The 72,089-nt window shown below is 38.1% G+C and overlaps 1 protein-coding gene across 3 annotated transcripts; it reads right to left on the reverse strand.

Annotated features, from left to right (window-relative positions):
• Window positions 1-2,902: 2,902 nt before the first annotated feature.
• Window positions 2,903-41,617, reverse strand: THUMPD2 (THUMP domain containing 2). Of its 3 annotated transcripts, XM_032410361.1 has the most exons (10): window positions 41,473-41,617; window positions 32,608-32,743; window positions 30,597-31,006; window positions 29,623-29,700; window positions 26,495-26,547; window positions 24,670-24,757; window positions 17,041-17,112; window positions 16,442-16,556; window positions 6,671-6,779; window positions 2,903-3,790 (listed from the first exon to the last, which is right to left on the reverse strand). In XM_032410361.1, exons 1-10 carry the CDS (start codon window positions 41,596-41,598, stop codon window positions 3,466-3,468), a joined length of 1,512 nt encoding a protein of 503 aa, XP_032266252.1. In that variant the 5' UTR covers window positions 41,599-41,617; the 3' UTR covers window positions 2,903-3,465. The 3 variants fall into 3 exon arrangements, with proteins under 3 accessions (XP_032266252.1, XP_032266253.1, XP_032266254.1); XM_032410362.1 differs by lacking the exon at window positions 32,608-32,743 and having other exon boundaries at window positions 41,473-41,551; XM_032410363.1 differs by lacking the exon at window positions 16,442-16,556 and having other exon boundaries at window positions 3,703-3,790.
• Between the last annotated feature and the right edge of the window lie 30,472 nt (window positions 41,618-72,089).

Here is a 72,089-nt window from a genome sequence, read left to right on the forward strand (position 1 = left end):
CAAACCCAAAGGTGACATAGATTGCCTTCTGATGCCAAGGAATTCCATCAAGCATCTGTGCCTTTTTCTTAATAGCACTAGTAGTTGCAGTTCCTACAAAGGAATTATTCCTCTTGTTTGGCCATTTTGGTAGGATGGGTGTGGGGGGAGCCTGGGGAAGATGGGATCTTGGTCCTCCAATAACAGACACCCTTACTCCGTGGTTTGGTAGCCATTGTGGGGATTCTGCATTTGCTGAGGGCACCGTTCCAGGCATAGAGTCAGGATCTGGGGAAATTACCACATAATTTGTCACTGAGAAAACTGAAGCAGTCAGAAGAGAACTTGCACAGTCTACCACCACCACATCCGCCCACCCTCTAGCATCTGTTCCCACTTACAGTCTGTTCTACAATGCGTGTTTCTGTAATAGGCATTCACTCAAATATTATTGCTAGGTTGGGGATGATGTCACTCTAATGTGGAAATTGGGTCGGTTCATAAGTAACTTTTCCCCCCAGCACGTTAATATTTTGTGCCACCAGATAAGAGCAGCTGAATGTGAAGACACTAATGGAATGAGCTCAAGGAGTAAGCTGCAGAAAGAATAAGGTAGTTTGCATGAGGCCTTCTTCACTGCATCTTCTTATTGATTCCTTTGGGCCACAGGTTCTGTCTTGGAAGTCCTGATTGTGTACATTAGCAGCCAAATTCTCTCAAGCTGCCTTTGCCCTTTTCTTGGAAAGGTGAAATCCTTTATTTACTGATACATAGTTGACCCTTGAATAACCTGGGTTTGAACTGTGGGGGTCCACTTTCACTTTTTTTTTTAAAAGATTTTTTATTTCTTTATTTGACAGAGAGACACAGCGAGAGAGGGAACACAAGCGGGGGGAGTGGGAGAGGGAGAAGCAGGCTTTTTGCGGAGCAGGGAGCCCGATGCGGGGCTTGATCCCAGGACTCTAGGATCATGACCTGAGCTGAAGGCAGATGCTTAATGACTGAGCCACCCAGGCGCCCGTTTTTTTTTTTTTTTTTAAGATTTATTTATGTACCGTGCACAGATGGGGTGGGGAGGGCAGGGGCAGAGGGAGAGGGAGAGAATCTCAAGCCGACTCTGCATTCAGAATGGAGCTCGAATCCGGGCTCCATCCCACGGCCCTGAGATCATGACCTGAGCCAAAACCAAGGAGACTGTCAGCCTGTCAGGAGTTAAGTTGTTGGGGACTCTGAAGTTATACGTGGGTTTTCGACTGTGTGGGGGTCAGGGCCCCTTCACCCCTGCGTTGTTCAAAGGTTCGACTGTATTTATTGATTAGGAATGTTAGCCTGTTCTCTCCAGACTATGTAAATTGGTGTTTTGTTAGTAGGCAATTTCCAAAGTTGGATAGGTTTGGGATGGTCTGGTCGGTATTTCTTCCGTAAATTCTGTTATTTTTAGTGCATGAATTTGAGAATGAAACATTTTCAGGAGCACATTTATCATGTTACTGCAGAAATGCCTGTATGCCGCCTTCCCACTCGTAACCATGGAGAAATTATTCATGCTCTGATCGAACGCTAATTCCCCCACGTGTGGAATGTATTCCAGCCCCCTTTTCAAGGACACTGCTCCAGCAATTATCCTTTTCCTACCTCATGAGTTTTTTGCCTTTCCCGGAACATTCTCTTCAATATGAAAAACATGCGACTTCTCCCACCTTAAAAAAATATATCATTCTCTTGATTCCACATCCCTCACCAACCTAACTCCATTCTTCGTTCTCTTTTCATCAGGAGTCGTTTGTATTCATTACCTCCAGCTTTTCCCGTATTTTCTCTTAATTCCAATCCAGTGTGGCTTTGTTCCTTCTCCACGCCACCAAAACTCCCATGGTCAAGGTCACTAATGGCCTCATTGCTAAATCCAAGGGTCAATGTCTAGTCCAGAGCCTCTGCTCATTTGCCTTCCAGGCAACCACTTGCTTTTCTCCTGCTCCCTTGCAGATTCCTTCCCTTCTCCTGACTTCTTAGTGTGGAGGAACCTGGGCCTCAGCCCTGTTCCTCTTCCTTCTTCTCCTCCATTTAGTCCTTTGGTGATCCCATCCAGTTTCATGGCACCAGTATGCTGAAAATCCCCAAATTTATATCTCCAGGGCAGAACTTTGTCTTAAACTTCAGACTCATGTATTCAATTGCCTACTCAACACCCCCACTGGGATGTATAATGCACATCTCAAAGTCAGCAAGTCTAAAAATGAGCTTCTGCCATCTCACACCCAACCCACCCCCTCCACAGTTTTTCCCCTATCAATTGATGGAAGCACCCTACTCAGGGGAATTGGCCAAGTATCCTAGGGTCTCTCCTGCCTACTCTCCACCTATCACACCACACATCAAACACATCTGCAGATCCTCCTGGTTTAAGAAATGAAATATATTTCAGAATCCAGCTGCCTCTTACCACCTCTGCTGCTACCGCCCTGGGGCAGGCTACCATTTTCTCTTGCCTGGATTATTGCAAAAAGCTTCCAACTGGTCTACTTCCACCTTTGCCTCCCCACACTACAGTCATCACAGTGGTTCTGTAAAATGTATGTCAGATTTCTACTTGTTCAAACCTGTCTGGTAGTTTTAAGTCAAAGCCAGTCTCCTAGCGATCTTTAAGGCCCTGTTTGGTCTAACCTGCCACTGCCACCTGCCAATGACTTGCTCTTCAAGCTCTCCTCCCCGTCACTCACTCTGCTCCAGCCCGATGTCCTCTCTGCTGATCCTCAGATACATCAGGCATGCTCTTGCCTTACGGCCTTTGCAACTGGCTATTCCATGTGCCTGGAACACTGTTCCATGTCCTTTAAATATTTGCTCCAATCTCCCATTCTTAATGAGGCTTGACCTATTAATGCTTTTATAAAAAAGAGCAAACTTTATTTTCCATCATGTTGGGGGATACTGGCTGGATTCACATTGTTATTATTCCCATTAATGTTTTATATAACTTGGGACATATAAAAGGTATTGCAAATAAAAATTATTTTTATTCCAATGGAGAAGAAAATTACACGTTTAAAAAATCAAGTTTAATATTAAAAGAAGTAACACATAAAAGTTTCTACAGTTAGAAAAATCTGACCGTGAAAACATCACTAACCTTGTGATGACTGCCATATACTTTATGTGAACCCCTGAAAACCTCTGTTCCAAGTTGCAGCTTCTGCTCAGAAATAGTGCAGGCAGGGCAGAACTTTTCACCTTCCGACAGAATACGAAGTTTAAGGGTCCTTTGGTATAAATGTTCATTCACTGGTCTTGGTCAGCAACTTTTAGCTCTTTAGGGTATAAAGCTGAACTCTACTCAGAACCTGCGTCCAGCCGCCACGCCTCCTGTCCTCAGGGGAGTCTGTTTCCTTGGGACTCTGGGGCCCTATCAGGGTCCCAAGACAACCGCCTTCCCTGCTGTGCAGCTGCCCTGGGACGACTTGACCCTGGCTTACACCCGCAAGCCTGCTAGAGTCCCAAAGAGTGCGACTTCCTGTATTTGTATATGAATGCACCTGTCCTTCCAAGGCTAACTTGGTAGCATTCCATCGGCACTAAAGAGCCAAACGGTGGCATTTTGTCTAAGCCCCCCTGGCTAATGGCTTCGGATGAAGATGACACTGTGTCTGATAGGTCAGTCTTCTCTCCAGGATTCAAGCACTTCTCGATTCCAGGTTCATCTGTGTGGCTGCCCTTGGAATTCAAAGGGATACCGCTCTGTTCACAATCTTGGAGGCGCTTGTGGTGATCTTCGCTGAGCAACAACACAATGGTTCCACCAACATGGAGCACTCTTGACAAAAAATGGTAATTGGAATGAGTATTTCTTTCTTTTTAGACAACAAACAATCCCACTTTATTTTAAATATTTGGTGTTTTTAATTTGAAATTTAATTTTATCTATTTAAACACAAGGATTTTGATAATTAGGTAGTATCTTCCATAATGCATATTCATTATAGTAATTACAGAATCACTAGCACAAATCTGCTTTAATTATCTATTTTTACTCTACTTAAAAGGCAAGCCTCAAAGTAATTCATAGTCACATTCTAATAAGTACAAAGGAAAAGGCAAATGAAAGAATCCTAAAGAATCAGCATATATTAGAGGTAGTAGGCTGTTGGCAGAAGAAAATCACCAGAAAGAGTGAGGACATGCACAAGGGAAGGACAACAGGGAAGACCCTGAGATGCAATCACTTGAGCAAATTCTGCAGAGCACGTCTATGTGGAGAAAGTGACCAACACCACAGTCCGGGGAGTTGCTAAAGAGATTACTGACAGTGGGAGAGAGGCCAGTAGAGAGTTAAGGAGGGTGGCAAATGCTCCAGGCAAGTCCGAGGTGCCCCAGGAGCGCATTAGGTGGGTCCCAAACCTGCGCTGTGCGTTAAGGACAAGCAGGAGCGAGGCAGGCCAAGTGACAGAGAGGGACTGGAGCAAGGCAGGCAGCTGGAGGCAGAAAAGCAGCAGACAGGAAGACTCCAGGAGGGGGAGGCACTGAAAGAAATTCAGCAGGAGGGTGAATGAGAGGGGGTGGGAGGAGGAGGGAGGGAAAGAGCCTGTTGGAATGTGCGGAGGGACCGAAGGAACAGGGTGGGGTGAATTCCAGTTCACAGTTGGATATAAAGCCTGGAGGCAAGGAGAAGACCAGGGCTCGAGGTAGAGATCTTCAATAGTACACAGTAGATAAAGCCATGATGATGGAGGACATCATGATGGAGGCAGTACCAAGTGAGAAGAGAAAAAGGGCCAAGGAACAGAGACTTCACGTTTAAGGGAGGAGAGAGGAGGAAGGGTCCATAATCCTACGAGAAAGTCTGGACAACAGTGATGGCATGGAAGCCAAAGGTGCACACTTTCCAGAAGGGAATGGTCTCAACAGTGTCTAATGTGGCAGGACTAACAAGTGACTAGGATTACGAGAAGTCATTAGTGAACCTGGGCACAGCAATCTTGGTTGAGGGCAGGAGCAAATGCTGGTCTGCCAGAACTGAAGGGGGACTGGAAGGTGAGGAAGCAGAGATGTCAAGTGTAGACTATTCTTTCAATAAGTTTGGCTGTCTAGGTAGGGAAACGGGTGACAGCTTGAAGGCCAGGAGTTACTGGGAATTTCCCCCACACCCGACAAAGATGTCAGGAGCTCAAGTAGCTTTCCCTCATCTAAACAATCAGTGAATCAAGACAAGTTTGTCTCCAAACTACACTGTATTATGCTACACTGCCTATATAAAACCTCAAACTATGTAAAAAGTAAAAAATCAAACTACAAAGGCTATGAGCAGGTGTCAGGGAGGCATGGTCATAGAAGTTCCTTCTGTCCAAATACATACACGGATCCTACTGAGGCCTTCAGATTAGGGGGGAAATCCTGAATACTTTCTGGAAAGTTCCAGGCTAAATGTAAGTCATTGCTCACACATATTAGTATTTCACCATGAGCTGGCTTCATAGTATGGCTGGTGCATTACCTAGTTAGGCACAAAGGCTGTGGTTATTAACTCCGGCTGCACAACAGACTCAGCGCGGGAGTGGTTAAGAAATACACTCACATTCTACTCCAGACCAGTTAAACTGGAGCCTCAGTGGGGAGGGGTGGAGAATGAGTGTCAGAGTTTTTCAAAAGCTCGTGAAATGGTTTTAATATGAAGTCAGGGTTGCAAAATCTGCTTGAGGGGAACATGGACAGGAGCTGAGGAAATGTCTGAATTATAGGTGTTGCCCAGAAAGAGAGACCTCACATAATACGTCAAGGGTTAGGTAACTGTGCAGCGGAGGAGGTTGCTTAGAAATAAGATAATCCAAACAGAAGTGTGGAGCACCCAATTCACACAATGGAGCTGAGATGGCTCTTAGTTGGACTTAGACTTCATGTCAAGCTTTAATTTTTCTTACGGAATGTCAGCCTTGACACTGAATTTTCTCCACCCAAAACCCATGGCTCATTTTTTCTATTGGTGACATTATTTATATACAGTCTCTCGAACATCTATGTTGTCTTGCTCTATCAAATGTCCAACTGAGACAATTTCATGAACTGACCTCTCAGTCATATCTTTTTATTCCTCCATGTGTTCTAGGTTCTCTCCTTTCTCAACTTCAATGATCAGAAAACAGGCCTCACTGTGTGAACTCCTCAAAGAAATACTTTCACTGAATTAGATTCCCTGAGGCCGACCTTAGAAACCACGACGTGAATAAACACTTCTGCATCTTCATTCTACAATCAGCAGTGTTGTAACCTCTCTCTGTTACTGAATGTTCCTTATGTGAACTGTTGTATGGTTTAGTACCTGGGATCTTGAGAAAGTTCATCTTTCTGGGTCCCAGTTTCTCATCTGTGAAGTGTGGGGGATTAACACACAGGAGGCAGGGTTTTTGTGAGGCTTAGAAGTAAATACGTAAATTACTTACCTCAATGAGTAAAATACACGTCACTGTTTCAGATGCTCAAATTTCAGGCAATAATGACAAATTAGTATTTTTTTCAGAATAAAACTTGTTAATAATGTAAGATGATATTAAGCTTCTGATTTGAAACCTTAGAAAATTAAACTACAAAAGCTTTGGGGGGAATTACTAAGATGCAATCAAATCTTAACTGAAGAACTAGGATATATTTTGGTTAAATGCCCCCTAACTCAAAAATTATAAAAATAAACTCAACAACTTACCTCTCCATTTCCTGTAGAATGTTTTTGATGTCCTTCCCTAACTTAAACTTTTTCCCAAATGGAATGTCAGAAATAATAATATCGACACTCTCTGAGGGCAGTGGCAATTCTGAAATACAGAAACCAGAGAATCTGGTTACATTAAGTTCAAATATTTGAAGTACGTAGAATTATTTTTGCATATTAAATAAAATTTAGGGTTGCTAACATTGTTTCCAAGAAATTATAAGTTTCCAAAAGGCTTTTCACTAAAAAGTAAATGGTAAAGTTATTATATTCTGTTCTTTGAAAATTGGTTTTTCTGTTATGATAAAATGACATAAATTAAGCAGAATCTTAAATTAACCAGAAAATTGAATTCTCTAAACATATTACATGACTAGAAAGTTGCCAGATCCAAGAAGAAATACATTAAATTGTCTACAAGAACCTTCTACAAATGATATTCTATAACTTTCATTTCTCTCCTCATAGTTACATATACAATTTTGCATGTGTAGATCTATTTGCTTTTAAGGGAGATGATCTTAGCTTTCACTGAAATTTTAAAGGAGACCCAAAAGGTTAAGAACATCTAGTTCTAAGATCAGAGAAAAGGCTAAACAAATCAACAAAATGAATATTATCCTAACAAAATTAAATATAGTGTTTGATTACTAAATCTAAATCTTTTTCTCATGTTTACATTCCTCAGAAATTAGATTATCAGAAGGTAGTACACATAATCTTAACTTCCACATTTTCTGAATATACTTTTCATTTTTTACTTATTTTACTTGCCACCCATCATGTAAATTAGATATTAATAAGGTAGATGTCCCAATTTTCTTTTTTTTTTTTTTAAGATTTTATTTATTTGTCAGAGAGAGAGTGAGCGAGCAAGAGAGCACAAGCAGGGGGAGGAGGAGAGGCAGAGGTAGAAGCAGATTCCCCGCTGAGCTGGGAGCCAGATGTGGGACTCGATCCCAGGACCCTGAGATCATGACCTGAGCCAAAGGCAGACGCTTAACCGCCTGAGCCACCCAGGCATCCCCATTATTAATAGGTAGATGTCCCAATTTACATTTTGAATAGCATCTAATTCTGTAAAAATATAATAAAATTTAAATAATCTTTACTATTTTGAATAACATATAAATTTTTGTTGGCTGGAAATTTAAGAACAAAACAAAAAGTCCCATTACCTGGGAAAGTCTAATGAACACTTGATAATCTCACCTAGTTCTAACCCTTGCTTGAGATTAGTAGAAGAAAGAATAGGTTGTTAGAAAAAGTTTCAGGATAATATTCTTTCAAAGCCAGGCAGGAGTTCTTTTTTTTTTTTCCAAGTCATATATTTTTAAAAAGATTTATCTATTTATTTTAGAGAGCAGGGTTGTGGCGGGGGGGGGGGGGGGGGGGGGGGAGAGCACAGCAGGAGAGGGAGAGAGAATCTCAAGCGGACTCTGTGCTGAGCACGGAGCCCGATGCAGTACTTGATCTCATGACCCTGAGATCATGACCTGAGCCGAAACCAAGAGTTGGTTGCTCAACTGACTGCACCATCCAGGTGCCCCCAAGTCATACTTAAACTTCATGCATTTAGTTTTAGGATGTTGATATAGCACATGTACATTTAAATACTGTTTCTATACCTTTTGCAGAACTACTCAAGGCAATGTACAGTGAAGGCCATCAGGGTTATCGGATGTTTTATACATGAGAAACCACAACAGTTTACTCCTGAGTTTGAGCCCATGTCTTTCTTTTGCATTCACACACACACACACACACACACACACACACAATTAGCTGCCCAATTTGTTCAGGTTTGGTTAACATTTTTTTTCTTGTCAGTCTCTATTTTTATTTGCAACTTTCCTACTCTGTATTATATAATTTGCTAAACTGCTTTAAATAATTTTAGAAGGTGAAGGAACTTAACAGAATAGTTCTTTCTAAAAGTTCTAGAACTAAGCACTGCTATCGTCCAGTAGAACATAAAATAAGCTTTTGTGGATGTGTGTGAGAGTGCAGGCAGGCCCTGGTATCAGACAGCTTGCATTTGGCTCTGCCACTAACTAGGGGACTTTGGGAAATTACTGTGTTAGTTTCCTCGTCTGTAAAGTGATAAGAGTACCTATCTCCGAAGTTTACAAGTGAGGTCATTTATGGAAAGCATTTAGAACGGTGCCTGGCACAGAGTGAGCACTCGATAACGGTTAGGTCTTGTGTGGTTAGTATGTACAATGTCCTCTCTGGGTGTACAGGCAGGTGACAGCGGGGAGACCAGGGCGCCGGAATCCTTCAAAGCAGCTCTGAGGGACACAGCACGTCCTTCCCCCCACTCCTCAAAGGCCATGCGGGGCAAGGGCTTCCAGACGGGCCTCCTTCCTACTCCTTTCCTCCCGCAGTGGTTCTCAGGGCCTCAGTCTCTCCCGCGCAGCGTCATCGGGGGCTACCAGCAGCAGCAGCGTCTCCGAGGAAGTACAAATGCAAATCCTCTCCCACTTCTACTCCCCAAACCTACTACCTAGTGTGTTCCAGAATCAAAGGAAGGGCTGGTGACACACAGGCTGTTGGCCCCACCTCCAGGGTTTCTGGTGAGGAAACTCCTGAAATCATGAGCACCCGACCCATGACTTTCAACACAGTAAAATCTTTTAAATTATTAAATGCTTTTGAACTGCCTGCGAACAAAGAGTTTGCCTGTAACTAAGGAGATAAAATTCTGAAATAGAAACATAGCTCAAAACAAATATGTAAAAATCATCTCTTTTTTACAACTCAGCAGGATGATTCAAGATGAAAAAAATTGAACATACTGGTGTGTCTTGAACAAAAGAGCTGCTCTATTCCTCCTTCCTTCCAGGAGAAAAATGGGTAAGAACTGCTTAAAACTCAGGATTATGGCCCTAATATATTTTCTTCCAATACGTTTTAAAAGCCTTCAAGATACCCTTTTGTGCATATATTTAGACAAATGACTAAATAAATTGAGGTCTTCTACAAAATTGGGCACACCCTTCTATTTTCTTTCCTCATACTTCTTACTGTTTGAACATTCTTTCCACTGTCCGGATTTATCACATTCGTGTTCTGTCCTGTATCTGTAATTCTCATACTTGTTTAAAATCAGTTGTATATTCAAGTTGATTCAGTCCTCATGATCAATCACTTTGTCTTGCTTTCTCTATTCTTCAGTTGATTTATCTCTTAGATGTTTGCATTTTATTAAAATTTTCCCCTAAAGGATTTATTAGTGAAATGATGCCTGAACTTTTTGTTTTTAAAGATTTTATTTATTTTATTTTTAATTTTTTTTTTTTTTTTAAGATTTTATTTATTTGCGAGAGAGAGAATGAGAGACAGAGAGCATGAGAGGAAGGAGGGTCAGAGGGAGAAGCAGACTCCCCGCCGAGCAGGGAGCCCAATGCGGGACTCGATCCCGGGACTCCAGGATCATGACCTGAGCCGAAGGCAGTCGCTTAACCAACTGAGCCACCCAGGCGCCCCTATTTTATTTTTAGAGAGAGAGTCAGAGAGCACGTTTGTGAGCCGGAGGGGGGGGGTACGGTGGGCGGGGGTTGGGGGGAGAGAGAGAATCTTAAGTAGACTCTGTGTTGATCTCACCATCCTGAGATCATGACCTGAGCTGAAACCAAGAGTCGGACTCTTAACTGGCTGAGCCACCCAGGCGCCCCACCTGAACTTTTTTATATTTGAAAATGTCTTTGTACTAAAATGACATCTTGGATGGGCATATTTTTGGGGCCACACTTGGTGTCAATAACCTTAGGAGCCACTATTCTATTGACTATACTGCTCTGTAACTTCCTGTTTCTTTCCATTGTGGCCAGATTTTGATGTTTATTGCATATAGATTATGCCCTTTCTTTGTTTGATTGCTGCTGCTGATTTTTTTTCCTTCTATTTTTTACTATTCCTTTTCTTCTTTCAATAAGTGCAGGAGAATACAAATCCTTCAATAAAGTTTCACTCTGTCATCTTAATCCAGAAGCTCATAATTAGTCTTAAATATGCAAAATGTAGTTTGGCATCTGGAACTGGTGACCTTTTAATTTATAGTCCAAACAGGAACATTTTCAAGAACAAGATGATTAGAAATAAGATTACATACTTTTTGAAATATTTATTGTCTGACAAATTGGTTTGTTATTACAGGGGACCGAAAAATAGTATCTGGGCACACTGAAATAAAAACCCCCACAAACTTTTAAGATATTATTTTAACATTAAAATTAACAAGTAAAATGATTTTTTGTGGTCTGTATTCTTATACTGATTAGTTTCTTAGATGTATCAGTCTTGTGCTCCCTTCGGCAGCACATATACTAAAATTGGAACGATGTATCAGTCTCTAATCCCATGTCATTATATTTTTCTGAAGAATGTGGTATTTTTTTAAATAGGAACTTCAAATTTTTTCGTAAAATTGCCTGTAATACTCTTCAAAGTTTCACTTTTATGGTTAATAAACTTCTCTGTAGACTCTAATATTTTTATTTGAGAAAATACTTTCAGGTTCTGAAGTAACAGTAGAGCTCAGAGCAAATTCTGCTAACTGGAGGATACTCTCAATTCTATTTCTTTCATAAGGAGAGTGTAAATATTTCAGCCCTCCATTTAGAGTGTCTCCATTTAGAGTGCCTTTGACAAACATTTTCACAACACAAAGCTCAAATAAATTGTCTCTACTGTTCTTTTAATTGGTTTACCACGTGTAGAGGCTGCAGAATCTAAGCTCTTCTCAATTTGATTCCATTCCATTCTAGAATATACATTTATCCAATTAAAGAAAGCCATTAGAAGATTCTTCCTTTAAGATATCCAAGGTGTATTTATAGAATTTCAGAATTAAATGTTGTGCATTATGGAGCTCTCGGTTTTAATTTGTTCATTTCTTCCTTGGTGTTTTTAGGTATTTTAATGTCTTTAATGTTTTTCATAACTGCAATTCATCAAAAATTGCAAAAACTTAAGTTTTGGGGCATTGCATTTGTTAAATTCTTTGATTACAGATTTCCAATGGATTTTTTGAAAAATGCAACCACAATAAGCCTATTGGTTTATTTAAAAAAACTTTTATAGGACAATTGTAGAATACTTTGGCCAATCCACAAAGCCATTCTTTGAAGGCTTAAATATTTTTAAACCCATCTGATGATGGGCAAGGAAATAAAATGTGTTCTGTTATGTTGAAGCTTATTAATTTTTTTTTTGGCAACCATCTTCATCACAAATAGTTTGCTGGTCAGTTACTCAATATATATTTAAAAAAATGTTTCTTGGAAAGTTTATTATTTTGATAACTTAAGTTTCTATTTCATTTATAGAATATCAGAGCTTGTTTGAAGATAATTATGAATTATGTGGGCACCACGCCTAATTCCACGTACATTTCTGCTTCATAGATTTCGTTAGTAGAATATTACTACTAAATACTGCATAAACAGACACACATGCAGTTCTGAGCTCAATTTACAGTAGCACTCACAATTATGAAAGATGTTATCTTTGACAGAAAAAACTTCCTAAATTTCTAAGAACTGGGAAAAAGACAAGCTAAACCACCACTGGAAGGGAGAATGCATTTTCTTTTTGAAGCTTCTGATAACACTGATGCAAAACTGGCAAAATTTAACTGTCTGCAAAGGTCTACTAATGGAACCAACAATTTAATAGCTGTAGCTTCATTTTGTTTACATACGTAAGAAAACTTGGAATTGAAACTGAGCAAAATTAATTTAGAAGAGTCATTTGATCTAAATGAAAAGTCATGCTTCACAGAATGAGAGTTAAATACATTTTCTTTAGCTGCATTTGATAAATAGCTGTCTTTGGACTCAGTCTCCTTAAAATAACTATTACGTTTTGGAGTAAATGCTAGATGCTCCTATAAACAGATCTGTTTCATTTGATCAGTGATATCACCAGGACCCTCACAGTGGATGATAAATGTCAACAAACATTTTACTTAAGTAATGTGTTCATCAGCTTTCTTGAGAAATGGAAACTCTGTATTAACTTTCTCATTAAACATGTGCTTTACAAAACTTATTACTGCTGAGTTTGTTACAGAATACAAGTGTTATCAAATAATTAAAAAGGATTAGTACCATACAACAAACTATAAAGCCATTATACCAAAAAACACTCAACTCTCTGTGGTAAGCTTCTTATTCCCTATTTCCACATACTCCACATACACCTAACCCATCACTTCCCACATTTCCTCTTGATTCCCCAAATGGGCAGCTTGGCAGCTTCATGAGTCTTGCATAATAGGCATGGGCCACAGGACATGTGGCTGGAACGCCAGGGCCCAGGCCAGCAAGGGCAGGATAGATACTGGAAAAAAACCCACACTGATATGAAAGAAAATGCAACCACCACATTATGGGCAGCTTCTGGGTGTACTGAAAAAAGCATGCTTTACTCCTACAAGGGCTGAAATGAATGACACCTGAGAACAAAGCACAGCTGTTAACAATAAGCTTGTTATAAACTCTCACCGAAGTTAATGTGTGACAGACTATATAATGTCTAATTGCAAGTGAAAACATTCCTTTTTTCACCTGTCAACAATTTTGTCATTTTAATTAACTTATACATGTGTTTCTTTTGCTCAAATCTGTATATATTACAGCTCTCTGTCTTATCCTAGGAATGTATATATATCTGTGGATTAACAAAAAACAAAGCCTAACCAATGACTAATTAGTTCCTAAGATAGCCTGTAACATAATACTCGTCTGGTTCCAAACTTTCGTGATAATTAAAACTTAGGAATAAACACAAGCAATTTCTCCATATTAAAGGATCATCTCTTTTTATACCAGTAGAAAGTTACAAAGTAAACCTTACTAAAAAAGTAGAAAAAATACAGTCATTAAAGCACACAAAGAGAACAAAGACCGTGATTCTGCAGAAACAAATCACGATGGGAGTATTATTAAATTCCTAGACATATCCACGTTTACAGAGGTCTTCAACCGTGCTGTGTGTTAGGCAATGTACTCAATGTGCTTATGTGATAAATCTCCACCACAGGCTCTATGAAGTAGGGATTATCTTCATACTGTAGACGACAAAATACAGAGGTCCAGGATTTTGCTGAAGGCCACACACTGGAGAAACAATGGTGGAGCCAGTATTGATACTCGGTCTGTTTGACCCTGAAGTCTCTGCGTGCTCTTACTATAGTAAAAAAGGCGTGAGATCCTCACACCTGTCAATGTTGAACAAGGGACTGATTCATGGGTCTCAACATTCTAAATTGTGTTTATGATTAAAGCTTTTAAAGGTGAAACCGAATTAGTGAAGAAAATAAACACTTGGCTCTAGCTACAATGTCCACCTCTAAAGTAAAGATGTGTAACGAAGGGCTAATTATTAGACAGTTAATACTGGGCCCTATGTACACAAGATATATATGGTTCCCTCTAGGCTGAAATTTAATGTTAAAAGGTTAGGATGATGAAACAATTTAAAATAGATGGTTTATTCTTTCCTCCAGAAAGTTACTCTGAGAACAATTCATAAAAGAACAATCTACAAATGACATAATGTGAAAAATGTTTCATCTCACTAGTAATTGAGGAAAAGTTTGAAAAATGTATCAAATTTCTAGTTTTCCAGACTGCAATCCTGCAGTAAGATGATACTATCTAGCCTCAACAATGGTTTAGGGAAACGTGCCCTGCTGGCTGCCGCTGGTCTGGGGTAAGCTAGCACAACTGTGATTCTCAAGTGCTCTCCTCACCCCCAGGCCTCTTTCCCTTCTCTAGCTGTACTCATTTCCTAGGTGATCTGGATTTAAATGTTACCTACACTGACGATGCCTCACCTCGCCCCTACACTCCAGATTTGGGCATGGGGCTCCTAACTTGCCACCTTCTCCACTTTGTGCCTAATGATCACGTGGAACTTAACAGGCCCCAGAACTCCAACTTGCTCCCCAGCAGTTTTCCCGACTCAGTGAATGGCAACCCCACCCTCCAGCTGCTCAAGCCAGGAAGTTGAGTCATTCTTGGTCTTTTTCTCACGTGGCACATTCAACCCAACAACAAATCCTGCTCGTTCTACCTTCAAAAATTAAGTATCTGACCTCTCCTCAACACCTCCATGAATAGCACTCGGCCCCAAGCAACCTCATTTCTGACTGGATTATTGCGATAGCCTTAACTAGTTTCTTTGTTTCCTGTTTCCATCCTCCCTGCTATCATCTATTCTTAACATGGCACTTAGAATGATCCTTCCTTTATTTGCCTACTTGGTGCCGTAGATAACCTTTTGTTTTCAACACTTAAAAAGAACAACAACAATTGAACCCCTTTGCTTGTTTTTGTTTTTTCACTTTAAGTGAAATCTTATGGAAAATGCCCCCCACACGAAAATAGATAAAAATGGAGTTGGAAGTGTGGCAGAGGTCAGACAGACCTCTGGGTATTTCCTTCCTGACACCTCAGAGGCAATCTGGAGATTGTAAAGGGTTTGAAAAACAACTACTCTGCAATAGCTGAGGAACCCATCCCAGTCTTCTTGAAAGTCCTGCCAAAACAACTTTCTGAAAGAAATTAGAGTTCATGAAAGCTGATTTTAGCCTCATCATCCATTGGTTTCCTCTAGAAACCTGTGTCTTATGCACAGAGTCCCATTAAAAACCTTGACAGAGGGGCACCTGAGTGGCTCAGTTGGTTAAGCGTCTGCCTTCGGCTCAGGTGATGATCCCAGGACCCTGGGATCGAGTCCCGCATGGAGTCTGTTTACCCCTCTGCCTCCCCCCTCCGCCCCCCACTCGAGAGTGCACACTCACATTCTCTCTCTCACAAAAATAAATAAAAAATCTTTAAAAATGGGGGTGCTTTATTATGTATTTATGCATAAGTCACCCTAATATTTTCTTCTTGATACTCTACTACTTTTCCACTACAATAAAAAATTTTAAAAAAACATTTTGTTCCTCCAGATTATAGATTTAACACTGGGACCATCTACTACCTATTTACACTGTGTCAAGAGAATACCATTTTCTTAGCTGGAATTAAATGTGCTCAGTTTTTAAGGGAGAAAGATGTACTAGAGGAAAGGAAAGAAATAAGGAATGTGAGGCTTGTCTAAAGTGGTCTAAATACTATGGGTCTTATGGAAATATTATTTTGATTGGACTGAGCAGAGTTGATTTCTAGTCATGTTTGTTATTGCTGATTCCCCATCAGTAAAAGGCTTCCCTCTACCTCACAGGGTGACCAACTGTGCTGGTTTGCCCCAGGCGTTCCAGTTTTAGCATTGGAAGTACTGGTTTAGCAAACAGGGATGGTTGGTTGCCTCACTCCTATATACCACAGGAATACTGTCCAATGTGAGGCAAGGGAAAAGTAAGATAATTCAGAACATTTCAGTTTATCTGAAAGAAATGCGAAGTTTTATTATTATTATTATACTGTCCTCTTTATTTTATGCCTATATTAAGTGACCCCTGATTACGATGTGAGAAATGGTTCAGATACAACAAACACATCTTAAAAAGGTATTTTCACTTAAATGCTTAGGGAGACCGAATAAATGTTGTTACTAATAATGAATCTTTTGAAAAATAAGTTATAATTATACTACTGGAAATAAATCAAGGATTAGCCCCACAGATATGTTATAGGGTATGAACAAGTCAACCTTTATATATGGAAAGTGAATTTTGTTTAATATTATGATTCTAAATATATTTACATATGTTCATTTTCCCAAATGTTTGCATTTTTAATATCTTACCTATAACAGAAACCTTAAGTAACTCAATTCTATCCTGAAGGCCTGCAGCTTTCAGATTATCACATGCACCTAGTAACTGTGAGTCACTGACGTCAGCACCCACATAATACACATCCTATGAGGAAAGAAAGTCATATTTTAAGTATGAATTAAACTACCGGACACTTTATGTAGTTAAGAAAACCTACTTGCTTCTTCTCAAATAATTAAAATGAATTTAATAGATTTGTTAATTCAGGTTAAAACAAATTTACAGTATTTCTTTAAAATGATATTCAATAGCAAAAAATGAGAAGGATTTGTTAATTTTTAAAAACTATCCATATTTTACAATAACAAATGTCTAAAGAATTTGGGGATTAGCATAATCTGTCATGACTAATCACTGAAACTGCTCACATTTTCCTAAATTTAATCATAGTATTTTAAGCAATTTAATTAACCCATCATAATCCATTTTGACAACAGTAAATAGTAACTCATGTAATCAAAGCTAATAATCCTAAAAAGACAATCTACTTGTAGATAATTGGGAAGTGAATATACATATAATGATTAAAGTAAATATACTGCTTGGTTCATCAAACTTTAGAACTTACTGGCCATTCTTTAGCAGCTTCCAAAAGTATCGTTCCAAGTCCACACATTGGATCTAAAACAAATGCACCAGCCTACAGACAGAAATATTGATTTGATATTATTCAGCCTATCACAAATATGTATTATAAAAGAAACCTAAAACTTGAGGAATCCACATTTCAAGAGTAATGATTGCTTTTTACACTCTATTAGGAATTTCTGGTGGTTAAAGCCATAAGGCAGGTGTATGCTCAGCATGTATGAAGATTAGGAAGGTCCCTGGTGTGGCCAAAGTACAGTGAGTGCGAGAGAAAATGTGGCGTTCACATGAGAGGTAGCTGGGCAAGTCTCAAGATGCACTGGGTTATGCTGCACGTAGGAACAATCCCTGCATCTTAGAGTTTGAAAACAATATACAGCTCATGCTACATCCCCACAGTAGGGCATCTGGGGCTTCTGCTTCTTACTCTGGAAGCCAGGCTCATGAAGTGGTCACCATCCAGAGCACTGCCATGACTGTGGCAGAGGGGAAAGAAAAGCATGACAAATGATGTAGTGGCTCTTAAAGGTGCCATCTGGAAGTGAGACACATCACTTCCACCGCCATTTAACTGGCTGAAGCACGTTAGTCACACGACACACACAATTTGAAGGGGTCAGGAAAGTGTAATCCTACTTGTACCTGGGAAAACAGGAAACTTGGAGAAAAAAGGAATTACTCCCATTCTGGGGGAGTCACATTATGTCACATCTTGTAGGTACTGCAAGGATTCTGGTTCTATTCTGAAGAATGGGAAACTATTGGAGGGTTCTGAGCAGAGGAGTAACATGACATTTACACTTCAGAGGGATCACTCTGGTTGCTCTGCTGAGAATGGACCAGAGAAGGGTAAGGGTGTTAACAGGGAGGCTAGTTAGGGGAAGTAGGCAAGAGATGATGGTGACTTGAATTAAGAGTGGTATTGGTAAAAGTGGTGAGAACTGGTTAGATTCTAGATATATTTTAAAGGTGGAGCCAATGGACTGGACGTAGAATGTTAAAGAATGACAATAACCAGAAATGACTAAAGTTTTTGACCTGAGCAACTGGAAGAGTTCCCTGTTCCTGAGATGGGAAGAGATGGGAAGGAGAAGCTTCGAAGAGGACAAGAATATAGTTCTGGACATGTTAATTTTGAAATACCTGTTAGACCAAGTATGGACGTCAAGTGATTTGTTGAACATATGGGTCTGGAGTTCAGGGGAGAGGTTCAGGCTACAGATATAAAGTTGGGAACACTCAGTGTTAGTCATAAATGATATTTAAAGCATCAGAACTAGATGAGTCATCTAGAAAGTGAGAGAAGTTAAAAAAGAAAAGTCTATGGGTTGGACCCTGGTGATCTCCTAAGTATAGATGTTGGTAGATGAAGATTCAGCAATGCATACTGACAGCAGCACATACTCATGTAGGAGGAGAACTAGAGTGGTGTTCCAAAAAAATGTGGAAAAAAACATTTCAGGAAGAAGAGTGATGACAATATCAAAGTGCTAATAGGTAAGTCAGATGAGCAGTGTCAGTGCAGTGCTGGTGATGACAGCCTTATGGAAGTGGGCACAAGAGAGAAGGGGAAGAGAGGAAGCAGCGACACCAAATATGGACAACTATTTTTAAGAGTTTTTCTGTAAAGGGAAGCAGAGAAGGAGCATGTGGGTTCAGGAACGGGTTATTTTCTTAAATTGCAAGATATTAAATCAAGGGTACACGCTGTTGGGAATGTGTAGTAGAGAGAAAAGTCCTGAAGTAGGCATGAGGTAATAGAATCCAGGAAGCAAGTACTGGAGTGAAACAAGGACAGTTCACTTACTGCAATGATGATAACGCAAAGTATGTGGGCACAGACTCCAATATGTTGGTAGATTTGGTGAGGAGAACATGTTGAAGTTCTTTTCTGATTCTAATATTTAAGTCAAATAAGAAGCAAGAGAGTGAAAAGTGTGAGCAAGGAAATGACTGTAATGGTAGAACATAGAATCCAAGCTGTGAAGGAGGGGTGAGGACAGGTGGTGAGTAATGGACAATGGTAAGGTCAAATGACTAGAGGCCCCAGGGGTTAAGGAACTGTGTGGTAGTGTGCTAGAGGAACTGAACAGGAAGGAAAAAGAGGCTAAGAGCAGGATTCCTGAAATTGAGATTTTTGGAAGGTATACCCTTCTGGGTATGATAGGGTCCAGGATATGACTAGGGTAGATCATTAGAAGTAGGGAAACCAAGACACTAAGGGGTCAGGTTACAGAGTGGACATTGAGATCATAAAGAACTATGACAGGAATAGTGTTTTATACTCTCATAAAAATGATAGGAAGAGAGGTCTGCATGTGACTGGGATAATTTCATGGCATGTGCTTCAAACGCACAGAGAGGTTCTGGGCAGAAGGAGCAATGAGGAGCAAGCAGGACACCTACCACCTCCAGGCCCATGGTCCCTTGATATGTTTACAGAGGAAGCAGAGTGCTCAGTGGACAGCCAGGTTTCAGTCAGAGCCAGAGGGCATCTAATGGAAAGAAACATAATGTCCTTCAGAAGAGAGAGAGAGAGAGAGATTTTCCCCTGGGCGGAAATTCTAAGGAGAGTATCCTATGGATGCCCCATGAAGGGGTGGTAAGTAAAAAGAATAATGATCTAAATGACAATTCAGTTAAAAATAACAATGGTATGAGAACTAATTTTTATTAAGATCTTAGTATGTGTCAAACACTGTGCTCTTCCTTCCCCCAACATGGTCCATGCTCCATGGTATAATCTGACCTTAAATATCTTTAATGTCTTTATGTTACAAGACCTTCTCTAGCTATGACATTTGGGTACCTGGGCAGATGTAGACAAGTATTTCTGTATGCTTATATTAATAACTAAGACTTAAAGAACTTGATTTTCCTTGTTCGGATATGTAGGAAGGAAAAGAGTTTGTGGTAAACATGAAAAATATCTATCATCCTCATGTCCAGATCTCACTGTCAGCAGCACCGGCATACCCAAGGCTGGATGCTGAGATCATGTACACTGCGGGTCAGTATAACGAAGGATACTTGGAAGAAAGGCAGGCAGGGACAAGGGGCTCCTGCCCTAAGAGGAAACCACCTTAAAAGGATTTTACACCACCCTGGAAGGAGCCCTCCACCGTTTCTCATGGGATAGGTAGATGACAAAAACCTGACTGGGTGATAGGCGCAGGGAGGGTTAATCAGATTAAAACAGTCTGCCAACAAGCCCATAAAAACCCCTAGATCTAAACTGGCAACATCTTGGGTCCCCTCCCTCTTTGGAAGCTTTCTATTCTCAATAAACTTTGCTTTGCTGCCCACCACTCTTCATCTGGTCTACCTCTTCACTCTTTGAAGCTGCGTGACCAAGAACCACAGGCACTAAAGGAAAAGAAATCCTGTAACAATTACTAAACTCCTCCAAAACAACTGTGCCTGCTACTTCTTACATGCTTTAACAGACTTCCTATGCTGGTGGTCACATTTAGAGAAACAATTCTTACTCTAGGTTCTAACAAGGCAAACTCACAGTAAGGAAACATTTTATCTAACATTAGCTTTGGATATTTTAATTTACTTTCTACTTTTCTGACAAATGGATGTTTATGTCAAGATAAAGGTAACATTTCAAACTTGTATAAGGTGGTTATATAAATTTATATTTATATAATATGTATATATATACACATATATATAGTTATATAGTTATATAAACTGTGGTGAGATCACTGGCAGTTTGGTAACCATAACTTCTCTCCTTAGACTAAAAGAAATTTGGACTAAAGATTAAAATCAAATAAAAAAGAAAATCATGGATTCTGGGAACATGATAATCTTAAAGTAGCTTTCTTCTTTTCTCTCAACTCCAAGCTATTATCTTCCCCTGGGGCCAAGTGATGCTCAGACGTAGAGGCAGCTAGGGGCTAAGAGAAAGCCCTGGGCTTCATTCGGGTGCCAGAAGAAGGACCTGGTATGGGGCCTCTCAGCCATGGCTGGGTGGGGGGTTAGAGACCAGCACTGGAGCCCAGAGGGGAAAATCATTGGAACCGGGGAGAACCTGGTCTTCAGAGATCTACAGATCTGTAGGGAGACCAGTGAATCAAAGAGCTTTCACCTAGAAAGAGAAAAGTTTTCCGCATGGCTGACAGATTCTCCTTACACTGCCAAGCCCAGTGGCAGCAGAGATCCATGTGCCTTCTACCATTTATAGGATTTTAGCCATTTAAAATATCTTAATAACCACAGTTGAGTCCCAGTGAGCCACCAAGAAAATAATGGCACATCCAAAGGGCACAGGTCCGTAAGTAGCTAGAGAGTAAATAGGCAGAACACTCAAAACATGTATCCAGTGAAACAGAACTCCTGGGGGAGACAGATAAGTATTGCAACAAAAGAACGAAGAGCTTCTAGAGATATTCAAATGTATTGTGCACAGAGAACTTTTCAAAACTAAAAAACCATGATTTTTAAGCTAAAAATTCTGATGAATAAAGTAGAACTTTGACTCTTGTTATAGCTTGGAAGATTATGTTCAAGAATAACTCAAAATGCAGACCCAAAATATAAAGAGATGGAAACCATGTGAGAAAGGATGAGCAACTTGGAGGATAGCTCCAGGAAGCTTAACGTGTTTATAATTTCAGAAGCAGAAAACAAAGTAGTGTAAGGTAAAAAAGTCACTAAAGCAAAAACAGTTGAGGCAATAATAATTAAATAAGTAATGAAAGAAAGAGTGCCTGAGCCAGAGAAATGATAACTTTTATAATTATTATATATTCCAAATAATTATTATAACTATAATTATTATTGCCATAGCAGCAGCTAATACTTAAACACTTTCTATATGCCATGCACTGTTCTAATCACTTAATAAATGTTAATTCACTTAATCCTCACATGACCCTAGGAGCTTTTTTTTTTTTTAAAGATTTATTTATTTTAGAGAGCAAGCGAGTGCATACGCTGAGGTGGGGGGAGGAACAGAGGGAGAGGGAGGGAGAGAATCTCAAGCAGACTCATTACTGAGCGTGGAGCCTGATGCGGGCCTCGATCTCACAACCCTGAGATTGTGACCTGAGCCAAAATCAAGAGTCTGATGCTTAATTGACTGAGCCACCCAGGTGCCCCCCTAGATTATTATTTTCATCTTGCAAATGAGAAACTAAGGCACAGAGATATTAAATACCTTGCCTAAAGTTTCCCAGTCAGTAAGTGGTGGAGCCAGAATTAGAACTCAGGCAGTCAGATACACCAAGTTCTGGGCTGAATAGAAAACACACATATGTAAGTATATCCTGCTAGTATTCCTGAACTTCAGAGGATTTTTTTTTCTTCCAAGATTTTATTTAAATCCAAGTTAGTTAACATATAGTGTAGTATTGGTTTCAGGAGTAGAATTTTGTGATTCATCACTTGTATATATCACCCAGTGCTCATCACAACGAGTGGTCTCCTTAATGCCCATCACCCATTTAACCCATCTCCTGAACTGTAGAGGATTGAAGAGAAAAGTCTTACAAGCCTCCCAGCAGCAAGAACAGGCAGCTATACAGGAAAAGGAAAATCATACTGGCATGTATAGTTCAGCTAGAACACAGGAAAATAAATGGCAACAGGACAACATCTACAGACCTCTGAGGGAAAGGGACTGCCACTCAAGACTCTTACATCCAGCCAAGACTGGTATGTATCCCAGGATGAAAAACAAATTTGAGGATATATAGTAAGTTCAGACAGTGTATTATTTGGATACTACATTTGAGGAAATTACCTAAGACTTTTTTTTTTTTTAAAGATTTTATTTATTTGACAGAGAGAGAGAGAGAGACAGCGAGAGAGGGAACACAAGCAGGGGGAGTGGGAGAGGGAGAAGCAGGCTTTTTGCAGAGCAGGGAGCCCGAGGCAGGGATCATGACCTGAGCCAAAGGCAGACGCTTAACGACTAAGACTTTAATCAAGCAACAAATAAACCAGAGCAGACACCTCAAATAGGGAAAGACAAAGTGAAGAACAATGGGGAGGAGTGATACACCTTGCGATATGTCTCTGTGTATTTCTACAGAAAAGTGTGTGTGTATACACAATGAGAGCTTAGTGATTAAGGACAGGCTGTTTAATGTAAGTGCTAAATAAGAACTTTTGAAACAGAAGGGGCATATTTCAAGGGAAATTCTGACACATGATAAATAATTTAGTTCAATCTAGTCATTGGGGGTTGATAGTTGAAGGGTATAAAAATGTTACAAAGGTCTCATTGTAGGGAGGAGTAAAGGTGGGTCAAGAGAAAAGAAGAAAAGCACTCTAGAGGCCTCATATTACGATAGGGAAGAGGGTAAGTTTAGAGTGTCTTGGTGGTAAAAACAGTGTCTTGAGAGAGGAAAGAGTTGATATCTTGTTTTAAAGAAACAGCAGAGTTCTATGTGTTTCATCAAGAGAGCTGGGAACAGGAACCATTAGTAGAAGAGAACAATAAAGTATAATCTCCAACCTCAAGGACAGCAATGAAATGATTATCAAGTAACTTGATCAAACTAGCAAAAAATAAAACTAAGAAACAGTGTAAGAAGTTATAAACAGAGTAAAATAGGAAGAATATAATCAAGTATGTCTGTCCTAATACTGAACTCTCACTGGAAAACAGAGACCATCAGAGTGGATAAAAACAGAGCTGTGTGTTTGTAAAAAAACATACTGAAAGCAAAGTTGAAAATAAAGCAGTGGCAAAGAAATGCAGCAAATGCAAAGAAAAAGAAAGGAATAAAAATATTTTTATTTTATTTTTTTAAATTTTATTTATTTATTTGACAGAGAGAGAGACACAGCGAGAGAAGGAACACAAGCAGGGGGAGTGGGAGAGGGAGAAGCAGGCTTCCCATGGAGCAGGGAGCCCGATGCGGGGCTCGATCCCAGGACCTGGGATCATGACCTGAGCCGAAGGCAGACGCTTAATGACTGAGCCACCCAGGTGCCCCGAAAGGAATAAAAATATTAATAAGACATGAAATTTAAGTTTAAACTCACTAATCAAGATAAAGAGAACTTTGTTACAATAAAAAGGCACAATTCCTGATGAAACAATAAAAGTCATAAATGTGCATATACCAAACTAGACAGCAGCTAAGGCAACAACTAGCAAAAGTGCAAAAACTTAAAAATATAAATATAGTAATCTAATGAGATTTTGAAATACCTCTTTCAGAATTATGCAGATAGTAAAACAGTAATGTAGCAGACATTCCTTGACTAAAAAATAAAATGATCTTCTTATGTCCACAGAACACTTGCAAAAATTAATCCAGATCTTGGTCACAGAGAAAACTTAAAATTTATGTAGAGGTTTTATAGGCCATCTGATTGTGACATAAAAGATTAGAAATGATAAAAATGTAGCTATCTTTGGACTCAGCTTTTTCATAGCCAAAATATTCTCAGAAGTTCAACAATATATAAAACCATATCACTGTAGCAGTTCATAAATGTAAGGGCAACAGAAAGAGAAAGAAAAGGATAGGAAAAAAAGAGAAACAAAAAGAAATGAAAAGAAAGCAAGCAACCAAGATGTCCACCAATCAGTTGATTATGCAAAGGACCTTGCTATTAAAAAGAATGCAAACATTTTCCTTACCTTAATTTCAGCGAGAGAGGCCATTGCCCATGCTATGGTAGATCTCAGGCCTGCTGTCTTGATGTAAGATCTGCTGGCTAAAGGAACCCTACAAAGAAAAGAACCTGATGGTAACCCCAGTATTACTGTATGGTAAAGAAGATCAGGATATAAATAAAAATGATTAACCTGTTCACATCTGTGACTCACCTTAACATATTCATCTAACATACAGCTAAGTATCTGCTAAGTTACAGAATATTTTAACCTTATTACAAAAATACCTTATCCAATCGGCACCTTGTCTAACCAGCCAGTGTGGTATTTCAGAAAGGTAAATTTGTGGGGCGCCTGGGTGGCTCAGTCAGTTAAGCACCTGCCTGTGGCTCAGGTCATGGTCCTGGGGTCCTGGGATCGAGCCCTTTGTCACTGGGCTCCTTGCTCAGCAGGGAGCCTGCTTCTCCCTGTCCCTCTGCCCACTTGTATTCTCTCTCTCTCAAATAAATAAAATCTTAAAAAAAAAAAAAAGGTAAATTTGTTGGACAACTGAAATTTAAACTCTTAAGTGTTTGACTTATAAAAATCTAATCACATAGGTAGAAAAAATCTTTTTCAAATGTTAATATACTTTCCTGCCTTCCCATATGGAATATATGGGAATTTTTCTTGCTGATCTGGAGTCATCAAGAGGAACACACTGTTCTGTGATATGGATGTACTATGGGAAGTAGGGCTGAATGGATGCTAACTCTTGAAATCTGCTTTCTAGAAAAAAATCGCTTTTGTAAATTTGTTTTTTGCTCATTTGCATCTTTCTCAAAAGATGAAATGAAGCATGACATTGCATTGTCTAAAATAATTTATGGAACGAAGAGCTGAAGCAGACATCTCCCAAATGAGTTCACTGGCCTCCATTATGTATCACTTCATTCTTTATCCTCTACCTCATCACTTTCATTATCAGTGTTTCCAGATTTGATAGAAGTTTTCAAAATATTATTTCTATCTTTCTAATGCAATGAACAAGAAAGCTTGAGAAAATCTATTACAATAATCTTAAGCATTCTTTTTTACATCCTGGCTTACAGATGCCTAAATGTGAGCTTAGAGCTAATGGGGTATTCCTATTGAATTTTTATAATCTTTAAAAATATTCCATGCCTAGAATCTAGAAAAAGGGTATCTAAATCACATTATACTATGTAAACAGGGATGTGCATATAAAATGTTTTGAAGATGCCAACAATATTTACATGCTTCCAAGGAACTGGAAATCACTATTTTCATCCAACTAGCTCATTCTTCCCAGAGCATCCAGGAAAGTACCTGTTATATGATAAGTATTCAACAAATATTTTGGAATAAGGAAATGAACCATTTGCATTTATTATCATATAGTACCCTGCAAGATTAGAGAGATACCTGAAGTAGATTTTAAAAACTGAAAATACTCTCCCACAATAAAAGAATAATGGCAATAAAATTTGTAGAATGTTCAAATGTGAATTTTAAGAACTGTGCTGTATTTTCTATTTCAATAAAAACTTCAGATGCCAACAGACTAAGGGCCTGTGAAAATCATTTAATAATAGAAATAATTAGATATAATTTTCAGTATGAATCACAATCAGTGAATGATTGTAATCAAATCTTTTATAGCTCTAACTGGCCAGATTAAATCATAAGCATTAAGCACCAAGAAAACACTGGCTCAAGTAAAGAACTCAAATGCTTTGCCTTTAGCCCCCTCTGTTATATCGATGTTTCATATTATAAATAAGAACATAAAGTTCTTACTTTTACAAACTCTAAGGGACAAACATGAAACTTAGAGAACAATATCTACCTGAACACAGGGATTCCCACCACAGAGTAAATGTCATTTAGATGTATGAAGATCTGAAAGAACAAATAGAGAAGTTAGAACAGAACAGGAAATGCATTACCAAATGCACTGACAATTTAAAAACTTCCATTTTGAAACTATGTTTTATTTTTAAATTTACTTTGTTTTTTATTTTTTACATAATCTATATTTTAATAAAAAAATCTAAGGCCTTGTTTATCATATATGGAAAGATGTTCCATAATATTTTTTTCTTGAGCAGAGACAAAGTAAATTTTTAGTACATTCCATAGAAAGATTCTGAGGATAATTCGGTATACAAGGTATATGGACACTCATGTTCTGAAGAGATCTTGAGTTCTTTCTTCCCAGAGATTCTCTGAATTATCATAACTGGATCAGACTCTTTGGCATTGTGGGTTAGAGAAGACTTCCTGAACCCACCTTAATTCTACTTCAAATAAGACTTGAGGTCACACAGGACCATCACAGGCTACATTTCCAGGGTAACAAAATTTTCTTCAGGCCAAAGATATCATAGCAAGGGTGACCTTTTCTCTCTCTACTATCCGTAGGTGAGCTTCTTCCTTTCTACTACCCTTCTTCTGTTGGGCCATAAAGAGGATTTAAATGTCTCAAGTTATAACTAGTAGCTCAATTAAATTTTAAAAGTTAGAATCTTACTTTCATAGTCTGATGAGGTTTATGGAATATTCTGACTCTGCTGTTTGACCTCAAGAGCATTTGATCCCTAATACTTTGACCCCAAGGTTATTTTCATTGTATAGTTTAATCAGAATTACTCCAATATTGACAAATTTTTATTAAGAAAAGAATGATCTGGAATGAACTCCATTTAGTCAATTTAAATCCTTGATCATCAAAGCTAAACTTTCCAATGTTTTGGATTATTCATTTTAGCAAAAGTATTAGGATTCTTTTCTATTTAAAATCGATACTCAAGAGAAGATACACTGATATTTTTTAAGATTTTATTTATTCATTTGAGACAGAGAGATACAGAGAGAGTGTGAGCAGCGGGTGAGGCAGAGGGAGAGGGAGAAGCAGACTCCCCGCTGAGCCGGGAGCCTGATGCGGGGCTTGATCCCAGGACCTGGAGATCATGACCTGAGCTGAAGACAGACACCCAACCATCTGAGCCACCCAGGTGCCCCGATACACTGATATTTTTGTATATCAAATGTTATTAAGACTAGCTTCTCCCACTATAAAATTTTTTCTCTTAATTTTGCTGAACAAAATTTGTTTTAAGGTTTGATTCTTCTGTTAATTTTGGTCACAAATTTTACTGTGTGATTTTACTGTTGACAATTATGTTAATAGCTATTATTAATTACACTAAATGGCTGATAGGAATTAAATTAGCTATACTTATTTAGGCACTAAGCTATGAGAAAAGTGTAATTTTGAGGCAGTGAGATGGGGCCAAGGGGACATGGGGAGATGGGAACCAGCAGAGCACAAGATGAGAGAACTGGAAAGGAGAGATGGAAGGAGGACACCCTCATGTCAAAACATTCTTGAGGTCAAAATATTTTTCTTTTTCCTTTTTTTTTTTTAAGATTTTATTTATTCATTTGAGAGAGAGAGAGAGACAGAGAGAGCACAAGCTGGGGGAGAGGCAGAGGGAGAGGGAGAAGCAGACTCCTGGCTGAGCTGGGAGCCCTACCCAGGGCTGGATCCCAGGACCTGGAGATCATGACCTGAGCTGAAGGCAGAGGCTTAACCATCTGAGCCACCCAGGCCCCCCAAAATATTTTTCATGACAGTAGTGAAGAACATACATCAGGCATTACTTTGTAAAAGTGAAAATATCAAATGAAAACACTGAAAAATAAAAACACAAAATGTTCTGATATGGCCAGCTATTACTCCATTCAAAGCTATAGAAGAATAAATTTATGAGTCAATGAATCATGAAAATGACTAAACTACCTGTCAAATTTATCAGATGGGGGTGCCTGGGTGGCTCAGTCGGTTGAGCGTCTGCCTTCGACTCAGGTCATGATCCCAGGGTCCTGGGATCGAGCCCCGCATCGGACTCCCTGCTCAGTGAAGAGCCTGCTTCTCCCTCTCCCTCTGCCCCTCCCCCCAACTCATGGGCACACACGTGTGTGTGCTCTCTCTCTCTAGAAAAAAAATAAATTTGGGGGAAGCCTGGGTGGCTCAGTCGTTAAGCGTCTGCCTTCAGCTCAGGTCATGATCCCAGGGTCCTGGGATCGAGCCCCATATAGGGCTCCCTGCTCGGTGGGAAGCCTGCTTCTCCCTCTCCCTGTCCCCCTGCTTGTGTTCCCTCTCTCACTGTCTCTCTGTCAAATAAATAAAATCTTTTAAAAAAAAATTTATCAAATTATTTTTAAAAAAGTGAAGAATACATACATATACACACACACACATATATATATATATACACACACACACACACACGATTTATTTATTTGACAGAGAGAGAGAGAACCACATGAGCGGGGGGAGGGGCAGAAGGAAAGAATCTCAAGCCGACTCCTGCTGAGCACAGAGGACCCTGAGATCATGACCTGAGCAGAAATTAAGAGTTGGACCCTTAACTGACTGAGCCACTCAGGCGCCCTGTGAAGAATATTTTTTATAGCTAGCATTGGTTTCCTCATATAAGTGTTTTACTTTGTTTCAACGAAAAATCTCATGTAACCTCATTAAATTAATTTTGAAAATAGAGAAAAAAAAGAAAAACATAATCTCAGAGTCCTAACAAAGTCACTATTAAAATACTATTGATTTTCTTTTTTTTTAACATTAGCTAGAATTTTTTATTTTAGTGATTGTTATGTATTATAGTGATTGCAGACAGCATCTCTGCAACCTTATAATAAATTTTTAAAAATTCAACTGTGACGAAACAATTCCATCCCAAAACATCTTATTTGGATAAGACATTTTCAAAGTGAAAAGTACTAGTAAAATTATCTGTACTATTCTACTGCTAAAGAGAAAACAGACTGCTGGATCCATAGAGACATGCTTTTTAAAAAACTCTAAAGCAAAACTGAGAAGTACAGTACAGATAGTTGACCTTGTCTTTAAACAATTAGGTTACAGGCATATAAAATAAAACAAACATTCAGTACCTCTAAATTTGGATTCCTCAAATCTGCTTTCCATCCATACTGTTTCATAAGAGCAATTCCAATTACTCTTCCTACTTCCTGAAAAAGCAGAGAGTTATAGAAAATACTAAAAATGAAAATTTTACATTTAAATGTAAGCAAAAACTAAGAGTATGAGTCAGACTACCTGATGGTAATTTAGGGTTACAATATTAAAATATGACACGAAAGCATTTTCTGTTGAAGGCAAGAAGGCTGCATTTTACCTCTTCCATCCCCAACATATCCTATGGCATTGATGTCTACTCATGTGTAATCTCTATTCTTGTAATAACCAGATCATGAATCGACAAAAATGATCATTGTGGGTTTTAGGAAACAGATGCAAGGTTAAAGATGAACTATTTGAGCTACGACAATCCTATGTGTTTACAAATTACCAGAACAATAGCATTAGACTCAATCTTTAGGGTCTGATTTTAAGGCTGACCAAAGGACCCAGATCTGTGCTCTTATATCACTGAACTTTGTAAGGGCCAAGTGATGAAGTGTTTTGAAGGACACTGTGGTGTTCACTCTCCCCTAGATAGTTGAGACTTTGAGTGCATTCGTGTCTTTGCAGTCTGGGTCCCGGTGACAATCATACATGCAAGGCGTAGTGTAGAGCAACCAGAACTGAAGAGAAACCCAAAAAGCTTAGGACAATAATATTAGGATTTCCAAATGTAAAGAATATCTATGAGTTTAAGGAAACTTTGAGGGAGAAAGTAAAAAAAGGAGGTCATTACATGGAATGGCATGCCATTACTCTTAAGCATCTAAGGTAAATTGAAAAAGGAAAATGCATTTTTAAAGAGATTTAATTATATGAAATTAGGCCTGGTTATCTGCCTAGCCAAGTTATCTATTCTGTGAAAGGCTGTCATCTCATTTTAAATCTAAAGAGTGGTTAATTCTTTCAGAAAGCGGAACTTCACCCTGGGAGGGAGGCATACCTGTGCAGTAAAGGTCTTTGCAAGAGCGCCACTGCAGCGACAAGAAACTCGGAACGTCAAGTCCTTCCGGTCTGGGGTATCAGCTGCTTTCACTACATCGTTCTGAAATGCTTCTGGAGGTTTTTCTCTGCTAGTGAGAAAATCTCCTTGCTCCACTGTTTCTTCTTCCATTTGCTTTTCCAGTTGGCATTCCCTGCTCTCTTGTAGCTCTTGCAATTGCTCTGTTTTTAATTTCTTAGGATTGGTGATGTCATTTTCTTCTACTTTTCTCTTTAGTGGGTTAGCATCTCTTTGAGAAAGTTTGTCCTTTTTTGCATCAAGTTCAAGAAGATTTTTCCAAATTGAAATGGCACTCAACCAACTTTCTGGATCATCATTTACAAGTCTTTGCATTTCATTAAATATTTTTCCTAAATAAATAAGATCTCAGTTTATCCTATACCAAAGCCTTAAAGACAGTCTATTACATTCATCACCCCTAAATTCCATTACCTTTATTTCTTTAAAATAAGTTTTACTAAACTGCTACATGAATAGTGAGTTCACCTTCACCTGGAATTTATATAATTTAACATAAGAATATTGTGCAAAATAAAGTTCATTCTTATATTCCATACTTAACATCAAAACTGTTTTAAAATTTCTATAGAATTATCATATATTTTAGCAAGATCATTTGTCCTATGAAAATATATATCTATACCTTCAATATATGCATACACCTAGAGTATGTATTGATTTTTGAAATAATGCTGATCTTGCCTATAAAAACTAAGTTAAAAAAAAAACAGAATAAACTGCAAAACAGAGCTCAGAAACAGAGCAAATGAATATTGAAACTATCTTAGACCATACAATATTAGCGTACATCATAAAATGAGTTTTCATAAAGTAATACTTCAGATACACAACCCATTCATAACTTAGGGACTGCCAGCATGCTCAATATAATGTAATCTTTTTTTGATGAACAAAGTTCATCAAGGTGACCCAAGAGTAATTACTGTATTCTCTAAAGATGAGAATGTGTGGAATTTTGGGATGAAATTATATTGACCCCATGGTATAACACCTTAGGATTTGCTTTCTAATAACTTTTCTGACCTGTTTTGACTTCTTGCCATTTGTATCTTTATTGACACAGTTTAGTATAGACCATAATATTACATGATCTTAGAAATTAAAATGAAGTTTAAGGCAATGTCTAGTCTAGCAGTATCTGACCCTTGCTTCTATTAAGATCCTTAAATTATTTTAGTAGCATATTTATAAAATTAGAAAGTGGAGGGGTGCCTGGGTGGCTCAGTCGTTAAGCGTCTGCCTTCAGCTCAGGTCATGATCTCAGGGTCCTGGGATCGAGCCCCGCATCTGGCTCCCTGCTCAGTGGGAGGCCTGCTTCTCCCTCTCCCACTCCCCCTGCTTGTGTTCCCTCTCTCGCTGTGTCTGTCAAATAAATAAATAAAATCTTTAAAAAAATAAATAAATAAAATTAGAAAGTGGAAAGGGAATCTCTTAAGCCCCCTTTAACTGTAATGCTTTATAAATGGGTATAAATTTATTCAAAACCTTAAATTTAAGGTCCCCTAAGCAGGAGATTTTATTATAGTATTTTTTCCAATTATATAATTCATTAGTTAAAATGTACAAAGTGACAGTTTTGATCAACTTATAAAACCATGCATTCTGGGTTATGACATGCTCCTGGGTCTAAATAAATGCATCTGACCATATGTATCTCTACATAAGGTGTCTGAACATAATTAAAATGGAAGAAATGTGACTTAGGACACTAAGGCTCAGAAAATAGGCAGCAGATTGCAAAGAGACAACATTAGCTGATAATATGATTAATATGGTGATAATATTCAGGAAATATGGAAAAATACATAATTAATGACCCCATAGGTATGAATGAATCTTAAAAATGTGAAATGGGTACAAATTAATTATCAAGCAAAAAACTTTGGAGTACAATATATCATGGGGGTAAAAGCAACAGGCATCTACATACCTTTACTTACAGAAGAAACATTAAGTGGAAACTGCTTTTTAATCAGCAAAAATAATCTTTCTGCAGATTTTAATTTTTTCAGCATATTTAAGTCAGAACAGGTGGTGAAGAAAACTTTTCCTGAAATATATTCAACCTAGAGACAGAAAAGATTAATGTAGTCCTGTGTCAGAGTAAGAATCATTTCCCTTTTCCCCTCTTAATGAATTAAAACACAGTGTCTAGCCTGACAATAAAAACAACCATTTCTAAAATATGTACTATTTGTCAGACACTGTCCTAGGCACTCGGAATACATTTTCCCTCTCATCCTTATAACAACCTTCTAAACAAACAAACAAACAAATAAATAAATAAAGGGGCGCCTGGGTGGCTCAGTTGTTAAGCGTCAGCCTTCGGCTCCGGTCATGATCCCAGGGTCCTGGGATCGAGCCCCGCATCGGGCTCCCTGCTCCGTGGGAAGCCTGCTTCTCCCTCTCCCACTCCCCCTGCTTGTGTTTCCTCTCTCGCTGTGTCTCTCTCTGTCAAATAAATAAATAAAATATATATAAAAAAAAAAAAAACAGAAACAACCTTCTAAGGTAGATTTTATCACCCCCATTTCTTAGATTATGAAACTGAGGCTTAGATAGGTTAAATAACTTGTATGAAGTCACACAGTGACCAAGATCATAATCTATGTCATGGTACCTTTTGTAAAGTGTGTGTGTGTGTGTGTGTGTGTGTGTGCACGCGCGCGCACACACATTCCTAGGACAAATCGGGTGACTAGCCCAAGGTTAACATCATTAGTAGGCATTTATTAAACACCTACCTCGTGGTCTACCAGGAAGCATCCAGCATATGTCCTAAAGATGAATGATAATTTAATACCTATATACCGACATACAAATAAGAATGTAAAATTTATAAGAAAATATCTTGAATTAAACCCAAATGAAAACAAAAAAAGTTAATATAATAAATGCATTGATAAGCTGTAGGTACAAGATACAAAAGTAGCACTGAATAGGGAACCATCATTAGTAAAAGTCTCAGGAAAGAACCCGGTAAGATTTGGGAAGAGAGATTCTGACAGAAGAAAGGGCAAGATGCAGAGGTGGGAGTGACAGCCTGGCTGAAGTAAACTGTAAGTCAGCATGGCAAAATTTGCTGTGTTATGCTGACTGATAGTGTCAGGTGGATGGATGGTGTAGCTCAGGCCAGCCTGATAAATGGTCATGAAAATCTGAGTACCCCAGATGGTAATGGTCAACCATTATAGACTTTTGATGAAAGCCGTGACAGCACTGAACTAGCTAGCAGAAAAAATTACTTTAGAAGAGGCATAAAGTACTAAGTGTAGATTGTGATGCTGGAGGAAGAAGGAGATTACTGAGGTAGAAATAATGAGACGCTTGGTTGTGGAATTAGAAAAGGGACAACAACAAGAAATATGCATCACACAGAAAGAGGCTTTGGAGACAGGATGGATATGTTGTAAAAACCAGAGAAGAAAGGAAAATAAAAAAGTGCACTGGCAATAGAGAGTCTGGTGAGGTATGGCAAATGGTGTTCAATACCAATGGACTCCTCTAAAACTTTTGGGATTAACCCAATTCTCTCAAGCTCAGGATGGATGTGGATTGTCTTAAAATTTTCCTTTTAGTGGTGGCCATCGGCTGACTGGGATGGTTCTAAGTTATCTCCTAGAACTGAGGTAATGGGGAATTTGGAGTATCCCACGTGTTTAGGCAGTTGCCATCCAATGGGAACTTGAATTCCAAGTATTTTTGTACTCTTGATCTGATATGGTCTAATTAAGTTTTTGGGATGGTAATTTCTTGGGTTACCATTCTAGCTTGATGAAGAAGAATCACTGCTGAGGAAGCCCTAGATTGACATCACGTAAAACCCAAGCACTTCATTATAAGATTAACAAGTTTTGGGGACCTAATGTACAGCATGGTGATTATAGCTAATAATACTATATTATATAATTGAAAGTTGCTATTAGATTTTAAATGTTCTTACCACAAAAAAGTAATGGTAGTTATGTGACTGGATGGAGGTGTTAGCTAATGCTATGGTATTAATCATTTGCAATATGAAATTTATCAAATCAACATGTTGCACATCTTAAACTTATACAATAGTATATGTCAACTATATCTCAATAAAGCTGGAAAAACAAATTAAATAAAACCCAAACAGCTTGGGTACTGGAAAGTGCAGCTGACCAAGATAGCTTGAGAAAGTAGGGAATGAGAAGAATGTTTAAGAATCAACATTTAAGGCGATAAGGAAGTAACAAAAATAAGAACTTCTAGTTTCTAGAATTTACTTCTTTCTCATTACAAAAGTGACATTTTTCCACAAAAGTCAAAACTAAATATATACCTCAAAATGCTTAGATCTTGAGAACAAAGTTTTAAAAAGTAACTTTTAAAAGTTTAGATTTTATGTTACCTGACATAAAAATATAGCTGATATTAAAGCCATCACAAAACAAGCTAGAAGACATGAAATACCTTACCAAGATTATGGGGGGCAATTGAAATAAATATTTTACTGAAAATGTATGGTTTTAAGATTCAAGTTCTATAAACAAATTGATGCAAACATTTAGACCAGTGATTTTAACCTAGTCAGTGATCTAGATATTAATTTGTAGTTGTTAATTGTACAAAGATCTTATCTTTTCTTACTTATTTGAATATGAAGGGAAACATTTTATACAGTGAACTTCCTCTAAAAATATCATTTTGGGGAGGTGGGAAGAACAACAACAAAAAAAGAGAACATGATTGAAAATCCACTTAATTAAAAGGAACTAAAGGCTTAATTTATTTGGGGAATCAAATTATAAGAAGGTTTTGAGGCATTAAAATGCTAAATACATTTTCAAAACCAAAAGCAACATTATTCTCTTTATTTCAAAATTAACATGAGGCCTACATTCCTTTTACAAGTAATATGTGTGTAATCAGAAGTAGTTTAGTAAATTGCAAAACAGTCACTATGAAAATCAAATAATCATATATCGTGGAAGCACTATAATGGTTTACCTTTGGTGAAGATACCGTATTATATCTTAAAGCAGGAGGGAGAATGAATTTTGGTGCTTATAAGTTCAAAAACTTCTAAAGCTGGTGTTAACCTTTTTCTTTAATTTATTGCTTGTAACTTATCATATTCAATTACAATACTTAGGAGAGAAATGTGGCATTTTAGGATATTTCATCCAAATAGTTGTTACTTGAAAATTTATATATACAATCTGTTTTTTCCATTTGGAATTAAATCATAACCAAGTGTCTAAAACCAGCTGGTTTTATGTCTAACACTTTTGAAGATGAAATAACAGTCTTTATTAAAGTAAAAACAGTTCTGTTATCAGCTAGCATATCTAAGCAGTTAGCGTTTTTGCCTTTCTTTTAGAATTCAGTCATTCAAATCTAACACAAAAATTGAAAGTTTAACTCTAGGCAAAAATGCATAGGAAGATAGGGAGATATCAAAGTTCTCCCAATTCTACAGATGCCACCTAGTTTTAGAATTAATTTTAAATTGCTAAGTGAAGAGTTGAGGTGGTACATGAGCTTTTTTGATATATTTTATAAGAATTAAAAAATATATTTTATTTAATTAAAAAAATTCAAGAAATTTCTCTACAAGAAATGTGGAGAATCTTAAAAGATATCAACCTTATATAATTACCCCATTAAATAAAATAACTATGAAATAACCTGATTATCTGGTTATCTGGTTAGATCTACCCCACTACCCTCTATCACCAAGACCCCACTAAAAAATTAAAAATTGACTGGCTTATTCAGGTTCAGGACCCAAGTTGAAAGTCTTTGCTATGTGGGTTTATAAAGACCAGTTAAACCACTGACAGGGCCTTTCTGGCTAGCTAGAAAAATTAGGTACACCTCTATTTTACTGATTTTATCTTAAAAGTATTCTTGCTTTTATTGTTATAATAAATAACAGTATTTAATACATTAAACATTGTTATAAAGTAAAGCTTAATTTTTCCCAATGTATTTCTTTAAAGTAGTCCAGGTAAAATAAATATATATTATGCATGTATATAAAATATATTATACACCTAAAAATATATAATTATACAATATAAATTAAATATTTAAACAAACCCAGGAACCTATAAAGAAGTTTGCCCCGCCACCAGGAGGAAAAAAAGAAATCTAACCTGAATCTGACCAAACTCTAGATACAACTTACAAGATTCCAATTTACAGGAAACAGAGAGGACATGTTAAACTACACCATGGAGATGCAACTGGCAATATCTACTAGACCAGGGGAAACTCTAGCAGTGCTGTCCAACAACTTCCGTGATGATGAAATGTTCTATAACCTGTGCTGTCCAATGCGGTCACCACTAGCACATGTGGCTTCTGAACATTTGAAATGTGCCTGAGAGTGAATTTTTTAAAATTTAATTTTAATTAAAATAGCCACCATGCCCTATTGGATAGCATAGCTCTAGACTAGGGGTTAGAAAATGAGGCCTGGTGAGCTAAGAATGGTCTTTACCTTTTTAAAGGGACGTAAAAACAAACAATAACAACAAAGAACGTGTAACAGAAACCACAAAGTGATCCATATATGTGATCTACAAAGCATAACATATTTATTATCCGGACCTTTAAAGGAAAAGTTGGCCGACCCTTGCTCTAGACTATGGGACAAACAACCTGCTTCTTTAACAAATAATAAATTGCTGGGGGAAAAAAGAGAGGTGAAGGGAAAATCTATAGATTAAAAGAGAATTTTTTTTTTCTTAGAAAAATTAGAAAGACTTAAAAGAGTATCAGCCAATCATAATGTGTGGTCCTTATTTGAATCCTCATTCATTCTTTCTTTATTTTTTCTAAGATTTTATTTATTTGACAGAAAGAGCACAAGCAGGGAGAGTGGCAGGCAGAGGGAGAGGGAGAAGCAGGCTCCCTGCTGAATGGGGAGCCCAACGTGGGGTCTGATCCCAGCACCCTGGGATCATGACCCAAGCCGAAGGCAGACGCTCATCGGACTGAGCCACCCGGGTGCCCCGAATCCTCATTTAAATACACAAACTTAAAAACAAAAGTGACATTTATGAGACAAGTTGAAATTTGAACACTGACTAGATACTTGGCAAGTTATTTTTAGATGTGATATTGTGGCTTGTATTTTGAAACGAGCCATTACGTGTATTATCTCTTCTATATTATATGATACATACTATGCGGTAAGAGTCCTCTCATTCTAGACACAGAGCAGTCCCCTGTTACCGGTGGTATCGCTTCCTGCACTTGCCGCGCTCAACCGCGTGATCCGGAAGCACATGACCTCCGCTCTGACGTAAGGTCAACAGCGTAAGGCCACGTAAGTCAATCGCAGTTCTGAAGCACCATCCTCCTTCTGAAGTCCCGTCAGAAAGTCAGGCAACAGTAGCCTAAGGTCTCGCACCTCACTCCAGCTCATCACTTTGTCATCTCACATCATCACAAGAAGGGTGAGTACAGTACAATAAGGTATTTTGAGAGAGAGGGAGGGAGAGTGAGAGACCACATTCACATAACTTTTATTACAGTATATTTATAATTGTCCTATTTTATTTATTGTTAATCTCTTACTGTGCCTAATTTATAAATTAAACTTTCTTATGGGTATGTATATATAGTAGAAGACAGTATATATAGGGTTGGTACTCTCCATGTTCTCAGGCATCCACTGGGGGTCCTGGAACGTATCTCCCACGGATAAGGGCAACTACTATATAGGCAAACATTCACATATGAAGTGGTATCTTGAGTTTGCTTCAAAATAACATGGGTGGAATGGAGCAGAATTCACTATGGGATCGTTCTTGCAGCCGGTTGATGAGTATGTGAGATTCACCACACTATTCTACTTTTGTGTATGTTTGAAATTCTCCAGGATAAAAAGCTAAACAGAATACACAAGGCACTTTCTATTGCGAGCTGCATGTTGAAGGAAGCACCTAAATCAGTCACCTGAGGGGGGAAGAGTTTGCAAGTTAAAATGCAAACGATTGGGCTTATGTACATTCCTACTGAAAGAAAAGTTTTTGGGGGTGGCAACTAGGGACATGTATTTTCAGCAAGCTCCCTACATGATTCTTATGTTCACTAAAACTGGAGAAACACTGATGAGAAAGGTGTGATTCATTTGTAAAAGTAAACAATCATTTCTAAATTAATTTGTTTTGTAAATTCAGATTTTACAATATCCATTTTCTTGAAGCGAACCGAAGTTTCTAACAGACTCTCTTATTACTGCATGAATGATTTTAAGTATTCCTGTGCAACTCATTCTTTGGGAACATTTACTGATCACCTACTAATTGCAAGACATTGTGTTACACATGCTATCAATCTTTATCTCAAGGATTGCTCTAATCCTTTTTAAAAAAGATTATTTATTTGAGAGAGAGAGAGAGCACAAGCAGGGGGAGTGGCAGAGGGAGAAGCTGGCTTCCCGCTGAGCAAGGAGCCTGATGTGGGGCTCCATGTGGGGCTCCATTCCAGGACCCCGGGATCATGACCTGAGCTGAAGGCAGACATTTAACAGACTGAGCCACCCAGGCGCCCCTGCTCTAATCCTTTAAAGTAAGTATTATCATCTCCATTTTATATCCAAGGAAAAGTGAGGCTCAGAAATTTGAGTATTTAGCCCAAATTAAAAAATCTATTAAAAGAAGATTAACATTTGAACATGTCTTTGGCCTCTAAAGTCTACATACACTCTTTTCCATGCTGTTACAGAAATAACCTACATGCTTCTGGGCAGTTTCCCACCATAATTTAATGTAGTTGTAAAGCACATGGGCTTCAAAGCAAGAAAGCTTCAGATACAAGTCCCAGCTCCACCATGTAGCATCATTTCTCTTTATTTCTTTGTAAAATGGAGGGGAAAATGACCTATCACATAGGAGTCTTTTGAGGATTAAATCATATCCAATGTACATAAAAGTGTCTGACACACTCTAAGTGCTTTATAAATGTTAGATGCTATCATTATGCTTTCAGGATTGCCTTAACTTTGAGAGTTTATATTAGTGAAACTTAGATGGAATTTCAGAGGTTATTTGTTCAGATCCCATTTCCAAGCATATCTATCCTTATTTTTTTTTTTTAAGATTTTTTATTTATTTGAGAGAGAGTGAGCAAGAGAGAGAGAGAGAAGGAGCAGGGAGAGGGGCAGAGGGAGAAGCAGACTCCCCACTGAGCAGGTAGCCCGATGTGGGGCTCGATCCCAGGACTCTGGGATCATGACCTGAGTTGAAGGCAGACACTTAACTAAACCGCCCAGATGTCCCAGCATACCTATCCTTAAAACATACACAATCAAAATATGGAAATCCCTAAATCTCTTGGCATTTAATTCCTCTCATTGCCAAGAAGTTTGTCCCTATAATTTACTGAATTTTTTTTGCTGTGATGAACCCCTTAGTCCTCCTGTATCTCATTTTGTCTTTAGAGAAGATGGAGAACAAGCAGAGAAGATAATTTTTCTAATTAGACATACTCCAGTTGGGTCAAGCCTTCTATTTTTCATACTAAGAACTCTACGTTAACATTTTTTTTTTTTTTAATCAGTGCAGCATGATGTAACAGCTGCAGAGTATCAACTGGAACTGGACGCAGGAACTGGCCTGCCTGGGTTGGACATGATTATATACTCATGCCTGAGTTCACAGACAGCTTGGGTTTGAATCCCAGGTCTGCCACTTTACATGACTTGAATAATTTATTGGACTTACCTGTGCTTCATTTTCCTTTTCTGTTAAATGTAGAGCCTACCTCATGGGGTTGTTGTGAAAATTAAGCAGGTGAATACAGAGTAAAGACCTAAGAACATGGGCCTGACACATATTAAATACTCAATGTCAGCAATTCTTACATTGTTGCTTTTTTAGATTAGCTACATTCAGCATTCTATTAAGTTCTGTGACCCAAACCACAAATGGCTGGTAATCTAAGACTGATGCCATTTTTCATGACCCCCTCTATCCTCCACGCCCCCAACTCCCTCATTGCAGAAAATCCTTTTGTGGCTTCCAACGCTGTAAGGGTTGCTAGAGTTGCGTGGTCAATTTCATTTAGTAAGTTTTCCTTTCCCAAAAACACATCATTCACACTGTCATATAGAGCCCGTCAAGTTACTGGAGTCTGTTTCTATTACGTCTTTTCCCTCTGCTTTCAAGAAACCAGTTCAGCATGTTCTAAAGAACCTAAACTCAAGGTTAAAACCTTGTTCATTTCATTGAAATGAACAGATAGATACCACCAACTGTTAACTTCCTCCAGAAGTTGGACTGTGAGGCCTCCGAGACTGTATTACTTTTGTAGCTACTATTTACTCGGTGTTTACGGTGTACTTGAGGTACCCTGTATCATATAATCCTCCCAACAATCCTATGAAGTAAACACAATCATGATCGGGAAACTGGCAAGAGTCAAGTAATTGAACCTGAAGATAGTATTTGTATTTAAAGGATGGAGAAAGGCTTCTAACTCCGACAGGTCTCATTCTAACTACGTGCACTATCCTATACCTTCTTTGTAAGAATCTAGGAAATAACTTGCCTTAACCCCCCCCCCCCCCCTAAAAAAAAAACAGACACGAGAGATATGCGGTCATAGATGTGGCGGGGAGAACGACTGGAGGTTCTTTCCAGCAGTAATTAAAGGATGTGTCAGAACGCCGAGGCCCAGGACCGTCGCCTTGGTGGGTCCGGGGCTTGAGAGTTGGGGACTCGCGTCGCTTTCCAGGGTCTACACCGACCCTGGCGCGGAGGGAGCAGAACCTCCCTCCTTCCCGCCGGGGCGCGCAGTGAGGCCGACTCACCTGCGTGGCCGCCAGCCGCGCCTGCACCTCCCTCATCAGGAAGGGCTCCAGGCCGCGGCCCGCGGTGCAGAAAAACCTGGCGCCCGCTGCAGGCCGCGAGCCGGAATCTGTCTGCAACGCCGCCATGGCGGCCCGCGCGCGCGGCCCCGCGGCTCCGGGTCACGTGGCCTGGGGCGCGCGCGGCGCGTCCCCGCCCTCCCGGCAGTGTGCGCAGGGGCCGGAGGGCGGGGTGGAGCCCGAGGCCAGCGGGCAGGGAGAATCCCAGTTGGGGCTGGGGGTGCGGTCCCCTGGGAGGGGTGGCTGGGGGTCTCCTTGGTTAACTGCTTGTAACTTCCCTGATTAGGCATCTGGAACTATTTAGAATCACAGATGGAAGGGATACAATTGGGATCTGTTATTTGATCTACAAAAAGGATATATATCATCTAATCCATCTGCCTTATTTTTGAAATTGAGGAAGTTGATCCCTAGACAGGCCAAGGGACAGTTAGTGGCACAGCTGAGGCTGGTCTTGATAACCAGGATAATGAGCTTTCTTCTATTTCTCCCAACTTTCTCCTCTCCTCTTCTCCATCCCGCTCCACTACTGTCCTCAAATAAGGAGCCCTGTTCTGTCTTCACCAAGAATTGGGCCAAAGCTAGGAATCCTTAGGACCAAGAGCAGAAATTCCCATTCTCCAACTGAATGTTTTCATGTTCATGGAACAGGTCACATTTCTTGTACTACTAAGTTAACCACGAAGGTAATGAATGCACCATCCAGTTTGGGCCACCTGATTTAATTGGCTCTCTTAACAGTATTGAAGGGACTTCTTTAATTTTGAATTTTGAATTGGCAATGAAAATATTACTTGGGAGGAATAGAATCCGTATTACAAAGTGGACAGCATTACATTAGCTCTGTAGTTATATGAAGTTATATAGAAGTCATATATGTAGTTATATGAAGATATATAGAAACTATTAAACAAATGACTATCTTTCTGGCAAGTGCCTCTCATGTGCTTCCCAATGGGACCTAGGCAAATAACGGGTACTCCCTCTCTTCCTCCTCGCCCCACCCCAGCTCCTGGTCTACTGGGACAGTAGTAAGAAAATTCTTATGGAATCATGTAACACGAGTGTTTCAAAGTTTCAGTCCTAAAACTTCTTCTCAGATCCTTTCATTTTGACAAATTCTTTCCTTCCTTCTTTCCTTTCTTCCTTCCTCTCTCCCTTCCTTCTTTCCTTTTTTTTCCTTATCTTCTTTCTTTCTTTCTTTCTTTCTTTTTTTTGCCTCCAGACTTATGTTCTCATTCTTTTGGCAGTTGACATAGCTCATTCCAACTTCCTTATGCTTTGGGATTCCTGACACTCAAGTCTGTTTGGGGAAACCCATGAAACCTCCTTAGTACTTCCTACATTCTATACCCAAGATGGTGAGCACCCAGACATAGTTCAGTAAATACTGGACACCTGCTCTCTGCCAGTCCTCACACTAAGTCTTGAGGATGCTAAGATGAGTAAGCAAGGGTTTGGACTTTAAGGGGTTTAGAGAACGGTAAGATTGATTTAGTGAGGATGTGCCCAGGATGCTGTGGCAGCACAGAAAGGCAGCAGGGAGAGATTCCTGATGAAAATCACTCGTGAGCCGAGTGTTGAGGGTTGTGTAAGAGTTAAATGACTCTCTCTCTGGGGATGGAGGGTAGGGGTGAGGGTGTTAGTAGTGGTGTAGCCTTTCAGGTAGTAGGAGCAGCAGATCCAAATGTGAGTGTGTGTGTGTGTGTGTGTGTGTGTGTGTGTGTGTGTGTGTCTGTGGTGGTGGGGTGGGGGGAGAGGAAGGCCACAACATCAGTTAGGTGTTATTAGAGTATAAGTATATGAGCTGGGAAGTTTAGATAGAGATAAAGGTAGAGAGGTGGGTAGGGGTCATGTTATGGTGGTGCTGCCCAAGGTGGATGAAGAAATGACTCCTCCATGGCTAGCAGCATGCCTTCCTGGACAGAACCACTGCTGAGCTGAGGCTGCCATCCTCCAGAGCCAGTCTTCCCCTTACATCCTCTTTTCCCTTCGTCTCTTGTCTTTCTGCCACCAGGAGCCTTTGGTCAGCAAGGTCAGGGGCTACTCTTGCTGCAATTGGGGGTGGGGGTGGGGGCAAGTGCATTCAGTCACCTTTGGGCCTAGCTACAGCACAGCACTTCCAAGAATGCCTTTCACACAGTGCTTGAGATGAGGTGAAACAGGTGGAGTTTTGCCTGTTTAGGGAGAAGATAATTGATTTTCTGAGAGGAGAGTTGCCTGGAATTCTCTCTTCATTACTCAAATACTCTTTGCTCCATCATTTCTGCTTCTCATTAAAATATGTCTCTACTGAAAAAAACCCACTGATCCTTATAGGTGCTTAGCATATCCAACTGAGTTTTGCTGTTTCAATATTGCATATTCAACAAGTAGGAAGCTGGCAGTTGGCAGGAACAGTTTTACAACAGATATACTTTTAAGTGGGACCATTTTAGGAATTTAGGGTATGATTAATTGCTTCAAGATCTCCATGTTTTGGTGTAATTGGCAATTCCTTTAATTCTTAAAAGTGTTTGATGTAGGGGCATCTGGGTGGCTCAGTCAGTTAAGTGGCTGACTCTCGATTTCGGCTTAGGTCATGATCTCAGGGTCATGGGATCAAGCCTCATAGACTCCAGACTCTGTGTAGAGACTGCTTGTCCCTCTCCCTCTGCTCCTTCTCCAGCTTGTGCTCTCAGCACAGCTCTCTGTCTCTCAAATAAACAAATAAAATCTTTAAAAAAAGTGTTTGATATATGTACTTAGATATTAAAATGCAAATGCTTTAGGTTGTGAGATCCTTGAGGATGAGATGACTTCATTGATCTGGGCATCCACAACAAGCATGCTGGCTTGCCTGTCTCAGTCAATGTGTGCTGAATTGGATGGAATATAACTAAATGGAAGGTCACTCACTAAGGAAGTTCTCCTCACCACTACACCAGCAGGGGCCCTTGTGAGTGAGATATGGGGATAAGGGTAGAGGATTGAGGCCAATGGAGGGCACTGAGGGGATAGAAGGACCCCAAAGATAACTTCTTCACAATTTTGCCTGCTATTTTCCCTCCTTCCTCAGCATCCTTTTTATCCTCCCCACATACTTTATAAATAATGTTCCTTAACTAGGAATACTTGTCAGAATGACCTTTAGGGTCTTTTCAATGTCATGCTTGCCCACCCCCTCACACCCCTCATGTTCTGGTACAGTTGAGTGGGGCTGGTTGCGAGTCAGGCCCCTTCTCCCCAAGAGAACAGGAACCGTTGCTGTATCCCAATGGATTCAATTGCCAACTTCTCCAAAATGCCCACTCTTTCCGTCCTCCCAGGCCTTTGCTTATACTGTTCCCTTTGTCTAGAATCATCTTCTCTTCCATTTCTTTTCTATAAGGCTCGGGTAGAATGCCACATCTTCCAGAATGCTCTCTGCTGCCTTTCTAGCATGCTTCTATTTACATATTTTATGTACCTTTATTATTTATTCATTCATAAATATTTATTGAGTCCATGTCAGTGTATCAGTTAATATGACAAGGTTCCAGCCTTTGAGAAACTTTCAGTTTAATGGGTGGTAATGGTGATGGTGCTGGATTGCTGAGAGAGACACATAAAGGATGACAATACAGTGCTATATGGTAAGGAAAGGAAAGCACCTGGGCCTGGCACATAGTAGGACTTAATAAATAAATGGAGTTGAATAAATGAACTTATCCTGAAGTCCAGTGAGCATTTGTTATGTTTGTCGCTTTTCATCTCCCTCTGAGCATCTTTGCCTAATTTATTTGAGGGAAAGAGAGAGAGAGAACACAAGTGGGGGAGGGGGAGCAGCAGGAGAGAGAGAAGCAGACTCCCCATTGAGCAGGGAGCCCGACGCGGGGCTCAATTCCAGGACCCTGAGATCATGGCTCAGACACTTAACCGACTGAGCAACCCAGGCACCCCAATTCTCCATCTTCTGAAACTCACCTCCCCAAGGTTTGTACACACCATGGAGATACAGTGAACTCTTGCTCACACAACCCGGGGTAGTAACTTTAAGATTTTATAAATTTTTTATAATTCAGTGGAGTTACAGCATCATGGTAAAACCTCAGATACAGACACAGAAGTCTGTTGGACACACATTCCAACTAAGTCAGTATAGATTGTGAAAGAATCAACATATTTTTATGGCTGCAACTGCAAAAGCAATTTGAGAAAAAGCTATTGGTCACATAGTAATCATTTAAACCACTTATATGTACATGGTAACCACCTTGAATGGTGCTCCTTTAAGTATACAGTTAGAAAAGAGAAAATTTAGCAGAAAATTACTGCGTTGTGTACATAAATACTGCCTGTGGAACATTATTTATTCATTAGTGTTTATGTCACTGTAGTTTTAATGTAGCATCAAAATTCAAAAGGTGCAATCTCCATGCCTTGATCAAGAGAGACAATTCTTTTATATGTATTATCTTGCTTTAGTTATGCAGTGCATGAAATTATTATTTCATTATTATTTTGATGTACAAATAGACTCTAGTATATCCAGTGCTTTTCGGGAAAAGTGTGACATGCATTTAATGCATATTTCAAAACACTAGGGTATTTTTTTTTTTTTTAAGATTTTATTTATTTATTTGACAGAGAGAGACACAGTGGGAGAGGGAACACAAGCAGGGGGAGTGGGAGAGGGAGAAGCAGGCTTCCCGCTGAGCAGGGAGCCCGATGCGGGGCTCGATCCCAGGACCCTGGGATCATGACCTGAGCCGAAGGCAGACGCTTTAACGACTGAGCCACCCAGGCGCCCCAACACTAGGGTATTTGATGTGATTTTATTTGTTTAAATATATTTTGAGCTCATAAAACTGTATTTATATCTGATAGATACTTATAATGTCCGAGCTGGAAGAGGGTATGGAAATTATTTCTTTGATACATTTGCTGACTGAACAAATGACTGAAAATTTTCTTCCATTTACTTGGATGACCTATATTGCCTAAATAAAATAAAGCCATTTTCTTTTTGCAGTTATGTTCACCTCACTCAGACTGTTGTTTTAATTTTCCTTTTCCTTGTGTTGCATTTATGTGTATATTTACTATGAATTATTTTCCATTAGAGGCTTGTTATTACCAATCTTCCTATTTCTTAGTACAAGGAAAGCCCCAGACATGTCCCAAACTAGCTAGGATTCCCTTACTTTGATATTTCCCTCTTCCATTTTCCAGTAAGACTCACTCCTTTCTAGTAGATGGTCATTTATTTTGCCTGTTTTATCAGTGGCAATTTAAACAGAATCATCTGAAAACTCAAGCAAATATGATCTACAAATGAACAAAAACAACCAAGGGACAGATTCTATTTCTTCAGAAATACAGATAGAGAGTACCTTGTTTTAATGTGAATGGTATTTGGCAGAATAGAATCTGAAGATTTTATTAGCACGTTGGCTTAATTCAGTCAGCTTCTCTCCCATTGTTGGCATGAGAATTGAGAGTGGACTGTGGAGCAAGCAAGCTTATATGTTTTCATCTCTATTTTTCTTTTTGTTGGAGGGAAGTAATTTTTCGCTGCTCGTGGACATTTTGTGCTATTTTGAAAAAAAAAAATTTAGCACCCTTGAAAACCTTTATCTGATATCTATCCATACATAATCAGTCTTGCCTTTCAACACTGTTCTTTCAGAAAGTTTGAAATTTAATAGTTAAGAATATACTACTTATATTTAATGTTATGATTTTTTATAATGATATGAATTACTTGGCTAAACAGAAAAACAATATAGATACAAAATAAAAGCATGCAACCTGCAACATTGGGTTATGTCATCATTTGGTTCTTCCATGAAATACCTTCAAAATAGGACATAACGCCAGAAATTATTTGGTACTAGATGAGTTTCTAGATCACAGGCAGATAATACTTGTATCTTTATCATGATATGTTGCTTTATTGCCCTGTCACTCTGATCAACTTATACCATACAGATTATCTTAAATCTTCAAAATCTAAATGTAGCCAGGTTGGGAAAAATCTTAAAAGCTGGCTTCAGAATTCATCTTAGGTACAAAATAGTCTTTAGGAAATTTCCTTGACGGAGTTCAGCAAGGCTTCAAGTCACTGACCAGAGAAATATAGAAATTATTAAACTGCTCTGCATAAAAGTCAACAGGAGATAGAGAATATTGTGAGAGGGAAAATCTGATAAGGAAAGGGGATGTGTGGGCCAGCAGTGTGGGAAACTGAGGCCAGTGGGAATAAACAACCAGTGAGAGATGGTGTGTAGTATGGTACCTAAAGAACTTCTAAGGATATTCAGTGCTCAATTTAAATTTGTTTCTGGTGTTACCATGTGGAACCCTCTTCTGTGACCCCAACTTTCTGTAAAACAAATAGACAAAACATAGCTTTTTGCCTGAGGTATTTTAAGATTCAAAGTATCAGGGTGTTTTGATGTGGAAAAGAGGCAGCACCCTTTACATGGCCTATGGATGTCTCTGATCTGAGAAAATTCAGCAGAAGCAGAAACTCAGAGCAAAGCTGGTAAGAGAAACCTAAGTGTGTGGGTCTATTACCAGGGAATGTACAGAGAGGGGCCTGCAGTCATTACTGACATAGGATGGGGTTGCAGGCCAATTTCAAACGATGGAAATCCAGTCGACAGCTGGGTTCAGCTGCATTTATCCCTCATCTGGAACAATAAATTTCATATAAACCAAGTGTCTAATATTTAAGCCCCACTGGTAGACATTGAAATCTTGGGGCAACCCAGAGCAGGTTAACTAATGGGGGATTAGAATCAGGGAATCAGGGGTTGGACCTAACAGTCTCAATTTTATATTTTTGGATGATCACTTTCTTCTAGTTTTTTAAGAAAAATTTAAAATAGTACTAGCTTTGTACTAGAACAGGGATTAATCACATTAATCAGAATTGCTTAAATCTGTTATCTGGACATTGAACGTGGTTTGTACTTGATGTTATATTGGTTGTCTACATTGGATGTAGATCCTATTGTGGATTTCCCAGGCTTTTTAGGCTGAGCACACATGCTCTTTAAGTTGGCAGCATTCTTCTCCACTGTGGTGGTGAGCTTGGCTTCTTTTAAATGACAGGTTTCTAAAGTTGTGAAAGAATGTGCGTGTTGGAGGAGGGGAGAGGTGCTGTTAGAAATTTAGAGACTCTTTGTGGACTGAGAACAGCAGTGACAGTTTTGAAGAGTTGGATTTCCTCAGAAGACAGAGCACTTATAACAAATAATTAGAAACCATTATTAATCCAAACAATTCCAGATCAATGTGACACCATATGTTTTAAATGTATTGCTCAATATGGTATTTGCTCTTTCAAACTGGTTATAAACAAAATAAAAACATTCATGCACATAACTTTGTTGAAAACTGCATGAGATGATAACTTGATTGGGAAATTCCTCGCTCTTCTTTAAATTATGGTTAGCCTTCTACCCAGATGCCATCAGAGTGATATTCAAATATTTGAGAAAAAAAAATGTCTCAATAATAAGATAAATCTGTTGGGAGCAAATGCAAGGGAAAAAATGGAGAAAGACAAGCGAGGCACAAGTTTAATCCAAATCTAGCTGTTTTAAGCCTAACTGCTAAAAGTGGATTGCAAACTGACCATGAATTTCATATTTATTTCCTATGAGTTAATATAGTATTTTTCTGACTATTATAATCATTTTATTTTGACATGGATATGAAAGTAAAGAAGTTCAGGAAGAAGAATGAAAGAAGGAACTAAGGAAAATAAATCTTGTGTGAAAGGTTAAAAGGAGTTGAAATTGTTTAGCTTGCTGAAATGAAGGAAAGGTTAAGAAATGCCTTAAGTATTTTCAAATATATGACTGGAATCCTTAGTGAGATACTCACCTATTTATAAAGAGGACTGGAAAAGGGCACAGGCTCAACCCTTCAAAGATTTTTGAGACTGGTACGTCCCCTGGTCTGATGTTCTGGCTGTGTGGCATGCTGATTCCTCTCCCATGATGGTGTATTCTGGGTTTCCTAGAAGGCAGCAACTGATGTTTCCTCTGTTGATACCTTTCTATGCAAGGTGGGTGTCCCAAGATTGGGTCAGGAAGGGTGAAATCACAAGGCAGAGACAGATGATTACTGAAAAAGATAGTTGGATCATTATGCACTTCCAAAGATTTCGGTGAATGAAAAAAATCCCCCCCCGCCAAAAAAAGAACAAAAGATTCTCTGTTCTTCCGTGAGCTCTTTAGATTTAATCTTCTATTAGGATTTATTTACCAGATTGGTTTTGTTTTGTTCTGTTTTTTCATTGTAAAAATCACATAACATAACATTTACCATTTTTTAAGTGTGCAGTGTTAACTGGAGTCATGTGGTTGTGCCATGGATCTCCGGAACTTTTTCATCTTGTAAAACTGAACAGCTTCCCATTTCCTTCTTCTCCTCGCCCCTGGCTTATTGGATTTTGATGGATTTTTTTCACATGTTTGTCCCCTTCACGAGTCTCTAAGTTATGGAACTTATCCATCTTTTGTTCCCAGGGCCTGACACTTAGGAGGTGCTTAATAAAAGTCTGTTGAATGAATGTCAGAAGGAACATCAGAATGAGTCTTTTCAAGTAGAGTTATGGGACTAATAGTAAGTTGAAGGGTGTGGCTGGCACTGTTATTGGCTTTCCTAACCCATCCTCTTTTTTATTCTCTTTTTAACAAAACCCAGGGTGCCTGAGTGGCTCAGTTGGTTAAGCGACTGCCTTCAGCTCAGGTCATGATCCCAGGGTCCTGGGATCGAGTTCCATGTTGGGCTCCCTGCTTCTCCCTCTGCCTCTGCCTGCCACTCCCACTGCTTGTGCTTTCTCTCTCTCTCTGTCAAATAAAGAAACAAAATCTTTAAAAAACAAAACCCAGATTTCTCTCATGATGACAAAGTGCCTATCCTAGCAATGACTCTTGAATGATCCAGTCCATGGCTCTCATCCCTGCCTGCACATAGAGATTCCTGCTCCCCCTCCATGGTTCTCACTTAATTGGTTTGAAATGGGGCCTAGGCACTAGAATTTTAAAAACCTCCCAGTAGAATAGAGAACCATTGTCAGGCAATCCTGTTCTTCTTTGCCAGATATTTGCTTTTCCAGGCTGTTTATGCCCTAAGGATGGCCATGTGACCTAGTTCTGGCCAATGAAACTCTGCTGCGTTTTCTGGAAAACTTTTTGCTTTCCTGATAAAAGAAATAGATACCAGAGAACTCAATGGTGTAGCATCTTCCTCTTTTCTGTCTTGAATGCAGATGTGATGCCTCATGCTCTGGTAGCCATCTTGCAACCATGAGGCAACAAGCATTAAGAACAAAAACCCAACAAGTTAAGAATGGGGAAGCAGAAAGTTGGAAAGAACCTGGATCCCTAATAACATGTTGAACCCTCAGACTACCTACTTTTTCTTAAGTAAGCTGTAAGTGTCTTTATGGTGTAATCTCCCTAACAGTGGTCCTCCCATTAATTACCTGCTTACAAAAGCATTTTGAACTGAAACAAAGGGTATCCGAAACCAGACTCAAACTAGATGCAAATAAATCCCCAAAATGAAATGGTTTTCAGAAGACCTGGCTAAAACTCTAAAACAATTTGTCTAAATACATAACTGCTATCACAAACATCTGTGATATTTCCCATAAAATACACTGGGATAAAATTATCAAAAACAGACCATGGTTAAAAACGTTCCATGCTCATGAACTGAAAGAACAAATATTGTTAAAATGTCTATGCTACCTAGAGCAATTTATACATTCAAAGCAATCCTTATCAAAATACCATCAACTTTTTCACAGAGCTGGAACAATAATCCTAAAATTTGTATGGAACCAGGAAAGACCCCAAATAGCCAAAGGAATGTTGAAAAAGAAAACCAAAGCTGGCGGCATCACAATTCCTGACTTCAAGCTCTATTACAAAGCTGTCATCATCAAGACAATATGGTACTGGCACAAAAACAGACACATAGATCAATGGAACAGAATAGAGAGCCCAGAAATGGACCCTCAACTCTATGGTCAACTAATCTTTGACAAACCAGGAAAGAATATCCAATGGAAAAAAGGCAGTCTCTTCAACAAATGATGTTGGGAAAATTGGACAGCCACATGCAGAAGAATGAAACTGGACCATTTCCTTACACCACACAGAAAAATAGACTCAAAATGGTTGAAAGACCTAAATGTGAGACAGGAGTCCATCAAAATCCTAGAGGAGAACACACGCAACAACCTCTTCGGCCTCAGCCGCAGCAACTTCTTCTTAGAAACATCGCCAAAGGCAAGGGAAGCAAAGGCAAAAATGAACTATTGGGACTTCATCAAGATAAAAAGCTTTTGCACAGCAAAAGAAACAGTCAACAAAACCAAAAGACAACCGACAGAATGGGAGAAGATATTTGCAAATGACATATCAGATAAAGGGCTAGTATCCAAAATCTATAAAGAACTTATCAAACTCAACACCCAAAGAACAAATAATCCAATCAAGAAATGGGCAGAAGACATGAACAGACATTTCTGGAACGAAGACATCCAAATGGCCAACAGACACATGAAAAAGTGCTCAGCATTGCTCAGCATCAGGGAAATCCAAATCAAAACCTCAATGAGATATCACCTCACACCAGTCAGAATGGCTAAAATTAACAAGTCAGGAAACGACGGATGTTGGTGAGGATGCAGAGAAAGGGGAACCCTCTTACACTGTTGGTGGGAAGGTAAGCTGGTGTAGCCACTCTGGAAAACAGTAGGGAGGTACCTCAAAAAGTTGAAGATAGAGCTACCCTATGACCCAGCAATTGCACTTCTAGTTATCTACCCCAAAGATACAAATGTAGTGATCCAAAGGGGCACCTACACCCAATGTTTATAGCAGCAATGTCCACAATAGCCAAACTATGGAAAGAGCCCAGATGTCCATTGACAGATGAATGGATAAAGAAGATGTGGTATTTATATACAATGGAATACTACTCAGCCATCAAAAAAATGAAATCTTGCCATTTGCAATGACGTGGATAGAACTAGAGGGTATTACGATAAGCGAAATAAGTCAATCAGAGCAAGACAATTATCATATGATCTCACTCACATGTGAAATTTAAGAAACAAAACAGAGGATTATAGGGGAAAGGAGGGAAAAATAAAAAAGACAAAATCAGAGAGGGAGACAAACCATAAGAGACTCTTCAACATAGGAAACAAACAGGGTTGCTGGGGGGGGGGTGGTAACTGGGTGATGGGCATTAAGGAGGGCATGTGATGTAATGAGCATTGGGTATTATATAAGACTGATGAATCACTGAACACTACCTCTGAAAATAATAATACACTATATGTTAATTAATTGAATTTAAATTAAAAAAATAAAAAGGCAAAAAAAAAAAAAAAGAACAGACCATGGTTGGTATACTATAATTCTTACTCAGTTTAGCATTTATGTTTTTATATTTCCAGTCATTAACATAAGCAACATTAGAATGGCATATCTAATTTAAAAAAATAGTATTATTCATTAAACAAAAAATCTTACTGAGCATCAATCAGCTCTGTGCCAGGCATGATTTTAGCTAAGCATAAGGGAAACACCAGTCAGTGAACAAAACAAGTATTTCTGTCTTTAAAAATACTCCTGTGGCACTTATATTCTAGTTGGGGGGTGAGTGAGTCAAGCAAAGAAACCATTATCATAATAAATAAGACACGTAATGTATCAGAAGGTGGGAAGTGCTATTAAAAAAACAGAAGAGGCTAAGGCAGGTCAGGAGTACAGGAAAGAACATGACTCAGTTTTAAGTCAGGTGGAGAAGGCAGGCCTCATTGATTTTACTTTTGACATTTGCTGTATCTTTACTTAGATCCAAGCATCATTATAGAGAATGAAATATAACCTTAAATACTAGACTCATTTTCTGAATATGTATTATAACCAATATGTGCTCTGCAAAGGGCCAACGAAGTTTATACCTGTTAGCACAGATAAGGGGAAAAAGATCGATCCTTGGTTTTGTTGAGATTATATATCCTCCTGTCTATCTTATATTGTCATTAGACATCATATGGTGTGTAAGCTTTGGAACCTAAAAGTTGGCATTATTTTCTGCAGTTTAAATTTCAGAATTAAAAACAGTGGTTTTTAAAAATTATAATGATGTCTGTTTTAGGTCCTTTGAATATGTTAATGAACAAGACAGAAAAGGTCCAGGCTCACAGAACTCACTTTCTAAGGAAGTACCTCTCTGGGTTAATAAACATGTAAGAGTTGTCTGCTGCCTTTGGATTTTGGTTTATTTTGGTAAGATTTGACATAGCCGATACTGTGATGGCAACATATTGTTCTATCTGGAAATAGAAAAGGAATATAACTGGTTCTCCTCTAGGATTTTGATGGATTCCTGTCTCACATTTAGGTCTTTCATCCATTTTGAGTCTATTTTTCTGTGTGGTGTAAGGAAATGGTCCAGTTTCCAGAAATGAATATTTCTTTTGCAACATTCCTCTGGCTATTTGGGGTCTTTTCTGGTTCCATACAAATTTTAGGATTATTTGTTCCATTTCTTTGAAAAAAGTTGATGGTATTTTGATGGGGATTGCATTGAATGTGTAGGTTGCTCTAGGTAACATTGACATCTTCACAATATTTGTTCTTCCAATCCATGAGCATGGAACGTTTTTTCCATTTCTTTGTGTCTTCCTCAATTTCTTTCATGAGTATTTTATAGTTTTCTGAGTACAGATTCTTTGCCTCTTTGGTTAGATTTATTCCTAGGTATCTTATTGTTTTGGGTGCAATTGTAAATGGGATCGACTCCTTAATTTCTCTTTCTTCTGTCTTGTTGTTGGTGTATAGGAATGCCACTGATTTCTGTAAATTATTAATTTTTATGTAAAGCATTTAGAAAGGTTTTTATAAATTACTTTTGAGACAATGGTAGAAAACTAGTATCAAAGAAATACCAAGATCTCCATAGACCGGGGCTTGAATTTTTTTTTTTTTAATTTTTAAAAAATTTTTAAAAACTTCAAATTTTATTTTAAAATTTTATTTATTTACTTATTGTAATTGAATATTATTGATATTTAATTATTATCAACTAATCGTAGAGGTTCTTATAGGGAACTCAGTAGGCAAAATTCTTCACTAGCTACCCCTTGGCTTATTTTTTTAAAGAAAAGTATTTTTTTTTAAATGTGTTTGGGGGATAAAGAATAGAGCAAACAGGGACACCGGGGTGGCTCAGTTGGCTGAGCATCTGCCTTCGGCTCAGTTCATAATCCTCGGGTTCTGGGATTGAGTCCCACATCAGGCTCCTTGCTCAGCGAGGAGCCTGCTTCTCCCTCTGCCTGCCATTCTGTCTGTCTGTCTGTCTCTCTCAAATAAATAGAAAATCTTAAAAAAAAGAAAAAAGAAAAAAAAAGAGCAAACGCTGAAAACCAGGGAGAAGGCTATTTTTTTTTTTTTTTTTTGTAAAAATATCCATGAAAGGGGATATGGTTTCCCTGTAGCTAAATGGTAGCAATGTACAGGAGTCCTCATGTTCTCTTTAGGGCAACTGATAATCATAGGATTTTGCTCATAAAATTTTTTTGCAGAACAAACAGAAGTCTCCGGAGGTCAGGGCCTTCAAGAGATGTGGTCTAGGCTGGTTGATGTTTTATGGCTGCATGGTTTCAGCCCAGTTTGGTTTTATGAAGTGAGAGGAGAGGAAAATGTTGTGTTTGGACTGCTCTGTGTTCTGATTGCGTCCCTGAGTTATTGTGATGGCCTTCTGGTCTCAAGTTTTATGGCACCAAATGAAAACTGTTTATTTTACCCAGGCTTCAATATCTGACAGAGGCAAATCATCCGATCTTGCACCCCGGATGAGGTGTAAACAGAAGTGTGATACCCGAGGAACAAATTTAAAAACTAGTAATCATCACGGGAAACAATTTTTTATAAGTGCTTTTCTGTTTATGTCACTTGATTGCATTAACACTGGCACTGCCTACCGAAATGAGATTCTATGAGGTGATTTTTCTTTTTTTTTTTTTTTTTACTGTTCAACACATTCAGAAGATAAATGCCAGAAGGAAATATTTATCAAATTCCAAGTTACTTAGTGTTGCTTCTATGATTTTGGAAATCAGCACAACTATATGTTTTGTGCATGGTTAGGCCTAATTCAATAAAAATATTTGGAAACCAAAGAAAATATTTCTTCAGTACACCCTAGGAAAAGGCAGATTGGTAGATGGAGTGTTTATAAACTCATTCTAATTATTTTTCCTTTGGAGATGATACCATAATTTATTTAAATACAAGTTTTAATTCTACCAGTGCAACATTTGACAAGAACAGTGATACAACTCAAGCTATTAATTTTTCAGAGTTTATTTTGGATATTTCTAAATAATAGCCTCAATGAAAATGACCAATTGTGATCTTTGTTGCTGAGCCATGATGAGATAATAGAGCATGCTCTCCTACAAGGACTTACAGGCACAAGAGAAAAAAAGGCTTTAGAAAAAGATGGGCTTTAAGGTTTCTAATGATCACTTAGGAGATTCCCATGTTTTATATAAAGGGTCTCAGGTCACATGAAGCCCATGATACACAATGTCAGCCACGAGTCAGTTGGTTCTATTTATATAAATGATAATATTCCCAATTAGACATTTCCTACAGAAGAGATTCACAATCTTGTAAGAAACTTTACCTAAAATAATGGATGTACTCTAATCTTCCTCTCTAGGCTTCCTTTGTTGTAGAGGTTATGGTTATTTTTTGAGTATACAAATTAAAATGTTTATCTAGAGGTATGTAAAGTTAAACTTTCCCCCAAGCATCATTAATGCATATTCTGGGTCCATGTTCTGCTCTTAAACCAGATCTTTGAGTCATGAGCTTTGCCAGTTTTTCTTGCTCTGCCTTTATTTTTGATGCCTGTATGCTAAGAAATGGATTCCCTAAATGTTGGTAAAGTCTAATAACCCTGTTTCTTTATCTCTTCAGCCCTGATCAGAACGAGTTAGTCTTTTGAACAACAACATCATGGTTAGAGTTAGAGTTAAGAGAATATATACTTTGCCCTTCTATTCTTAAAATTGATTTCCTATCACAGAGAACCTTGGCACAAATGTCTTGCTTTCTAAAGTATTGATCATAAGAACATCTCTGCCTTGGCCATCACTCATGACAGTCATTATTAGGAGATAGTCACAGAACTAAATAAAAGATAGCCTCTTAAACTTGGATTTCCTTACATCTTGAGTCTATTCTCCCCTTACGAATGTCAGGTTCTTTCCCTGACTCCTCTCCCACAACCTTCTTGCTACTATACTTGGATATTCTTAGTAAATGAGAAAATAGTGGATAATAGCAAACTGAACTCTCAAAATATGGCTAGTTCAACTGCTAAAATGGGAAAAAGATAAAAAAAAACAACTTAAAAGGAAGTAATCTCATAGCGCATTGTTTCTGGAGTCATGGTGGTTTCCCAATTACCAATTGAGTGGTATCCCATTTACCAATAGATACCATTCAGTAGTATCTGTTGAAAACTCCCTATGTGCTGGGAACTATGCTAATCCCTCTTCATTTACATTATCTCACTTATTACTCCCAATAACTCTGTGATCAGAGTTACAGGGTATTATTATTAGCCTCATCTTACAAATCAGGAAATTGAGGAACAGAGTGGTTAAGTGACTTCCCCAAAGACAACACTGCTAAAGGGCAGAACTGAGAATAGAATTTTTGCTGCACGACCTCAATACCCAGACTCTTACCAGCTTTCTCCATCAAGAAATGTGCAGTAGATGCTTCAAGTAATTGTGCAGTAAATGTTGACTAATATTCACAGTTGCATTGAGACATTTTACCAGCCCATATCTCTACATTCATTTAAATTAGCACCAAAGATCTGTGCATTTCACTGTCACATTCAAATGCCTTTTCTTAAGGCACTGATTTTCATCTTATTTATTTTGTCCTTATGTTTGTTTATTCTCTACTATTGTGATTAGGGTTATATTTTGGGCAGCTGTGTTATTGTGCAAGGTGGGTGGAATTAGAGCTTTATAATAATGAGTATGATGCACTGTGTGGAAGATGTGCAGACCTTCTTCTCTGGGATGATGCTCTTTGTATCAGTGGTTGAACTAGTTAATTTTGTTTAAACCTTTTATAGCATGTGCTGGCAAACTTTCCTAAAGGACAGAGGGTAAATCTTTAAGGCTCTGCAGGCTATCCAGTCTCTGTCGTAACTACTTACTCTGCTTTTGTAACACAGAAACAGCCATAGATGATACAGAAATGAATGCGTGTAGCTGTGTTCCTATAAAATTTTATTTACAAAAATAGGTGGCCAGTCTGCAAGCCATGATTTGCTGATCCATGTTCTATTACTTTGTTATCTACCTGACCTATCAATTTCTATAGGGTGTGATAAAATTTCCAAATAAATTCATGTTTTATTCTTGATTTATCTCCTTAAAAACCTGTCCATTGTTACTTTACAGTTTAGAAGAGTAGCAGAAAATAGAGGTTGAGAATGTCAACTCTGAGTCAGACAGCCTGAGTGTGTTCTGTGGACGCATCTTAACCCTCTGTGCCTCTGTTCCCTTCTCTGCCAAATGGGGGATAAGAATGATATTTACCCCAAAAGGTTGTTGAGGATTAGATGAATTAATACATCTAATGCTCTCAGAATAGTGCTTCGAATATGATAAGCACTAAATGAAGGAATATAATCATTGTACCTTTTTGGTTTATATTCTTTTATCTATGTATCATATTCATATTTTCTCCTGCTGTTTTTGGCCTTGAATTTACTTTCATCTGACATTAAAATTTCTTCTCTGTTTTTTTGGTCATACTTACCTATTATACCTTTTCCTCCCTTTCATTTTCAACTTTTCTGTATTTAAGTGTATCTCTGTAAACAACTTATTTTTGCATCATTTTGTTTTTATGCCAATCTGATACTCTATTTCTCTTAGTTTGTTAGTTTTAACCATTTACATTTATTTTAGTTATGGTCATATTTAGAGTTATTGAGACCATGTAACAAAATGATCTCTCTCTCTTTTTTAGATTTTTATTTTTTTATTATGTTATGTTAATCACCATACATTACATCATTAGTTTTTGATGTAGTGTTTCATGAGTCATCGTTTGCATATAACACCCAGTGCTCCATTCAATACGTGTCCTCTTTAATACCCATTACCAGGCTAACCCATTCCCCCCCACCCACCTCCCCTCTAGAACCTTCAGTTTGTTTCTCAGAGTCCATGGTCTCTCATGGTTCATCTCCCCCTCCGATTCCCCCTCTTCATTTTTCCCTTCCTACTATCTTCTTTTTTTTTTTTAAACATATAATGTATTATTTGTTTCAGAGGTACAGGTCTGTGATTCATCATCTTACACAATTCACAGTGCTCACCATAGCACATACCCTCTCCAAAGTCCATCACCCAGCTACCCCATCCCTCCCACCCCCTACCCAAATGATCTCTTTATCATACTTTCATTTGACTGATATTTTTCTCTTTTCCTTCTTTCCTTTTTTTTTTTTTTTTACATTTTTAAAAAAGATTTTATTTATTTATTTGACAGAGAGCACAAGCAGGGGGAGCGGCAGACAGAGGGAGAGGGAGAAGCAGGCTCCCCACCAAGCAGGGAGCCCAAAGTGGGGCTCAATCCCAGAACCCTGAGATCATCACTTGAGCTGAATGTAGACACTTAACTGAGTGAGCCACCCAGGCACCCTTTTTCTCCTTCTTTCCAATGAATAAATCAAATATTCTTATGCTGGTTAGATAGCTACATTTTTTGTTTTTGTTTATCTGATGGTTACCTAAACCTTATTAAGACCTACTCTTATGTTTGTTTTTTCTTTCATAGTTCTTGATTTTATCACTATTTGTATCTTCCCCTTGAAGACTATACTCTGAATCAGATGGCGTGAGTTTGAATCTTGGCCCTGCTTTTTACTGGTTTGTGTCCTTGTACAAGTTTCTTAACCTCTCTCTGACTCAGTTTCCTCGCCTTTAAAATGGAGTCTTACTTCTCTCTGGCTACAACCCTTATTTCCCTTTTTCCTGAAGAAAGGCCATTTAGTATCATCCTATTTTAGTTCTGGATTATTAGGTATATTAATTTTCCCCTTCCTTTTTCAGACAAAATAAGCTTTATTGAATTATTTGCTTACCCTGATTTCCTTAATATCTGACTTTATCTTTTTCTTCCTATTAAAATACTTTTTCTAAGAATGTTTTCACAGCAAGTCTTTGTGTGCTAAACCTTCTGAGGCTTTGCATGCAAAGAATATTCTTATTGCCTTCTCCTATTTAAATGTGCTTTACAGGACTTAAAATACTAAGCTTAATGTTTTTTCTTGAAATACTTTAAAAATATTTTTCCATTGTCTCAAGTGTAGTTGTTGAGAGAAGGAAAAATCTGAATTTTATTCTTTGTAGTTGAATTATTCTTTCTTTCTAGAAGCTTTTAGAATTTTCCCTTAGACTTTGAAGTCCTTTAGTTTTTCCCCATTGATACCTGGATTTTGAATTTTCTTTTCCTTTTCTCTCTTCTCTTTGGCTCTTGACACTCTACGTGTCTTCTTAATCTGAGGTCTTTCATCTTTGCTTCTGGGAAACTATCAATCATTAATTCTTCGAATATTTACTTCCTTTTGTTTATTCTCCCATCATACTCCTAAGCAGATGGTGACACTTTATTTTCTTATCTCTTATGTAGATTCATATTATTCCACATATATTCTGTTAATCCGTCCCTGAATCCTTCTGGAATGGTTCTTTGACTTGGCTTTCCAGCTCACTAAATTAGTTTTCCACTTCATCCATACTGTATTTCATGATTCTTCATTGGCTCTTCTTTAAAATTTTTATTTCTGCATCATGTAATACTTGATCTTATGCCTACTTTAAATTTTTTTTTTTAAAGGTTTATTTACTTATTGAGAGAGAGAGAGCATGGTGGGGGCACAGGGAGAGAGAGAGAGAATCTAAAGCTGACTCCCTGCTGAGTGCAGAGCCCAATGCGCCCTGATCTCACCACCCTGAGATCATGACCTGAGTCGAAACCAAGAGTAGGACACCCAACTGATTGCGCCATGCAGGCGCCCCTGCCTCCTTTAAATTCTTCATCTACTCCTTCATTAACTCAGCTTTGTTTGCTTTTTGCTATTGTTTGTTGTCTTTTGTTGTATAGCATTTATGTCCTTCATATGCCATTTTTCCTTTTGAACTTGTATTACCTGGGGTATTTGCTACCTTAGCTTTTAATGAGTATTCAGGTAGAGGAGTCTGAAACTCAGGCCCTGGTTTGTAAACCTCCTGGTGAGACTGCCATTTCCTCCCCACTCATGGTCATAATCACTTTCAGTGTCTCCAGGGGTCTCTTAGGAGGTTTATTTTAGTTTTTTAAATGCATCTTATTTCTTCTTGGTTGTTTTTTGCTTTGTTTTGCTTGTTTTTGCTCTATTTTGCTTTTGCTTCTTTAGGGTAGGCATCAGCAGAGGGAGCTAGCAGCCTGGGCTAGTTCAATGTCATGCCACAAGTGTACAATCTTTATAATATTGGCAGTTCTCAAACTGTATCATAATGTTTGAAAAGGACAATGTATACCATGGCTCCTTCCCAAATTTCAGTGATTTTAGTAATTGTAGTAATTTCAATAATTAATCTTCTGGTGATTACTATATAATTGGCTTAGCAGTACCAATCACTATCTCTGGTGACTGCTGACATGGAAAGAATGGTGTGCCTGTAATATATGGACTTGGCTCAGCTTCTCTTTTTGTGATGGGCCCAAAAGGGCCAACACTCTACTTTCAAGGGTATAATTCATGTGCTTGAATGATGATTCTCTGGTTCTACCTCTGGTAATCCTTACCAGTCTTGATGATTTACTTTCACAGGGAAGTCACATCTTAAAATTTATGTTATTTTAATAAAAAGTTTAAATTGAATTTTACTTTCATTGATTTCCACAAAGTCAAGCAATTCACTTCAGCATTATAAATCCTGCAAACCACACCAGATCTGTCAAGCAATAAATGATGAAGACCAGTGCTCTGCTCTTCCTATTCTTTCCCTTTTCATGCGACTTTCTACTTTTGTAAGTCTTCTTGTGGGGAGGTTTGCCTGAGAGTTCCATAGGGCATCTTACCACTAGCTTTCTGGAGCTCATATAATATTTATCTTCCATGAGGAAAAAAATTAGATTTAAGATGTAGGTTAAATTTAGTTTTTTGTTTTTTAAAAGAAATTCCTGTTAAAATTGTGAATGATAATTTAGTTGATAAAAAGAATTTGTGTTAAGTGCTAAAATTAATTACTGAGATGACATGTGAAATCTTTCTCTGGAGATCTTTAAATATAGAATATATTTTTATCTTTTTGAGGTAGCTAGTTTAGGGGTATTTTTAAAGATGGAGGGATTGAGATGATATCTTTTCTAACTCTATTTGAGCCCTTTGATTGAAACTGCTCTCTAATTTTAGTTAAAAAATGCACCTGCTTTTGTGCAACTGATATTTTTCAAGGGATGTAGGTTAAGACAGACATATAGCCTTGAAGGAATTATATTTCATCTGAAAATTTGTATTACCAATTCTTCTTCCCTATCTCTTCTGATCATCTGTATCTGCTCCTACTGTTCTTTGTTTTTGTCCTAATAATTCCCGGAAATAGCTGAGACATTCTCCTTATTTCTCCCTAACCCTGGTAGAGGTTTTATAGTTTTAAGATTTGATATATATATATATATATATGAAAAAAAAAAAAAGATTTGCCTGATATATGTACACTCCCTTCTTCTGTCCCTAACCTCTCTTCAAACAAATATGTTACCAGTGGCCTAGACTAGAAAAATAAATATTCCTACAATGGTGGGCTGACTTTTCCCTAGCTTTCTCAATCATTGTAATATTCTTGACCACTGTCTGCTCCTTCATATATTTCTTTGGGGGAGGAGGGATAGTTAATTATTTGCCTGGTAAACTTGGGTAAACTTGGGAACAGGAAGTGGCCATTTCCCTTCCCCTCCCCTTTCTTATGAGATCCAAGTTGCTCCAAGGAAGAATGCATTTTGTTCTGCTTCTCCCTGCTGCAAAATTTACAGGGTGGCTTGCCTCCATCTGTGTCCAGGAGAGGCCTGTGATTGTTTCAGCACTTCCCGTGACTTGCTGAAGAAGGCTTTCTAATTCTGAGCTTCTGTCCACTTAATGAAATTATTGAGTGTTTAGATTTAAATCTACCATTTTGTTTTGTGCCTTCTATTTGTCCCACTTATTCTTTGTTTCTTTTTTTCCTTTGTGTTTTTTGCCTTCTTTTGAATTTAGTTATGATTCCATCTTTTAAAGATCTATTATTTAAAAAATTATACATTTTATTGTATCCTGTTAGGGATTACCTTCAAAATTAGAAGTTACACTTATAATTACCAAAAATATTAATTAATAATTTGTGAAAGTTTAAGTTCATCAAGATTTTTACCCTTTTCCCAGGTAATCCAAGAACCTTAAGAGTTTTTTTTTTTTTTTTTAAGATTTTATTTATTTATTTGACGGAGAGACATATAGCAAGAGAGGGAACACAAACAGAGGGGAGTGGGAGAGGTAGAAGCAGGCTCCTGGCTGAGCAGGGAGCCCGATGCGGGGCTCGATCCCGGGACCCTGGGACCATGACCCAAGCCGAAGTCCGACGCTTAATGACTGAGCCACCCAGGCACCCCGAGTTTTTTAATTCCATCAATCACCCTCCCAATATGCTATTGTTTCCAGGTAATTTTGTTATTAACACTTTAAAAGTCACAAGACATTATTTTTATTTGATACAGCTAATATTCTTTCATATTTACCCCATATTTTTACCACCTTATTCATCCTTTATCCTTTGCTGCATTTCAGATTCCATCTCAGATCATTTTTCTTTTGCATGAAGTATGCTTTTTAGAATTTCCTTTAACATGGGTCTTCTGGTGATGACTTAGTATTTTTTCCTAATTTGAAAATGTTAGCATTTTGTCTTCATTTTTGAAAGATATTTTCCCTGGATATGGAATTCCACACCCATAACATTGAAGATTTCCATTGTTTCCTGGCTTCTATTGTTGCTATTGTGAAGTCAGTTATAATTCTAACTTTTGAAGCTCTTTTTACTCTGGCTGCTTTTAAGATTTTCTCATAGTCTTTGTTTTCTGCCTTTTTGATATGATGTGTCTAGGTGTAGATTTCTTTTTATGTATCCTGCTTGGGATTTATTTGTCTTCTTCAGTCTGTAGATGAATGTCTTTCATCACTGTGAAACTATTTTCAGCCACTCTCTTTTTTAGATAGCTATTGCCTCTGACACATCCTCTTTCTCCTCTTCTTTGGGAATGCCAACAAAACATTTATTATACTTTCTCAACATATCCTCCAGGTACCTTTTTTTTCTTTTCTGAGTTTTTTGTACTATATTCTAGTTCCTTTTGACCTTTCAGTTGAACTTACAGTCTCTTAGTTGACTAATTTTCTGTGTGCAATGTATTATTCAGACCATCTGCTGAGTTCTCAATTTTAAGAATTATATTTTTCAGTTCTAGACTTTTACTTGTTTTTCTTATTATCTGTTATTTTTATAGTTTTCAGTTTCAACCTAAAATTTCAGTCTTGGCCTTATTTCTTTTAACATAATAAACACAGTTTTTGTTTTTGTTGTTTTGCTTTTTTAGTATTGTGCCTGATAATTTCAATACATCATATACAGTTGACCCTTGAACAATATGGGTTTGAACTGTGTTGGTCCACTTACATGTGGATTTTTTTTTTTTTTGATACAGTGCTGTAAATGTCTTTTCTCTTCCTTATGCTTTTTTAAACAATATTTTCTTTAGCTTACTTTATGACTGTTTATGTTCTTGGTAAGGATTTTGGTCAACAGTAGGCTATTAGTAATTAAGTTATTGAGGAGTCAGAAGTTATACATGGATTTTTGCTGCATGGGGGTGGTGCCCCCAACCCGTGTTGTTCAAGGGTAAACTATGTATGTGAGTCATTTCTGTTACTTATTATTTATACTGTTTTTTGCTTAGGGTGTTTATTTCCTTGTGTGCTTGCTTATCTTTAAGTCTGTGCTGCACATTGTTTTTAAAAGATATTTAGGGAAATATTTTGATGCCTAGGTGGATGGTGTCTTCTCCCAGAGGGGACTTTCATTTGGTTCAGCTAGGTGTTTTGGAGTGCTACCATTCTGGGACCTCTTAATCTTGATGCAAAGTTTGAGATTCCTGGACATCCTGCTGATTAGAGACTACATTACAAATCCCTGCTCAGGCTGATTTATTTTTAGTTCACATCTATCCTAAGGGCATGTTTTTCACATTTAGTTGAAAGTGGAAATTAATTTATCAGAGTCCCACCCCTTGGCAGTGTCCAGGCTTTGATTTCTGTCTCTTTTGCCTCAAGACGACTCCAAAATGCAAATGAGCTTCATAGTTTCTTTTCCATCACAGGCAACTGCCTTTGGAAAAAGTGCACCTTTGAGTGGTTGAGCTTACCTTTCTCAGTTCTTGTCTAGTCTTGGCCTAGCAAAACTACATAATTTTGTAAGTTATTTTATTTTATTGGTGCAGCTTTCTTAGTTGTCCTCAGTGAGAGGACTAGTTCAAATTACCTAGTCTGCTATTCCTTTTTTCCTTGAGAACTCCCTGTCTACAGGGATCAGGAATGTTGGTCTGCTCTTGTTTATGACCTTAGCTTGGGAGTAAAGGCTCTTGTGAGGCTATTAATTCTGCCACATGATTCTTAAATTGTATTTATCATTTGATTATCTGATTAAATATGATGAGCTTTTTTGGGACTTCTCTGTGATATGTCCTAATCTATTTCCCTTTAGGCATTTGTTCTGAAATAAAAACAGATTTCAAACTAGGTAAATTCTCACACAAAATGCTGTTAGTATGAATTTTTATAGTAAAATGGACAGTCATTGAAATATTTGAGAAGCCAAGAAAGGAGAAAAAGTGGTCAAGTAAGATGTGCCAAAATATTAAATGAGGGGCGCCTGGGTGGCTCAGTCATTAAGCGTCTGCCTTCAGCTCAGGTCATGATCCCAGGGTCCTGGGATCGAGCCCAGCATTGGGCTCCCTGCTCAGCGGGAAGCCTGCTTCTCCCTCTCCCACTCCCCCTGCTTGTGTTCCCTCTCTCGCTGTCTCTCTCTCTGTCAAATAAATAAATAAAATCTTTAAAAAAAATATTAAATGAATTTGGCAGGCAAGAGATCATTGGCTACCTGGGCAAGTGTAATTACTGGTGAGGTGGCAAGAAGAATGGATGGGAGCTGAGGGAGCAGAGAGAGCAAATGTAGCATGTTTTATGAAAAGGTTGTAGAGGAAAGAAGTAGGGCAATAGTTAGAAGAGTCATGGGAGCAAAAGATGACATAAAGATGAAAAAGATTTCTATGCTGAGAAAAAAGAACTCATGTGAAAGGGAGAGGATGACGATGAAAGAGAGATAATTGGTAATATTATGAAGTTAATCAATTTTCAGATAGTGGTGGGCTCAAGAGTAGAGGTGAGTTGATCCTCTGACCAGATTTTGAGCACATCTTCCACTGAGTTTGTTTGCTTCAGGGTTAGGAGACTTTAGGATTGAATCTGAGTGTCAGCGGTTAGAGTAAGTCTTCTTATATAGACTCTTAAGATAAGCTAGACACCCTCCTGTATATGCTGCTTCCAATCTACTCTCTTAAGTTATTAAATTAATGAATTTTAATTTACTTACAGTTCTTGGCCCTTTTCTGGCCATAGGTGACAACCAGCTTCTCTCAAATAGCAAAGTACAAGTGTTTTTCTGGTAGTTAATCCTTTTTCACTTATTTTCTTAGTTTCTATCTGTGTTGTAGATAATTGAAGTTACCAGAAGTTAAGCTTTTTTTTTTTAACGTTCCATAATAAATGCTCGTGCAAATGTATTGGGTAATGACTGTGACATTTTTCTTTACAGCTCAATAGACTTTGATTAAATTCCACTAATGTTAATTGGACGCCTACTCCACACAAGCCACTGTGGGTGATACAAAAATGAATAACACACAGTCCTTGCCAAATGGGAACTTTCATTCTATACAACCACTTGGAGAAACTCCTATAACTCTTCCCTTTTATATTTCCTTCATGTAGGGGTGAAAGGTAGGTAGTAACAGATGGAACTTCTCATTTTATTCAGCTTGCAGTTTTGATAATCACCAAATGTGATAATTCTATTTTATGTTATAAATTATATCCAAGTCCTATTAAGCCATGTTTGACTCATTTTACACAGGTGGCAGTATTGTATAATAGGCTACCCTATTAAAATGCAAATTTGGCTAAAAGATTGTATTTGCATATGGTACTCATTCTTTTAATGTTAAAAAAAAAAAACATTTAAAAGCCAGCCAGTTGAAGTTACTGAATCCTTTTAAAAAATTGCTCTAATCTCAAGGCATGAGACAGTGAATTAAAATAAATGCTCTTAAATGATTCTACAATTTGCATATGCAACTGCAGATGTCAATTATACATCTTAGATTTAACACCATCAAATCTTGATTCCTGCCCATCCCAACCTGTTCCTCCAGTCATCTTCCCAATCTCAGGAAATACTATCTCCAATCTTCCCTTTCCACAGGCCAGAAACACTAGTGTCATCTTTCTTCCAAATCCCGTATCCAATCCAATTGTAAATACTGTTGGCACTAACTTCAGAATATATCTAGAATCTGGCCAGTTTTTACCACCTGCCCCCAAGATGGTGATCTTTGTCCAAGTCATAATTACCTCTTGCCTGGCCAGTACATCTACATCTGTTTTATAAAACAAACAAATAATTGCATGTTATAAAAAGTATGGATATATTATAGTTTAACTATTTTGTTTTTTAGTAGTTTTTTTTGTTTCCAGTTTTTCAATATTAAAAATAAATTACATTGAAATAAGCCAGTCACAAAATGACAAATGCTATATGATTCCACTTATATGAGGAACCCAGAGTCATCATATTCGTGGAGAGAGAAAGCAGAATGATGGTTACTACAGGCTGGGGGAAAAGGTGAATGGGAGTGTTGGTTGATAGGTACAAAATTTCCATTTTGCAAGATGACGAGTTTTGGTGATTGGATGCATGTAAGTGTGGATGTATTTAATAATGCTGAACTGTACACTTAAAAATGGTGAAGATAGTAAATTTTTCTATGTGTAGTTTACTACAATTTTTAAAAAGGTAAAAAAATAAATAGCAATGGGAAAAAATTCTAAAACTCAGAAGCTATAAAAGAGACTCTAAACAAGTTTAACCACATAAAAATGGAAAACCTCTCTAATAACTAGTGAAAGGCAAATTGTTTAACTGAGATATTATCCTCTCACTCACTGTTAGGTAAAAGTTGACAATACCTGATGTTGGCAAGAGAACAGGGAAATAAGCATTCTCAAGCCCTGTTGGTGGAGAGCCCATTAGTAAGACCATTTCAGTGGGACATTATTTCACTGATATAAAAATTTAAATGTGTATACTCTTAGACACAGCAAATTCACTTCTAGTATATAGAAATATATAAAAATCATGTAAAAGACATTAATTGTATTTTTCTTCTTCTTTTTATTATGTTATGTTAATCACCATACATTATATCATCAGTTGTTGATGTAGTGTTCCATGATTCATTGTTTGCGTATAACACCCAGTGCTCCATTCAATACGTGCCCTCCTTAATACCCATCGCCAGGCTAACACATCCCCCCAACCCCCTCCCCTCTAGAACCCTCAGTTTGTTTCTCAGAGTCCATCGTCTCTCATGGTTTGTCTCCCCCTCCGATTTCCCCCCCTTCATTTTTCCCTTCCTACTAAAAAAAAAGAAAAAAAAGATATTAATTGAAATTTTTCTTGTAAAATTGAAAAACAGAAAAATAATGCTGAAAAAAATTTTTGTACCACTTTTGTGCATGGTTTCAAGTATTTTTCTAGGGAAGGCACCTGTGGATTTCTGAGTCAAAAAGTTTATACATTTAAAACATGAGGAGGGGGGCGCCTGGGTGGCTCAGTCGTTAAGCGTCTGCCTTCGGCTCAGGTCACCCCTCATCGGGTTCCCTGCTCAGTGAGAAGCCTGCTTCTCCCCCTCCCACTCCCCCTGCTTGTGTTCCCTCTCTTGCTGTCTCTCTCTCTGTCAAATAAATAAAAGCTTAAAAAAAATAAAATAAAACATGAGGAGGTACTACCAAACTTCTTTCCGAAAGGACTGTACCAATTTATACTCATATGAGAGTTTTTGCCAGTTTTCCCAAGATTGTATATTATCAGTGTTATTGATGTTGCCAGTTTTATGGATTAAAAAAAAATGATGTATAATTGTTGTTTGATTTTGCATTTCCCTGATTACTAATGAATGAGAGATCTTTTCATATGTATATTCCCAATTTGCATATTTTTCCTGTGAATTTTCTTTTCATATACTTCACCCATTTTTACTGTATTTTTGTTGTTTTTTTTAGGAGTTTTAAAATATATCAAATCTGAATTTTGATCTTCTATCTATCAATCTATCTATCATCTATCAGTTAGGAGTCTGTGACCCCACTCAAGTGTGTAAGAACTGCCCCATTCCCTTATATTCTTTAAATGCAATTATATGCCTCTCTCACAACACCTTCCCAGAGATGAGAAACTTGTGGTCAGTCATCATTGGGGTTCTTCTCCTAAACCTTCGGGGATGTGGGAAGGTTCTTTTAGGCAGAGCAATATACTTGGCCAGGCCCTTGGGCTTTCCAATCCGTGTGGATATCATCCATATGCCTGTTTTTTCAAGCCCCCATTGTCTCGGCTACTCTGCTGGACTTGAGTACAAGATTCTTTTCTGAGTTTTGAAGCCTTTATTTTTTTTCATTCCTATTTCTAGTTACTTGATTATTTTATTTTCATTTATTATTTATTTTATCTTTAGATCTTGAACTCATCTGGAAATTGCACATGCTTGTATGTATGTGTAAGGTCTGTAGTAAGAATCTAAGTTTTATTTCCTTTTGGATTTTCAATTGTCTGGTCACCATTTATTGAATAATCAATCCATTCTTCTCAGACATGAGATACAACCTGTTACAAATACTAGATTGACTGAGGAAGAAAGTCAATTTCTGGTAGGAATAAAGGCTCCAAATCTTAGGCAACTTAACATGTGCTAGAAAAAGAAGAAAAGAGACTACTGGCAGACATAAGATATGTAAACATGCTGAACCAGAATCCAAAGAAAAATACCATAAATGGAATTAAGGTGAAATTGAAAAGCTGAGAACAATATTTTTTATTTAGGTGCTTAAGGGTTGATTTTCTTAACACGTAAAAAGACTATTCCAAATAATATAAAAAGATAAACAATTTAATAGAAAAATGAACAAAGGGCTTGAAGAAGTAAAAATACGTAAATATTTTGTCCACTAGAACACATTCATCTTTTAAGAACGAGACATTAGTTTTCACCTATCAAAATGGCAAGGTTTAAAGAAGTGATAAAACTCAAATTGCTGTGTGAAAATGTAGCTCAAGGAATGTAAAATAGTACAATTTTTTCTATTGTCAATTTGGCAATATATTTTAAGACTCTTGAAATATACATATTATTTTACTCAGAAATTTTACTTTTGAGGAAATTTTTCCTAAGAAAATAATCAGAAATGTGCACAAAGATTTACAAAGTATTATTTAGAAGGAGAACTACCTAAGTGCTTAACAATGTTGGGGGGGTGTGGTGTTAAAAAATACATCCACATAGACAACACTATGTTGTCATTAAATTTCATGGGAAAATGTCTGCATATACAGCATATTGAAATCATCTGCTTGTGAAATAGTTTATGCTCTCATGTTATTTTTATAAAGGAGCATAGGGAGCACTAATAAACATGGTTTAAAACATCTTTGCAACACTTTGATGCTCTTTGGTTGTGATAGCACAAGTTGCAAAGTGGTTAAATGGATGAATCACTGTGTCACGCACACGTGTGTCTGCCATACCTGGTGGTGTGATTTCAGCGTGTGGAGGAAACACAGTCAGGACCTCAGTCCTATTCATCACTGAGAAATAAAAGAAAACACCCCTCTCCCCAAATTAGATCTTCTGAAAAGCCAAAAGTGTACACTTTAAGTTAACTCCCATGGAAGTCATGATAGTGTCAGAGTTCTTGCCTTCCTTTAGTATGAAATTAACATTTTGGGAACACTTTTGCTTCTCTCTTTCATGGCCCCAAGTGTACAGGTCTTTCTTTCCTCCTTCCCTGCACTGTGATTAAAACTATAACACTGAATTACTATAAACCCACAGCTACTGTTTTCTATCCCAGAAATAGGCCAAGTGCTTTTAGAAGCAAACTGCCTGAGACTGTAATTATAGGAAGGGTTAATCATTTAGGCTAAGTAAGCAAGGAGAGAAAAATCTCAAGAAATCAGAAAATCAGGGTCTCCGCCCCAGGGGAAGAGGTGAGTGAAGCTGTGTGGAAAGCATCTTGTTCTGGTGGCTTGGCTGTCAGATTGTGTTCAATAAACCAAGCACCTTCCACCCACTGCTCTCTGTCTTCTGACAGCAACTACAAGCACAATAAGGCAGGAGAAGGGCTGGTCCTGGAGGGAAAAGATATTTAAAAATATGCATAATTGCTCTGAAACAGATGTCGTTTTCCAAACTGTTTTGCTCAGACGGAAAGTAAGCTTATTGAAGTAAGTCATGTTTGTGCCACAAGATGCCACCCTTCCCTTGAAAAGAAGAGACTAAGATAACTAAATAAAATGCAAGTGTTTTATGAGTCCATTTCTCTTGCTTTTACATCAAGGAGCTTCATCTTGGATGAAGGAAAAGCAATTATATTTTGTTCTATAACATTTTGGTGCAGCAAAAGAAACTAGTGCCTTGTTAGCAAAGGCAACGAAAACTCTTCTAAAATTGTTATGGAAACATTACTTTCCCACCTTATCTCACAATGGATTACCATTTTGTGCACAAGCTTTATTACTTTGGGTTCTTGGTTTTAGCCTAGCTTTTTATGTATAGTCAAGCTGTTACAAAAGACACAAAATGACATATTGTCACTCTCCACAATTTTAAGCTTCCAATTTCTCCAAGAGAGATGTTTAGATCTCTTGTCTGTGGAAGCAAAGAATGGATATGGTTTGTTTTGATTATTGGTGGGTTACTTCTGTGAAAACCCACACCTCTCTGCACCCATCAACACACACTCATCTCACTGCAAAATTGAAGGATGTCACAGCAAAGTTTGGACTTGAAAAGTAGAAATAATTGTAATTCCTCATCAAATTGTCTTTATATTCTTAGCTGAAATCTATACATATTTATTAGTCATAATCTTTGAATTCATCTTTGAGTTGTGTTGAAAGCAAAATGTCAAGAATTACCTATGTTGCCCTAGTCTTTTGCTTTTTGCTTACCATAAACCTAGGCTAAGTAAATCAGCCTGCTGCTGTCGTTGGTTGGTCCTCAATCACCTTTTGGCCTTGGTGAAAAAAATGGAAAATTTTCAATTAT

This window comes from Phoca vitulina, unplaced genomic scaffold, assembly GCF_004348235.1.
Source record: "Phoca vitulina isolate PV1807 unplaced genomic scaffold, GSC_HSeal_1.0 scaffold12, whole genome shotgun sequence".
NCBI lineage: Eukaryota > Metazoa > Chordata > Mammalia > Carnivora > Phocidae > Phoca > Phoca vitulina.

Bases quoted from the DNA above. Each gene is read 5' to 3' on its own strand.
- THUMPD2 (XM_032410361.1), bottom strand. From the start codon at position 41,598: ATGGCGGCGTTGCAGACAGATTCCGGCTCGCGGCCTGCAGCGGGCGCC. The intron at 32,744-41,472 runs GTGAGTCGGCCT...TTCTGTCTCTAG, and splicing joins CGCGGCTGGCGGCCACGCAG to GTTGAATATATTTCAGGAAA. The intron at 29,701-30,596 runs GTATGCCTCCCT...CTGCTTTTTCAG, and splicing joins CAAAGACCTTTACTGCACAG to GAAGTAGGAAGAGTAATTGG.